Consider the following 72,089-nt stretch of genomic DNA (forward strand, 5'->3'; position numbering starts at 1 on the left):
ATGCCCGCTTTATTTAAAGAAAATATTTATTAGAAAATCATTAGGAGGACCAAAGAGGTTAAAAACCTAAGGACAGGCAATATCTGTAGGATCATTCTTCTTTCAGCACTGTATGCATAAAGAGTTCTATAAAGCCAGAATCCTGCAACAGAGAGAAAGATGGGAGTTACACGATCCCTCCCTCCATCTTGGGGGAAATTAGTCCCACCAGAAGGGGAGCGATACTTGCATCTGAAACATAAAGGATCTCCCAGTCACGATCCTGATCGTCTGTATACTTTCTATGTTCCAGGTGAAGTTCCAGTGATTTGGGCAACTCATTCGGAGGAAGAACTCCTGGACCGGAATAGTCATCAGGGATAACTTCCATCTGCCAGAAAAGAATCTCTAAGAAAGGTTCTCTCTATAAAAATGGAGAAGATAAGTGATTAGCGGCGCTCCACCAGCCCCAAACCAATATAACCCAGGGGACACGAGCAGAACCCTGAGATTCAGCAGATCCCATTTCTGTTCTCAACTCTGCCACTGGCCTGCTCTGTGTCCTTGGGCAAGTCATTCACCTCTCTGGGCCTCAGTTTCCTCCTCTAAAAAATGGGAGGAGGAGCAGAGATTACGAGCCTGGGTGGAACAGGGATTCTGTTTGATGATTTTATACCGACCCCCACATTTTACAATAGTAAGGGCTTACTAAATGTTGTAATAATAATCGTTATTATTAGATGTCGTTAGCAGATATTCTCCACCTAGAATGAAAGCATCATAGAACTCGTCAGTTTCAGGCAGTTCCTGACTTAATAATAATAATGTTGGTATTTGTTCTAAGCAGTGGGGGAGATACAGGGTCATCAGGTCGTCCCACGTGACGCTCACAGTCTTCATCCCCATTTGACAGATGAGGTCACTGAGGCACAGAGAAGTGAAGTGACTTGCCCACAGTCACACAGCAAACAAGTGGCAGAGCCGGAATTCAAACCCATGACCTCTGACTCCCAAGCCCGGGCTCTTTCCACTGAGCCCCGCTGCTTCTCCAAGTCTGAAGACTTCTCTTCAGGAGGTGGAAAAATAGGGAGGGGAGAGATCTAGAGGAAAATGTGCTTGGGAGTTTCAAGGAAGGGCGAGAGAAAGGAGGGGAGAGCACTAAAGAAAACTGGGCTTGAAAGTCTCAAGGAAGGGAGAGGGACAATAGGAATCAATCGATGGTATTTATTGAGCACTTATTGTGGGAGGCCCTAGAATATAATACAACAGAATTGGTAGTCACATTCCTCACCCACAGTGAGTTCTCTCCTCTCCATTTTTTTGCATCCGGGGGGACAACTGACTCAACTGATGAAGATTATTTCAAAGGCAGTGAGAGGAAAAGTTTAGACAGAGCTATGCTACCCATCCCTCTCGCCAAATGATTGGACTTGTCCAGGGAAAATGGGGAGGAGTAAGGGAGCTTAGAGTGGTCGTGCCCCAGAGCGATCAGGATGGAAGAAAGTGGGTCATCCCTGTCAGGGAGTGACTTACGTATTTTAAGAAAGCCACCCATTGGAGTTCCGTTTCATCTTGGTAAAGGCCAGGACATACCATACTCAGGAGATGAGGCAGCAAGGAGGTAATATCCACAGCCATCAGGAGCCTGAAACAACACAGCTGCAGTTGTTTCCAAGCCCACCTTACAGTCCTTCTACCTTTCAAATTCAGGCCGCCCATTTTCACACAGGTTAAAGTTTCCATGGAGAGCGTAATGACAACAATTGTGGTCTTTGTTTAGCACTTACCATGTGCCAGGTAGGCACTGGGGTGGATACAAGTTGGATTGGGCCCAATCCCTGTCCTACAGGAGGCTAACAGCCTTCATCCAGACTTTACAGATGATGTAACTGAGGCACATAGAAGTGAAGTGATGACTTGCCTAGGGTCATATAGCAGCCAAGTGGCAGAGCCAGGATCAGGACCCCTAACATACTGTTTTAGCTTCTAAGTATGGGACAGGAAAAGCCCAGCCGTATCAAGAAGAGTTTGAAGTTGCAGGCCCAACCGTCTTTGCCGAGCGATATTTAAAGTACGGAGAAAGCTGCCGTCCATTTTCAGATTCGAGCGTTTCATAGAGGAATTGGATAACAAGCTTCAGCCATCCAGGCTCGGAAAAACTAAGCTCTACCCTCCGGTAGATGAAGAGTGACAGTTGTAAAGTTTGACCACATCTGTGACTCTCAAGCATCAAGGAATAGAGAAGCAGTGTGGCCTACTGGGAAGAGCACAGGCCTGGGGAAATCATAGGACCTGGATTCGAATTCCCCTCTGCCTCTTCCCTCCTGCGTGACCGTAGCCGTTCGTTCAAGCGCTTAGCACGGTGCTCGGGACACAGTGAGCGCTCAATAAATACAACTGAATGAATTTAACTTCTCTGTGCTTCAGTCAGCTCAGTTACAAGTGGGGTTTCAAAATCTTATTTTCCCTTAGAGAGTCCCGTATGGGACGGGGACTGTGTCGGACCCGATTAAAGCAGCGTGGCTCAGTGGAAGGAGCCTGGGCTTGGGAATCAGAGGTCATCGTCCGAATGCCAACTCTGCCACTTGTCAGCTGTGTGACTGTGGGCAAGTCACTTCACTGGGCCTCAGTTACCTCATCTGTAAAATGGGGATTAAGACCATGAGCCTCTCGTGGGACAAGCTGATGACCCTGTATCTTCCCCAGAGCTAAGAACAGTGCTCTGTACATAGTAAGTGCTTAACAAATACCAACTTATTCCTACGCCAGCCCTTAAAACAGCATTTGCCACAGAGTTAAGTGTTCAACCAATACCATAAAAAGCAATCAGAAAGATTTCCTCCTACTTTCAGCCCAAGCGTTGCCTCTGCAGAGAATACACAGGAGCTATCTCTCCTCACTAGCTTCTCTTCGGACTGGGGAAGTCACCTTCCTACTCCAAACTGAGCCAGCCCAACAGTGCTCTTTTATGTCAGGCCTCCAAGCCTCGATCACCATTTTATAAACCTCTAGCATTTAGCAACCCACACCCAATGCATTTCTTCAGTGGCAAGCTCGGTAGTTGGGCTGATAGGCTTCAGGTGTTGTCACCTACTAGCTTCCCTCCTTTGTTCCGCTCGATGACTACTCCGATTAACTCTGCTAACAACCCTCAGGGGAGAGGATTATGGTCTGCACACAGTAGGTGCTCAATACATGCGATTGAATGAAATTACAGCGGAAGAAAGCTATGCATTTAATGGTTTTCCTTGACAAAGTACTAAAAGAAAAATCCAAGAAATAATAAAAGGACTCTATTGACTTTGGAAATGACTCTCGGACTGTAAGCTCCTTGTGAGCAGGGAAAGCGTCTACCAAATCTGTTGTATCATCCTCTCCCAAGTTTGGCAAAGTGCTCTGCCCACAGGAAGCGCTCAATAAATAATTGATTTATTTCTCCCATTTTCTGTCCAAATGGTGAGACATCTTTGCTCCTTGGGGGCATGTTCTTTTCTCTGGTAACTTAATGGGCTTAGCAGGCTACGGAAACCTAAACCGAGGGGAAGAATTGCAAATGCGGGATTTTCTGGGTTCCACAAAAAAGACCCTTCCGTTTTTGGCAAGATGTGAACAACTTGTAACCTCTCACACTGTTGCATTGTGGCACAGCACAGTATTTCACACTGACAATTTGCTTTTAGCACTTGCTCTTTTCCCTATTTTTTTTTTCCGGTCTGCCTTGTTGCCTAAAATACCACTGCAAAATTTACACGAGAGACATAATGTCTCTGTCTAAACAACATCAACATCAACGCGTTACGTTTCCCACTTTCCATTCTGAGAAATGTATTCACATTTGCCAAGCACCACAGCATTCCAGGAACTCCTCTCTGTTCTCCAGTTCCGTCTGCCAGGTTCTCAGAACTTTTCAAGTAATTACTTTTTGGTTATCGAGGGACTCAGAACAACCAAGGGGCATGTTGCTCATATCAGTCATTGGGTGAGCTGACGCTATTTTGTGTGAATGGCCCCATGACTGAGACCACATAATTGCAATAATTAGGAAGCTCACCTCAGGGTATTATTGGAGTGACCCACCCAAACCTAAGTCCATATGGTTTGAAATAGCTAATGAGTCAGTTAATGTGCTATGTCCAGGAGTAATGGGCACTCGATATGGATAGCGTGAAGGTATAATTTACCAACTTTCTGACTGATGAAGGTGTTCAAGTGGACATTTATAGCATTTTGCAACTCAGGGAGAGGGTTCAAAGTATTAACGGCTTTGAGGGCTTAGGTAAAGAGAAAAGGCAGCCGACATCAGATGGCAGAAACAAAACTGGCATCTCTCAGGCCCTGATGGAAAAATCGCCTCTAAACTGTGGGCTCCTTGTGGGTAGGAAACACACCCGCCCACTCTGTTGTACTCTGCTCCCACTAAACATTTAGTACACTGCTGTGGACCCGGCAAGCTCTCGGTAAACAGGATCGATTGAAAAATAATGTTGGTATTCGTTAAGCGCTTACTATGTGCAGAGCACTGTTCTAAGCGCTGGGGTAGGTATAGGGTAATCAGGTTGTCCCACATGAGGCTCCCAGTTAATCAGCATTTTACAGATGAGGTCGCTGAGGCCCAGAGAAGTGAAGTGACTTGCCCACAGTCACACAGCTGACAAGTGGCGGAGCTAGGATTCGAACCCGTGACCTCTGACTCCCAAGCCCGGACTCTTTCCATTGAGCCAAGCTGCTTCTCTGGGAACTGAGGCACAGAGAAGTTGAGTGAGCAAAGAGGAATTTATCCAGATCATTTAGATTGCAAAATCATTCAATTGTATTTATTGAGCACTTACTGTGTGCGGAGCACTGTACTAAGCTTTTGGAAAGTACAATTCAGCAATAAAGAGAGACGACCCCTGCCCACACTGGGCTTACAATTTAGAAGATAATAATGGTATTTCTTAAGTGCTTACTGTGTACCAAGCACTGTTCTAAGTGCTGGAGAAGATAGAAGGTCATCAGGTTGTCCCCCGTGGGGCTCGCGATCTTAATCCCCATTTTACAGATGAGGTAACTGAGGCACAGAGAAGTGAAGTGGCTTGCCCAAGGTCACGCAGAAGACAAGTGGTGGAGCAGGAATTAGAACCCACGTCCTCTGTGTCCCAAGCCCGTGCTCTTTCCCCTAAGCCATGCTGCTTCTGCTCTAGACTATAAACACTGAAGGAAGGATCGTATCTACCAAACTCTTTCGTACGCCTCTAAATGTTTAGCACAGTGGTCTGCAAACAGTAAGTGGTCAGTAAATATCATTGATTGATTTTGATTTCGACCCAGAGTATCACGTTCACTAATGTTGCCCTAATGGGACTGTTTAGGAGAAACTTCCCTTTAGCCACGAACAAAACACCGGGGAAACCAGGAGGATTAAGGTCCCCCAAATGTTCACAGTGTGCAGGTTGTGTAGACATGGTAATAAAAATGGTTCTCGTTAAGAGATCAACATGTACTAAAAGCTAGGGAAAATACAATATAATCAGTTGAGACTGCCGACGCAGACTCTTTCCCATAGTGGGCTCACAGGCTAAGAGGGCAAGAGAGCTGGTATTTATTTCTCATTTATAATAATAATTATTGCGGTATTCGTTCATAATAATGGTGGTATTTGTTAAGCGCTTACTATGTGCACTGCACTGTTCTAAGTGCTGGGGTGGATACAAGATGATCAGGTTGTCCCAGGTGGGGCTCCCAGTCTTAATTCCCATTTTACAGATGAGGTAACTGAGGCCCAGAGAAGTTAAGTGACTTGTCCAAAGTCACACAGCTGACAAGTGGTGGAGCCGGGATTAGAACCCATGACCTCTGACTCCCAAGCCCGGACTCAAGCGCTTACTATGTGCCAAGCACTGTTCTAAGTGCTAAAGTAGATACAAGGTAATCAGATTGTTCCATTGTTCCACGTGGGGTTCTCAGTCTTAATTCCCATTTTACAGATGAGGTAACTGAGGCACAGAGAACCGAAGTGATTTGCCCAAGGTCACATTTATAGGAGGGAACTGAGGGACAGAGAGGTTAAATAACTTACCCAGGGACACACAGCAGACAAATAGCATGGGGATTAGAACCCAGGTCCCCTTCTCTCAGGCCCATGTTCTTTCATTAGGTCATGCTGCCTCTAACAGTAACAATAATAATAATGGGGTATTTGTTAAGCACCTACTATGTGGTAACCACTGTTCTAAGCGCTGGGGGATACGAGGTAATCAGGTTGTCCCACGTGGGGCTCACAGTCTTAATTCCCATTTTACAGATGAGGCAACTGAGGCACAGAGATGTGAAGTGACTTGCCCAAAGCCACACAGCTGACAAGTGGCAGAGGTGGGATTAGAACCCACGACCTCTGACTCCCAAGCCCCGGCTCTTTCCACTAAGCCACGTGGCTTCTCTCTATTATTGTGCTCATTAACCCTTTCCAAGGGAGGGCGCAAAAAGCCCCGGGGCTTGACTGGTTGTCTTTAGAAATTATCATTAGAGCCACAAAGTACGGAAAGACTGACTCGAGTCGGAGGTCACGGGTTCGAATCCTCGCTCTGCCACTTGTCAGCTGTGTGACTGTGGGCAAGTCACTTAACTTCTCTGGGCCTCAGTTACCTCATCTGTAAACTGGGGATTAACTGGGAGCCTCACGTGGGACAACTTGATTACCCTGTATCTACCCCAGGGCTTAGAACAGTGCTCTGCACATAGTAAGTGCTTAACAAATACCAACATTATTAGTATTATCTGAAATATAAGGAATTGTGATTTACTAAGCCCACTCTAATATTCCTCTAGACCCTAAACGCGTTGTGGGCAGGGGATGCGTCTCCTGATTCTGTTGCATCATACTCTCCCAAACAGTGCTCTGCACAGAGAAAGCGCTCAGTAAATACCATTGATTACCACTACTGAGGGTTAGGCCTCCATTTTCTTACCGCAGATCCTTCCTCGGGGTTAGAAGTGGGATTCAGGTGCTTTGTTATTCCTGACAGCTTCCAGCTGGGAAGAAGGAGCTGCTGGTGAAGAATGGAGGCCTGGCTTTTGTTGGGATCGAACTCCTTTAGGAGAAGATTACTTTAAGCCTCCAGGAAGCGGTGCAGAAGAGGGTGTAGAACTCAGAGTAAAAGCAGCCTAGCAGCTTGGCAAGGTTTCACCTGGAAACTGTGGAGCCCTGTGAAAAGGGACTTCTTCTATCACGTTTGGTTTGCTTTGGAGTGAAGATCCAAAACGATCTGGGGAGTGAGTTGCAGCTTGGTGAGTGGGAAAAAAAAATTCTTTGTTCAGTACCTGCTTTGAAGATGGTCAGTGTTGAATTTCTAGAGTTTGACTTGGTCCTGGAAGTTAGTAGGGTAATTAGAAAAGAAAATCCTTGGGTGTCCTTCCTAGTCAAGACACAAAAGACGACTCTTTCCCATTCTCCTGGGTTGCAAAATCCGGAATGAGATTCAACTGGGAGCTAGTCTCCATTTCCCCCGCAGCCAAAGCTTAGAGGAGAGGTGGGGCCGAGAAAAAAGGAGGTGAGAGATGTTGTATTTGAAGTCTTGCTGGAATGAGAATGTTGCTTTGTCTTCTGATAGTGTTTGCTTGTTATTTGGAGACCAGCTCTATGTGGAGAGTTGGGGAGTGATGCTGAAATTAACTAGGTAAAAGAGAAAAGCTCACTGCTGGCAGGGAATGTGTCTGTTCATAATGATTTTGTACTCTCCCAAGCCTTCAGTATACTGCTCTGCACACAGTAAATATGACTGAACCGATGAAGGAAAAAGATATTTCCTGCCTCTATTTTTAATGTTCCACTTCACAATGGTGTGGTCAAATGCAAATAAATGGGAGAGGCCAAAGTCTCTTAAGGTCCGGCTTTCTTGCTCTTGACAAGTGGAAACAGTAGGCATTCACGCTTTCTGGGAACAAAACACTCTGAAATACATAAGGAGTTCTCCCTTTCATGTCAGCTTTTGCTGCGTTGTAAGCATCTATTCATTGTGTGTGTTTGTGTGTAGTCGTTGAAGAGATGTATGATAGCACGCTTTCCGATTTGACTTTATCTATTGGCTTTAGTGGACACTAAAAATCCATCAGGGTGAATGCTTATTATTTCACTGGCAATCTGACCTCACTCTGGATGAAAAGTGGTGATGGATGATTAATGTAAGGGGTGGGCTCCCTTTAACTTTGTACGTAATGTTTTGTAGATTAAAAAAAGGTTGGAATAGTTCTCTGGGTGACTATAAAAGGCTACCAAACTGTTGCATTTGGCAGTTGAACAAATTGAACAAGTGAATCGGTATGATTTGGGCGGGGGATGGGAGGGGAGGGGTTTAGAGGGATTCCTCAATTATAATGGCCCCAGAAATGGGAATTTAGCCAATGGTGCTGCCAAGGGAAGGAGGTGATCTTGCAATTCTCTTTTCTCCACAGTCTCAATCTCTTTCCTCTGTGATCTGTTGCCCTTTCTTGAGCCTCTTTAATGGGTTTTCCAACCTTTCACATTAACAGAAACTCATTCTTATGATTTCCTATGTTGGAAAAAAGCCCTATACAAAATGATTCTGTAAAATGAATAACCAAAAATGCAAGAAAGGAATCTGTGTGAAGGCAGGGATAGCACACGAATTTTGAGGCGCACATAATTGGTCCTAATTGTCATCTGAAGTAAAAATTCATTATTTCTTAAACTGGGATATTAGTAGCGGTTCTCGTTGAATAATCATTTTCAAATTGTAGGTGCAAAGTAAACTCTTACTTTCCCTACTCTTTCTTCCATCTGCATCTCCTGTGCTCTTGAATCTGTACATTCTAACCAGTTGATACACTTCATCCTCAGATCCTCAGCACTTATATATGTATTCTTACATTTAGCCATTTCCCCGCTCTCTGTAATCTGTCTGTTTACCCATCTAGATTTTAAGCTCCTTGTGGGCAGAAGGTTGTATCTACTCTCCCAAGTACAGCATTCTGCGCACAGTAAGCTCCAAATAAATACCATTAATCAATTGACTGAAATATCCTGCTTTTGAGCCAGTGGTTCAGTAGCTCAGTTTGGCACTGTCCCTATGGCATGGCTTCCTTGCACCAGGCAAAAAGTCGATATAATAAAGTTTGCATTTGTTAAGCGCTTACTATGGGCAGAGTGCTGTTCTAAGTGCTGGGGTTGATACAGGGTAATCAAGTTGTCCCACGTGAGGCTCACAGTCTTCATCCCCATTTTACAGATGAGGGAACTGAGACACAGAGAAGTTAAGTGACTTACCCACAATCACACAGCTGACAAGTGGCAGAACTGGGATTCGAACCCATAACCTCGGGCTCTCAAGCCCAGGATCTTTCCACTGAGCCACGCTGCTTCTCTAAAGATATACTCTTTAGAAGGCCTCTAATTTGGTTTTATAGTTGGGTATCAGTGCTTGTCTGTATTTCCTGATCTGTGTGTGCCTCTCTGCCTCTTCATCCCTCTGTGGGCACGTTTGTGTGTGTGTGTATATATATATAAATCCATATAAATATAGCAGCTTGGTTCTTGTAATGAGAGTTAGTGTAATAAATGAGACACACTTATACTACAAGATCAATTTGTCTGACCTCAGATAAATGTTGCTCTTGATGATTTTTAAATCGAGTGCAAGGGTCATCATATTAATGGCATATTAATAAGAAACAACCCTGACCATGCAATATTAATACATTTGCATCACTATTTTCCAGAATCTGCTAAAAGGGAATGATTTTGCCTTTTCTTTCTTAAAGGAAAAGTTGAGATTCTGTAACTCTAATAATGACTGGAAATTTAATTTCTGATGAAAGGGTAGAGTAGATAAGTGATAATGTGGTGTGGTATGTTTTTAATAAACTATTACATTAATTTTCTGCATGTGAATCAACCATGAGCCACGTAATAAGATGGAGAAGGGGATTTTTGTTAAGTGCACAGTCAAGATGAAATTATTATTATTCAACTCTCCTGTGAGTTTTTCCTTTTGCCCCCCACCCCCCCCAAGGAGTTTGAGATGGATTGCCTTTTGAACATTTACAGACTTGAGGTTAACTGAGAAAATGTTTAAGGAATTCGGTTTACATTATCAATTGTCCTTTAGTATTTACTCGGCATTCCATTCTCTAAGTCCTATATTTCAATAGATTTCTCAGCCACCGGTTAATGTAGAAGAAAAAGGCAGAAGCAAAATTACACATCTGAAATCTTCCAGGAAGAAAAACATTTATTTTTGTTCTTCAGAGTTCTCTTCAGGGTCACCACTGACACTTTCAACTGTGTGAGGTACTCTGCCACTCCAGCAAAGTCATATATAAAGGTGATAAGAACTTTACCTGCAGCTGAGTACATCACCACTGTGGTGTGATTTTTGACTTTCTTCTTATGAATATCGTGCAAACAAGTCATTCCACCCTAAGTATATTTAGACTGAAAAAATAACCATCTGAAGATATAGCTGTACTCTTCAACTACTGATGGAGAGAAACCTTAGGATACAGTGGGAAAAGGACATTCCTTACATACATCTTTATATTTTGACATTGGATTTTCATAGCATTTTAAAGAAAAAAACCACTAGAGGTTCTAAGGCAATACATTTTTTTTCTACTTTTAGGTTTCTTTTGTCCCCAGATCTACCAGAGTCCATTTTCTTTGCCTGCTGTAATATTCAGAATGGCCCAGGTATAATGACAGAGACAAAAAAGCAATCCATTCTGATTCCGCCAACCTGCTTGAAAGAAGGTCCCCCTCCACCTCCCTCCCCCAAACTGTGTACGTTAACATTTCTGCTTTACTCCCTCCTTCTCTCCCTTCTGCATCACCCGTGCACTTGGATCTGTGCCCTTTAAGCACCTGATCGTCTTCCTACAGCTCTATGGACATAACCATAATTTATTTTAATGTCTGTCTCACCCTCTAGACTGAGTTCTTTATTCTCTGTTGTACTCTGTACTCTGTTGTACAGTGCTTTGCACACACAAAGCAGAAAGAAAGTTGGCTGATGCACTTTCACATCAAACAGGAGCTCCTTACCATTAGCTTTAAGGCACCCCGAATCATCTAGATTACCTACTACAACCAAGTCCACACACTTCGCTCCTCTAGTGCCAACCTACTTATTGTGCCTTTGCTCTCTTCTACAGCCCTCACTCACGTCCTGCCTCTGGCCTCGAACTCCCTCCCCCTTCATATCTGACAGGCCCTCACTCTGCCCACCTTCAACTCATCTCCTCCATGAGGCCTTCTCTAAGCCCTCATTTCTCCCTTTCCCACTCCCTTCTTCATCTTCCTTGCATTTGGATTCACACCCTTTATTCACCCCGCCCGCAACCTCATAACACTTACGAACATATCCGTTATTTATATATATTAATATCTGTCTCTAGACTTTAAGCTTTTTGTGAGCAGAGAATGTGTGCACCAACTCTGTGGTATTATACTCTACCAAGTGCTTAATCCAGTTCTCTACACTCAGTTAAGACCCCAATAAGTGATGGATTGGAGCTGCAGTTGTCTTCCCTTCTCCACTCTGCATCTCTATGCATTTGGATCTGTATTCCTTTAGCATGTGGCCCCAGTCCCCAATACTGATGTACCCAACCTTGTACTTGCCCATTTCCCTTCCTAATAATTTATTTTAATGTCTCTCTCCCCCTGGAGACTGTAAGCTCCTTGTGAGCAGATAACGTGTTTGTCAACTCTACTGTATTGTTCTCTCCCAGATCCTTAATGCAGTGCTTGGCACACAGTGAGAGCTCGATAAATGCCGGCAATTAGTCGATCTCGATGGAGCGTTGAGATGTTTATGCTTATTTAGTTTGTGTGATTTCTAAGAAACGTCTTGCTATGTAAAAGTCAACTATGACTCAAAGGTGTCATATTCGCATACAGTGTCTGGACAGGAGATGAGAACAACCCATACGGGAAGAAAAATGATGTTTCAAATCTGTGGCACAGCAACAATATGACAAAGATTTTGCTCATTATAATGTAGTTTTATTGAGTTGCTGTGTCTGCCCTGCATATTAACAAGAGACAACAACATCATAATGGGAGGGGTAAATACTATGAACACATCTGTTGCCTTCTTAGCAATATAAACGCTATTATTAAGTGGGGTGGGGTGGCGGGGGAGACTCACAATGAGAGGAAAAGCAGTCCAGACACAACTTGTGTATTTGTTCCTTTGAATAAATATGATATATTAGAGGGATGACACTGAATCCTTGTTTACAACATTTATTAATAGAAGGCTCAATTTCACTATTCTCTCAGACTGCAGCTTTGGATCCAAGAAGCTCTTTGACTGATGGATGGAAACATCACAGAAAGGGTTGGGTACAAATGGAGCTGGAACCTTCGAATTGAAAGTAGGCTGGGGAAATCGAAAAGATAAGAAAAGATCGAAAGATAGAGAAGCAGCATGGCTTAGTGGAAAGAGCATGGGCTTGGGAGTCAGAGGATGTGGGTTCTAATTCCGGCTCCGCCACTTGCCTGCTGTGTGACCCTGAGCAAGCCATTTCACTTCTCTGTGCTTCAGTTACTTCATCTGTAAAATGGGGATTAAGACTGTGAGCCCCACGTGGGACAACTGCTTACCTTGTATTTACCCCGGTGCTTAGAACAGTGCTTGACACATAGTAAACACTTAACAAATGCCATCATTATTATTATAAATACCTCATATTTTTTGTAACTCAGTCTAATATCACAGCACTCTGTCTACAAAGGAAGGGTCGGCAGCAAGAAAGATTGCCCTCCCAACTTAAAAAAAAAATCTTTAGCAGTGTTAAGTTGAGAGAGGGCTTCTACTGTAGGAGAGGTGCTGGTGCTTAATGCTTATTTAGTCCATCAATCTGTAGTATTTACTGAGCTCCTATTGAGTATGAAGCACTGTCCTAAATGCTTAGTAGAGAAGCAAGGCCTTCTTGCCTTCAAGAAGCTTACAATCCCAAGAAGCAGGTAGCAAAAAATATTTACCAACGATGGGAGCCTTCCCCAATCAATTTCCAGTATTCATTCATGTAATCAATCATATTTATTAAGCACTGACTGTATGCAGAGCACTGCACTAAGCACTTGGAAAGTAAAATTCAGCATTAAAGAGAGACAATCCCTGCCCCGCACCAGGGTTACAGTCTAGAACAGGGGAGAGCGTCCCATGTAACATAAGCCCATCTGCCATCCTTTAACACTTATGTCCTTATTTATAACTATTCTCCGAATTTATATATGTTTACTTGAACATTGTGATTCAGGGCATATTCCCTCTTCTACCATCTCGTCTCTCCAGTTCCGGTTACGCACTTCTGCACTCATAGGATTTCGGTACAAAAGACTGTCATACCCAACCATTTAAGCACAGATCCATTTCTCTTCTCTAAAGGAATTTTAGTCAGTTTTCCCACCTGGGCTATAACTACCTTGTGGACAGTGATTATTATGCGTTCTAAACTTTACCGTCCCCTCTCAGAGTGTTTTAGCACAGTGCTTGGTACAGAGCAGGAGCTCAATAAATGCTACAGACTGATTCCTCTGGACTTTAAGCCCATTATGGGCAGGGAATGGACCTACTCTGTTGTATTATACCCCCCAAGTGCTTAGCACAGTGCCCTGCACCAGTAAGCACTCCACAAGCACCATGGATTGATTGCTCGAAAGATGCTTGATTGGATTTTGCTTTAAAATGGTTGAAATCCAATATTTTCACTTTTTGTAATCAAAGTATGTATGTAGTTAGCATGATATAGTCACGACCATGGGTCAATTTGATAACTGCTCTCTTGTCTCCATTCTGGAGGTAACCAGGAAGGAAATTTCCTGTTGCCAATGGTAACAAAAAATCCTTCAGGGTCCATGAAGAACCTTTGCGGCAGGAATGGGTCGACCCAAATGTCGGGGGGTGGGGAGGGAAACTTGCTCTCCTTTTCATCCACTATAGAAATGTAACAGGTAAATTAATCTCAAAACTCTTAACAGTAATATAATTCCTTGTGCTGTTTTGAGTAGAAGATTTGGACTTATCTTGGAGAGAAAGCTTGGGGGTGGTTAACACTGCCATTTAAATCTCTGAGTTCAGGGACTGGTCTCAATCAATGGTATTTATTGAGAGCTTTGTGCAGAACACTATACTGAGTGTACATCAGAATGGGTAGGCACATTTCCTGCTCACAACCAGCCTACTGTTCACTTCCTTATTTGCACTAGAATTTTTTTAGTGGAAATTCAGGGTCAGTGTCTCTGACTTCCTGCTCTGGATTGGTTTTTCGACAGCAGTGACCCAGTCGAACAAGAAACAGTGATTTGTTCTAGAGCTAGACTGCTAGAAGGACACCATGGGATTGGAGTGGTTTGCTTAGAGCAAAGTATTTGTGAAAATTGGGATACAAGGAGGCCGAGTCCAAAGCAGAATCAGATCCCAAGCGGGACAAACCCACTGGTGTAACAAGAATCATTTCTTAACTTGTAGCAGTGAGGGTGTGTTGAGCTCACGATCTTTTCATTCTCATCTAAACGTGTGTGTAAGGACTTGGCTGATAGCAGTGTCATCTTCTTAATTAACAGTATTTATTCAGCGTTTACTCTATACAGAGCATCGTACTAAGCACTTTAGAGAATACAATATGAGTTGGTAGACACGTCCCTTGCCCACAAGGAGCTTACAGTCTTGGCGGGGGCAGCAGATGATTGAAATGAATAATATCCAAATAATAATAGAATCTGAAAGCCTCGTGTTTTACTGAAAGGATGAGCCTACCACAGTATTGGCATCAAGTTCAAATGACTAAAGGTAACCCGCGAATGAGAGGAAAGTTTGGAGTGCATTTTGAGGCTGACCATCCCTTTTGAAAGCAGGGCATCTAGAGACGACGGTAGAATTTAAGTTGCGCATCCGAAGAAATACCTCTTTCCACTTCAAGTTTCAGTACAGCTCTGTAAATTAAGAGTTCATTTCAACTGCCTAGTAGAAAGCGCCCCATTGTTTTGAAATCGTGCCACTCATTAGCTTTACAATGTGGATATATGGCGTAGCTGTAGAAAGACAGAAGATGGAGCGTGAGCGTTTGAAAAACTTAGTCCGCTGCTGTGCATATTTATATTTCTACAAATGATTTCACAAGCCTCTTTTCAGAGTCATCACAGAGGCAAGTTTAAGTCCATCATCTGAATTTCTATTTGTATTATTACTATCTAATGAATTCTGTAGTACAGCAGGTGTCAAATCATATCTGTTGTTCTGCAATCGGGTCTGAATAGAAGATGTATTGCTATTGCAAATGAATCTAATATGAATCTAATGAGCAGTAATGAGCAACTGTTTTGTCATTATTGAGGCAACCACTGAGATGCTAATAAACTCTCATTTCTGCTCTTTAGAAAAAAGCAGTGACCAGGATTTATAACATGGCCCTTAATGTCCCCAAAGCCTGAGGCAAAAGAGAGCAGAGCAACCCCTAAACTGAGCATAATTTAGTCATTTTCTATATGAAGGTCCTCTTATTTCTGCTTATTAAAATGAACCTGTTTCAGGCCTTTCAAGCATTCTTCTGCAGAGAAAAGATGAGGAATGAGTGCCTATTAAAGTTAAGATGATGGGCAATGCTGTTTCATTTTCTTTAATGTAAGTACAATAATTCCAGAGTTTTCCATTTGACATTTCTTTTCGCACTGTAGGAGCGGCAAAGCCGAATCTCGGCAACTCTTTTAACCCAGTCATTTTAGAAGTAACGCTATCGAGGGGAAGTGTTGGAGGAGCCGGAACTTAGCTCCTTTTCCAAATGGCCATCCTCACTTCAGAAATCACTGACATGGAACAAGACTTGGAAACTGTACGGTTTTCTCTTCCTGAGGTAGAAGAGACATGATCTATGACATTTTTGTTAAAAGGTCATTAGAGGGTCCGGTTTAATATTTGCGGGGTGGAATGCCAGATCTACTGGAATCTTCTGAGTGCTCTGCACTTTACCCTCTCCCCCTTGTCAAATCGATCTCGTTTGTCTTGTAGGCGGAGATCATGTCAGCTAACCCTCTTGTACTCTTCCAAGCGCTTAGTACAGTTGTCCTAAGAAGCCACTGCCTGTGGTAAAATTCACCTGTGAGCGCATGTGTGAAGGAAATGGCTAATGCAGGATCCACAGTCCTGGACAAATTGTGTCCACCAAAGTGTTGTTCCTTGGGTTGCTTTGCTTGGTGTTGGCAGTGCCTGGTTCTGTTTTCTCTTTTGCCTCCTTGTCTCTTTCCTTACTGGTTCTGCAATGTACCCCCTGGTCCCAGGTAAATTCCATAGTGGAAGGCCAGTCTGATATCTTCTCCTATTTCTGTTAGGTTTCTCTGCCAATGTTTTATTACTGTGGTATTTAAGTGCTTGCTAAGTGCCCAGCACTGTTCTAAACCCCCGAGTAGATAAAAGCTAATCAGATTGGACAGAGCACCTAACTTTGGTGTCTGATTGATTCTTGACCGCCAGGTGACCCATTTTAATTGATTTCTTATACCGCCGCGTGGATGTCACCTCAGTCCCTGTAGAGTCAGCCGAAGGCCTGGGGAAGTTGTAATTTTTTTGCTTTTCTTTCTCAGAGCTCGTCTGTGAGTTTATTGCTGTTCTGGTGGTCTACAATAAGTCTGTTTTGTTTTATCACTATTTTGTGATAGTGGAGGAGGAGTCTCAATTAACCTTTGCTGTCCATGAATGGTCTCTCTGAGAATAGTCTGTGGACGATTCAAATGACTCTCAGCTGATACTTTAGTAAGGGTAGTCAGAAAGTTTTCTCTCCTTTTTGAAGTTTGGGATGTTCTAAGGTCTCTTATTATTAGAATCGTGTCTCCTCCTTATCTGTATCTCTATTCTGACATCTGTAGGCTTAGGTCAATTGCATTTTACGTTTCTATATTTGTGGTTTTGCCTATTTGATTATGAATTCTTCGAGGGTGGTTTCTTCCTTTGTGACTCATCCCAGACTCCTAGTTCAGTACCTTGGTGTGTGTGGAGATTGCAAACTCCTAGAATGATCCTGTCGTTTAACTCTTCCTCACCGCGCTCTGTCCACTGACAATCGATTATTGGCTGAGTGACTCCTTTTCCCAGTAGCCTCTGATGTCTTCCCACCAACAATTGCCGATACTTGTTCATTTTAGAGGTTCCCTTTCTTCCTTCCAACGGTCAGACTGTTTGAGAATGAAACATCAGCTCTTTGAAATGGATTCTCCAAGCCCTCTTCACCCCATCCCTCTCAACAGGGGGACCCACAAGACCGTGGCATCGGATCTGAGAGGAAAATCGAGGGGTGGGTGAGGCCAAGGCGGTCGTCAGAGGGGCGGCTTTGTTACCAAAAAGTCTCTCGTGTCCAGCCGGCTCATCCGATTCCGTATTTATTTATCGGGAACCGTTTAGTAAACCCCCGCTCAGACACACATCTCTCAAATCATTCTGTGAGTGAATCGAGCTCTGATTCTGAGCAAAGCTATCCACCTCCCTGTAGGATCGTGCAGGGGACATAAACCAGAAGGAAACAAATGTTCAAACCCAGGTTTTGCTAACGTACTTTCAGATTGCGTGGGGCAGGACCTAAAATTCTTTCTCCCTGGTTTTCTCGCCTCCTCTGGAGAGCAATTGCTTTCCGGAGCAGGCGACTGCTTAGCGCGTCTCATCTTAATGCAACTGTTCTTGGGATTTCTGAGCAACCTCACCAGGGGCCAAAGAGCTGTCCCCAAAGGAATTAGATTCTTCATTCGAAATCGGCCACAGAGAGCACCGCGCTGCCCTAAATGACTTTGTGTTGTCGGTGCGGAAAGTTGTTATAATGTAGCAGTGAGAAGCAGATTGACCCAAAAAGTCATCATTATACTCAGTCAGAAAAGGCAGAATTTAGCCAAGTGCCCGTGTGTTGGAAGAGAGATATTCTTTGCAGCTACCGCGGGGGAGATGGAGGCATTTGAGAGGGACCATCAAAATATTCTACTTTTGCAGATTTTCCTCCCCTTTGCCTTCAGAACTGGTGCAATACCAGTGGAGGAAGGTGATATTTCACTGATGCAGTAGGCTGAAGAATGGGGTGCTGGAGAATTTGCAAGCATGAAGGGCCTTGAACGTACCCTTACTATAATGTAATATCACACAACTGCCTTTCCTGGGTAGGTTTAGGCGATGATATCCATGCCATTGGCCTTAAATCAGGTCCCCTGACTCCAAAACCCAGCTCTGCCACTTGCCTGTTGGGTGACCCTGGGCAACCGACTGCTCCGCGTCTCAATTTCCTCATCTGTAAAATGGGGATTCATTATCTGTTTCTCCTCCTATTTAGATGGTGAGGCCCATGTGAGACAGGGACTGTGTCCGACCTGATTATCGTGAATCCCAGTGATTAGAGCAGTGCTTGGCACATAGTAAGCACTTAACAAATATTATTATTGCTTTGTAATCCTCGGGACATACTTGACAAGAGCAGATCCCCATCACCATTGTAATATTGCTGGCGTTTATTAGGTGCTCACTTTGTCCCCCACGCCCAAGCCCTGTGTGAAGCATGAAGCAGATACAAGTTAATCAGATTAAATATAGCCCTTGTCCAAGGGAGAGCGGGGTTTTTTATCCCCATTTTACAGAGGAGGAAATTGAGACTGAGAAAGTTTAAGTGACTTGCTCAAGGCGCGGCCTACGACTTCAGAATCGGCCCTTCTGAAGGATGGTAAGCTCACTGTGGGCAGAGAATGTGTCTACCAACTTTATCATACTGTAATCTCCCAAGCGGTTAGTACACTTAGTTAGTACTGCAATAAATACCGGTGACTGATTGTCTCCTGACTCTGAAGCTCCTCATTCCTCTCCGCCCTGACCTCAACACATGTCCAGACGTTGGTTTGGGTGGCTTCAGGGAAGTCCCCAAGGCAGCCTGGATGTCGGCTGTCAATCGTAGGTACCACAGGCCAATGAGAAAAGCAGCCCACAGCCTGCCTCATCTCCAGGAGACCAAAGGAGTGCTCTCAGGCCAAACTGGCCTCGTGGACATGGATGCAAATACCGACCCCGGGAGCCTGGGAGCGCTGGGATGATGACCCTCGGTTCTGAAACGGCAGGACCCCTTCACCCCCACCCCCCGAGGCTGTGCATGGAGGAAGGGCTTTGTAGAGCTAGTGGCCTGCTCTGGGCCATTTGCATTTTCGCATCCCTGCCAGTTATGTTTCAGGTGGGACTTGAAGTGCAAATAGGTGAGCAGGGATGGATATCCACATTAGCCAGCTACAAGCGCATCTGGGATTTGTTCCCCAACCTCCCGATTCCTAGAGTAGTGGGTTTGAATTGTGACAGGCTAGATCTCATCTCTCTGTCTCTCTCTCTCTGTGTCTGTCTCGTTGTCTCTGCCTTTTTCTGTCTCTCTCTGCCTCTCTGTCTCACTCATGATAATTTCTTTCCGTTGAATTGACTTCCCCCATAAGGCTATCACTGAAAACAGATTTTTTTCTTTTTAAATTCTGGTTTTTGAGACGGGTCCAAACTCCAAACCTCTACTGTTTTGAATGTTACATCTCAATCAGTTTCAGGCAATGGCCCAGCACTCTGGAGAAGGCCCTTCCATACAGAGTGTGTTTATTCCTTATGATTCTGTTCTCTCTGCTCAGTGTGACATGCTGGTTCTTACAATACAGAGGTCACGCTTCTCTGTTACCCCGTGTCTGGTTCACTGAACTCTCCTCAATCTAAGGGGCCCCTTTGGAAAACTAAACCGCGACTAGAAGACCCGTGGTTGTTTTAAAGATTCCCCAACTGAACCGGGCTGGCCATGAGGAAGGAGAGACGGGCCGAGGCTGTTTCTCCTCTCGCTAAACGATCTCCAGTAGAGACAGCCCCAAGGTTATTTGTATCTGTTCTCCGCGTTAGCGGTGTGCGGTGGGACTCCTCGAAGGCGAAAGGCATCAAAATCACAGACGCGGTTGGTTTTGAATTTTGAAATGGGAAAAATGGTGTCGGCCCTCTGCAACTCTTGCAGATTCTCCCTGGGCGAGAGTGGCGACAGTGGTGTCTATGGAGTGCCCTCTGCATGCAGAACACTGTGCTGAGTACTTGGGAAAGTACCACAGAAGCGAGGAAGTCATAGGTTTGCCAGGCACAGTGCAGAGGGTTCTTCGCAAACAATTTCACATCTTTTCCTTCGATGAGACTTGTTAGAGTTCAGGCTTCTTGAACTCGTCTCCCTCTCCTCCTCTTTATAGATCACAGCATTTCCTGAACATCCCCTGGGTGCAGAATCCGAAAGAGGCCTTGCAGAGGTAGATTGGAAATCAGATATGATCCCTGCCCTCTCTGAGCTAATAATCTAATGGAATTAGGATTCCCTCTTTCCCTGCTATAATAATAATGATAATGATGGTACTTGCTGAGCGCTTACTATGTGCCAAGCACTGTTCTAAGCGCTGGGGTAGATACGAGGTAATCAGTTTGTCCCACAAATAGTCGCAATCCCCATTTTACAGATGAGGTAACTGAGGCACAGAGCAGTGAAGTGGCTCACCCAAGGCCACACAGCAGACAGTTATCATCATCTTACTCTGTGCTAGTTATTCAGTGGCTTCTCCAGTGGGGCTGGTTTGACTAAACTGACAATGTCTGGGTCATCGCTTGCCACTGGACTGTCTCTCTAGGTCGCGGGCAAGTTTGCATAGGTGTAGATGTTTGTCTACGGGTTCAACAAAAACAGTCCGAAGTCGTGGCTTTTCTGAAACTGTTTAATAACTGGCGATCTCCTTCGGCACATTAGCCAAGAATCTCACTGCCACCCATCCACATTCTCTCAGTCAGGCTCAGATCTGGACGACTTCAATTCTGGTCATTTTTTGGGGGAGGGGAGGCAGAGGAGGGAGTAGAAAATGCACTTGTCCTGATAAGTGAAGTACACTCTGGCAGTAAACTGTACCCCCAAGTGAGATAAATTGCCTCTCAGGGTACAAGCGTTTGATTTAGTGCAGCGGAAGATGTAATTTACTAATAGCTTTATCCGAGCTCACCCCACACAGGATTTCGAGTTTTGTTATTCAATGACTCCTTTCTTCCAAGAATTTCAGAGCACAGAGATTGCCACCCATTTCCAAAATGTGAGAACCTGGAAAAACCCTGAGCCATTTCCATTCTTGAGTGTCCTTGATTGTAAAGCTCTCGGAGAATGCAGAGAATGTATGCTCTGTCAATCAATAGAGTCTATTAAGGACCCACTGGGTGTAATTCTCTGTACTAAGTGCTTGGGAGAGTACAAGAGAATTAATAGACATGAGCCCATCTCTCCCTGAATCAAGCATTTAAAGCAACCGTCAGCTTTAAAGTCTCAAGGGGCTTACTATGCCCGCATCCTGCCTCTGGCCTGGAACTCCCTTTCCTTTCATATAATAATAATAATAATGATGGTATTTGTTAAGCACTTACTATGTGCCAAGCACTGTTCTAAGCGCTGGGGTAGATACAAGGTAATCGGGTTGTCTCATATGGGGTTCACAGTCTTAATCCCCATATTTGACAGGCAATCGCTCTCCCAACTTCAAAGCCTGACAAAAGGACATCTCCCCCAAGAGGTCTTTCAAGCAATCAGTGATATTTATTGAGCACTTACTATCTGCAGAGCACTGTACTAAGCACTTGGGAGAGTACAATAGAGCAGAATTAGCAGATACGTTCCCTCCCTATAATGAGCTTACAGTCTGGGGAGGGAGGACTAAACCCTCATTCCCTCTTCTCCCCCTCACCTCTGCATTGCTCTTGAACTTGAATTTGGATCCTTTATTCACCCCATCCTCAGCTTCACAGCACTTAGGTACTTATCCGTGGCTCAGTGGAAAGAGCACGGGCTTGGGAGGCAGAGGTTATGAGTTCGAATCCCGGCTCTGCCACTTATCAGCTGTGTGACTGTGGGCAAGTCACTTAACTTCTCTGTGCCTCAGTTGCCTCATCTGTAAAATGAGGATTAACTGTGAGCCTCACGTGGGACAACCTGATGACCCTGTATCTACCCCAGCGCTTAGAACAGTCCTCGGGCACACAGTAGGCGCTGAAGAAATACCAACATTATTATTATTATTATCCATATTTTATTTAGGTTAATGTCTGTCTCCCCCTCTAGACTGAACAGTGCTTGGCACATAGTAAGTGCTTAACAGATGTCATCATTATTATTATAGACTGTAAGCCCCTTGTTGTCAGGGACTATGTCTACCAACTCTGTTCTATTGGACTCTCCCGAGAGTTTAGTACAGTGTTCTGCACATTGTATGTGCTCTACAAATACCAGTGATTACTTATCCCGGCTCTTCTCCCACTACAACTTAAAATGCACACTTTACTCCTCTATCAGTCAGTCAATCCAGTGGTATTGAGCCCTTCTGTGTGCCGAGGATTGTGCAAAGCACTTGGGAGAGTGGAATATAAGAGTTGGTAGACACGAATGCCTGTTCACAAAGGTCTTATGGTCTACCAGAGGAGACACACTTTAAAATAAATTACAGTTGAGGGAGATCCTAGAGTATAAGGATGTGTACATAAGTGCTGAGGGGAAGGCGGGAGTAGCAAAGCATTTAAGGGGTACGGAGCCAAGTGTATGATGAGGGAAGGAGAGGAAATATGTCTCTCTAGCTCTCCCTCTTGGTCACATTCTCCATCCCCCTTCATTATTGTTGTTATTATGGTATTCGTTAAGCACTTACTAATGTGCCAAGCATTATAGTAAGCACTGGGGTAGATGCAACCTAATCAGATTGGACACTATGATTATGGTATTTAAGTGCTTTACTATATACTTTAAGTATTTACTATGTGCCAAGCACTGTTCTCTGCACTGAGGCAGATGGAAGTGCAGCTGGTTGGACACAGTCCCTGTCCCACATGGGGATCACACTCTTAATTCCAATTTTATGCTTGCGGTAACTGAGGCCCAGAGAAGTTAAGCAACTTTCCCGAGGTCACCCAGCAGACAAGTGGCGGAGCCTGGATTAGAACCCAGGTCCTTTGATTCCCATCTCCTTCGATGCTGATTCTCCTTCATATGTGATCAGCCCCGACTCTCATCCTCAAAGCCTTATGAAAATCGTATCTCCTCCAGGAAACCTTCCCTCACTAACCTCATTTCCGTACCATAACTCACGCCCCATATCACACTTATGCACTTGACTCTTCATCCCCTAAATACTGAGCTACATATCTTTATACTTGTTTGCTTCCCCTTGTAATTTATTTTCCTGTCAGCCTCCCCCACTGGATGCTAGCCTCCTTGATGTTTGCAATTGTGTCTGCTCCATCTATTGTGCTTTTCCAAGTACTTCGTAGAGTACTCTGCACAGAGATAGTACTCAATAAATTGTATTGATTGCTTGGAAAGCAGGGAGTGTGATGGAAATTACTTGGAGCCATACAGATGAGATTACAGTACCGTGGCATTTCTTGCCCACAAGGAGCTGAGAGGCTAATGGAGGTAATAGACATAAAAAAGTATTTCCAGAGTAATCAAAATTGTCGAATAAACATATCGAGGCCTAAGTGTTATTGTGTAAGTATTAGTGAGAGGTGTGTGTGTTAGAGGGGTAAATGAGGCGTAACAGGTGTGTAAGAATTGGAGATGGAGGATTCATTTGTTATGGTTTGGGTTGCTGGAAATTGAGTTGGTGATGTGAAAAAGCTGGTGATGGGGTGAAGGTCACCTGGAGGAAATGTGGTTTGAGAATGGCTCTGAAGATACTCTGCCGAAATGGGTGATTTAACCACTGGGCAGGGATTGTCTCTATCTGTTGCCGAATTGTACATTCCAAGTGCTTAGAGTGCTCTGCACGTAGTAAACGCTCAATAACTACTATTGAGTGAACCACTCTTTTCCTTATTCCTATCTTTCGTCACAGTTTTTAACGATTTCACATTCATCCCTTTATGACTGCTTGCCCTATCCATTAGTTTGAAGGTTCCTTGAGGGCAGGGATCGTATCTTTCTTTTCTGTTTGTGCTCCCAAGGGCTAGTCCAGCGCTGTGCACCCTGGCATCCAAAAAAACCACCACAGATAAGGAGTGATTGGCGGACGAAATGAAGGGAAAGCGTAGCCTAATGGAAAGAGCACAGGCCGGGGAGTCAGAGGAGCTGGCTTTGAATCCCGGCTCTGCCGCGTGACCTTGGGCAAGTCAGTTAACTTATCTATGCTCCAGTTTCCTCATCGGTAAAATGGGAATTATATCCTACATAGCCCAACTTAGACTGAGCTCCATGTGGGACGGGATCTGTGTTCAACCTGATTCCCTTTTATCTACCCCAATGGTTAGTTCGGGGCTTGGTGCCTAGTAAGCGCTTAACAAGTACCATATTTAAGGTGGCGAAGACTGTGAATGAAGAGGATAGGACAGTCCCTAGCGGTGTCGGAGACTGTTCTGGAAGTGCAGCGAAAATCAGAGTGCTTTCCTTGTGCTGTCGCTACCAACTTGAAAATGAAAGGATTGCAGTAAATGCAGAGTGCGCATGAAACATCTGTCAAAACCTGACATTATCTCATCTTTATGGCCCCAAGTAATTTTCATTAATTGGCTGTAAAAAGAAAATATCAAAAACCTTGTTCAAAATGCATAATAAAATATAAATGCTTAGAAGGCATTGTTTACAAGAGTGATTTTCAGGCTGACATTTGAACAGGACTTTAAACAGAGAGCTGATGAAGTAGAAATGCAGACAAAAGTTGAAAACTATGAGGCCGTGTATAATTCGGTATTGCTGAAGCATAAACCTGTAGCACTTTGATGTGTTGGGGAGAAAAAAAATCTTCCTTTCTCTGGGTTTCTGAATCTTTATTAGCATTAACCGAGCACTTAGTATCTTCAGAGTGTTATACTAGGCCATGATGATGATTGTGATATTTTACCTCATACTATGTGTCAAACACTGTTCTAAGCTCTGGGAAAGTTACAAGATAATCAGATCACGGTCTCTGTCCCACATAGAACTCACAGAGTAAATATGAGGGAGAAGAGGGATTGAATCCCTATTTTACAGGTGAAGTAACCTTGGCCCAGAGAAGTTAATGACTTGCCCAAAGTCACACAACGAGCATGGGGCAATGCTGTGATTAGAACCCAGATCTTCTGACTCCCAGGCCTGTGCTCTTTCCACTAGGCCACACCGCTCCTCTAAGGATCGATACCAATCAATCGGTGATATTTCTTGAATATTACCTGGATGCGGAGCACTGTATCAAACACTTGGGGAAAGTGGAATAGAAGGAGAGCCCGTGTCCCCTGTCTGCGAGGAGTTTAAAATCTAATGAGGGATACGGACCAAGTATTTTTTAAATGATAGGAGCGGGAGGAAGAGCAAGGCTCAGTAGGTAGAAGAGCTAATGAATACAGCAGGGTGAATACTTGAAATGTACAATTGAGTGATACCTAAGTGCTTCCAATGAGTGTAAAAAATGTGCCGAGGGGAGCTGGGTTAAAATAGCTTGGAATGTTGGGAATGAGTTAGAAAACGTGTCTTGGAGGAGAGATTTTAGATGGGCTGTGAGAATGCATTTCTAATAATAATAACAATAATTATGGTATATAACTGCTTACTATGTGCCAAGCACTGTTCTAAGCACTGGGGTACGTGCAAGTTAATCAGGTGGTACATAGTCCCTGTCCCACATGGAGCTCACTCTTAATCCCTATTTTAAAGATGAGGAAACTGAGGCCCAGAGAAGTGAAGTGACTTGCCCAAAGTCATTCAGCAGGCATGTGGAGGAGCTGGGATTAGAACCCCTGACCTTCTGACTCGCGCTATGCCTTGCTGCTTTTGCGTTGGTGTTTGCATGGCCATCCCTGAGACCTGCTGAGGGATTTTTGCGGTTGGCAGGCATTGCCCATGCCCACGTTGACATCACAGCCTGGTCCAAGAAAGCCTAAAATTGGGGGGTGCCAGACACCTGCCCACTGCTGCCTTCATGGTAACTGGCCTTAGACCCAGTGTGGCAGAAGCAGCGTTGTCTAATGAATGGACCACAGACCTGGCACTCGGAAGGTCATGGGTTCTAATCCTGGATCCCGCTCATCTGCTGTGTGACCTTGAGCAATTTACTTCACATCTCTGTGCCTCAGTTCCCTCATCTGGAAAATGGGGATTAAGAATGCGAGCTCTATATGGGACAAAGGGATTGTTGAACCCGATTATATGGTACCTACCCCAGTACTTAGAACAGTGACTCGCACATACTAAGCGCTCAACAAATACCATTATTATTACATGTAATTGATTATTTTGACCGTTGGAGTTGAAAATATTTTAGGCTTTTTCTTCCCTGTTACAGAGTGTTTTTTTTAATTCTGTACTTCCCAAGCATCTAGTACAGTGCAGGGCACCAAGAAGGTGTACAGTAAATGCTGTTAGTATTACTACTGCAACAAAGAGAGTTGGCTAATCAGAAATGGTAATTCCGCAGAAGGAAAGTAATAGCAGTTGGTATCGATAGTGCTCCTTGCCTTTTAGTACATTAAGTGTTTGAGAAGTGCGAAGCAGTCTTCCCCGATGTCAAGGAGCTTCCACTCTAAAGCTCTCTGGGTTGGCACACAACTTTTCTGGAATGGAAATGTCACAAAATCTCTCCCAAACAGAAGTTCTAAACCTAGAAAGGTCAATTTGACTGGCATGACTCCAACAAACTCATATAAAGACCTAATAGATATATAGGTAAATCCAAAGTAGAGGAGGAAATGTTTTAACAGAAGTCTTTGAGGCAACACACTTGACTATCAGTGAGACATAAGCCCTGAAGCCCCTCTTCCTCCGGTTGTATTTTTGAATTGGGCTAGCTTGGTCCAAGACTCCTTCTCCACTTTTCTTTTGTCAAACAGAGGCGGAGGTCCCCAGAAAGGGCCCTCAATGCCACAGGTGGCTGGTCTTGGAGTCCCACATCTTCATTTCCCCACGAACCGGCTAACTTTCCCTTGGCCTGACACCCCTGGCAAGCCTGTAGTCTTCTAAAACGGAGGTGCTCGAGTGGGAATGTAGAAAATTACTTTGCGCTTTTCATGGCTATGTGGTATAAAGAGGCCATAGAAATAGACAATTAACAAGGCAACATCTTTACAAGAGGGCAAAGAAGTATTATGCCAGTGGGAGATATCTTCCTCTAACACGTGTACACACATACAGACACACTCACTCTCCTGGTTGTGAGTGATCGATGCCCCCACTGGGTCCGGCTCCTGCCGAAACTTCACATGTTTTCTAACGAAATCCCTCCTCCCCGGCCTCCCTTAGCAGGGTTCTTCAGGATGAGATGAACGACGCCATCCACCCACGGTCGTGTCTTGTTCGGCTCCTAACCGAAGCGAGCCTCGAACGGGAAAAGGGGAATTCGGAGCTGCCAGCTCCAGGATCTCTGCTATCAGTTCACCAAGAAGGCCCTGGTAGGGACCCGCAGAGCCTCTGGATAAATTGTATTTTCCAAGGGTTAATTAAGCTGTCTTGAGCTTCTGCATGAAGGGGAGCAAACAGTCACTTGCAGCGGTTTCTGAAACCTGCTGTCGACATTACAGTCCCTGCTGCTTTTAGCTGTATCGATCCGATGCCTGACCTGTGAAATCCTTGATGGCTGCTAACACTGGAAGCTTACTGGAGCTTTCCCAGGGAGCTTCAGGACAGCTTGTGTAGTCAAGTACAATTACCTGTCCCTCCAGGAGAGCCAATTAGTTCACAAAGAGCTGGAGCAGAACAAATGTTTTGTGTGTGATTTAGAATCCTAAAAAAAGAGAGAAAGAGAGAGAAAAGGGGGGGGAAGAAAAGCTTTGTTCCCTCTGATTCTTTTGTTCCTAATTTTATGATTATTGTTCGCCACACAGCGGTCCTCTATTTTCTCAGACGTCTCTGAGTGAATTATGAGAAGATGATAAACCAGATTTGCCATTTTTTTTTCTATTTAATAGTGAATCTGCCATGTGCCATTCAAGATCTGATTTTACAACTAATTGTGTGGCCCTAAATTCAGTCTAGCTAAGTCTGGGGTTGTTTCGTGGTCTTGAAAACTTTTCCACTGCAGCACAGGGAATTATATTTGTAGTAAAATAAAGGTTTTGTGTGTGTGTTTTAAAACCAGATTGACAGTCTCCGTCGCCCCTATAAATGCATCAGCAAAGGATGCGAGTTACTGATATCCTTACTACACACCATAACCAAACTCTCAGACTTCTAACAGCTCTAGGATTCTCAGTCCTCTAATGATGATAAAATGCTGCAGGAGCCAGTTTAAAGGCAAATAATACAAATGAAAATCAAAATAAAGGAATGTAAATGTAAGGATCAGGGTTTCCTTTCCACCGTGGGTTGGCATCTGGTGTCTTTCTCGGGTCATAAATCTTACGGCAATGAATATTGTTATATTGATTTGTGTGTGTGTGTTTGTGCAGAGATCAGGTAAAGTTGTGCTGGTGTGAACTCGAGATGGAGGTGGTGATTTTTCGAAGCCCAGAGGCACGTGAGAACCTGTGGCTAGAAATTGGCCACCAGTAAACTGCAAGCTGTGCTGTAAACTCCTTTATTTATTCACACTTATTGAGTGCTTATTCTGTGCAGAGCACTCTGCTAAGTGCTTGGGAGAGTACACTACAACAAACTGACCTATTCCTTGCCCACAACAACGCCTTGAGGTCAGAGACTGTCCACCAACTCCGTTATATCGTACTCTCCCAAGCATTTACTATACTGCTCTTCACGCAGGTGCTGAACAAATTGGTTGATTAACTAAAGAAGAGTTTCCAGGGAGGAAGAATGGTGTAGCGGAAAGAGCATGGAACCGGAAGTTAGGAGATGTGGGTTCTAATCCCAGCTCTGTCACCGGCCTGTAGTGTTGTCTGGATAAGTCACTTAACCTTTTGTGCCTCAATTTCTTTAACTCTGAAATAGGGATAAGATACCCATTCTCCCTACCTCCTAGATTGTCGGGTGCCTGTGTTGCAGAATCTATGCCTAATCTAATGACGAGGATTTAGTGTAGTGCTCGGCACCCAGTAAGCGTTTCATGAATGCCAAATTAATTATTGTGTCCTAATCTTTACTGGCATCATCTCAAATAGCTCTTAGGTCAGAACTTTCATGCATTCAATTTTTCTTTCTTTTAGTCCCAGCAACCCTTAGTTTATATCGTTTCCAATTTGAGACTTTGGTGATGGAAGGTGTGACTTGTCAGTTTCCCAACAGGGCTCTGGGTTTGTTTTTATGATATTTAAGCACTTACTATCTGCCAGGCACTGTACTAAGCGGTAGAGTAGATACAAGCTAATCAGGTTGGATGCAGCCTCTGTCCCACATGGGGCTCACAGTCTCAATCCCCATTTTACAAATGAGGTAATTGAGTCACAGAGAAGTGAAGTGCTCTCCCAAGCTCACACAGCAGGTATGTGGTGGACTTGGATTAGAACCCCAGTCCTTTTGATTCCCAGGCCCACATTCTAACCACTAGACCATGCCGATTCTCTCTATTCATATCCCTCCAGAAATAAATATGTATGTAAAAAAAATCACTCTAGATTGTTCTCCCCCTCTAAGCTGTAAGTTTATTGTGGCAGCAAATGTGTCTGTCAACTCTGTTGTATACTCCTTAGCCCTTAGTACAGTCCTCGGCACAAACTAAGTGCTCAATAAAAACGAGTGATTAGCTATTTTATGGCACTATAGATGAACTCTATATTCCTGAAGAACTCTGAACGTATAGGAGACTCTTTCTGGACTATGTTTTCAAAAGACTGCATTTGAAAATTATCACAGGTAAAAGTTCCAGTAATCTGTGTCTATCACCATTTAAAAAAAGTTGGGGAAAAAATTGAAGGTCAAAATTGATCTTGAATCTAGCCCAGTGCTCCAAAAGGCCTTCCCTGACTAAGCCCTTCTTTTCTCTTCTCCCACTTCCTTCTGCGACACTCTGACTTGCTCCGTTTATTCATCCCCCGTCCCGGCCCCATAGCGCTTATGTCCAAATTTGTAATTTATATTAATGTCTCTTTCCCCCTCTAGATTGTGAGCTCATTGTCGGCAGGGAATGTGTCTGTTTATTGTTGCACTTACTCTCCCAAGTCCCTAATATAGAACTTTGCACACAATAAGCACTCAATAAATATGAATGAATGAAATGCCTAGTACAGAGCTTGGCACATATTAAGACTTAAAATTATTATTGTGGTTAGGATTTTTATCATTATCTACTCAAAGGAACCATCAAAACAGCAACAGCCACCCAAATGAGACACTGTAGACCAAGAAGCTGTGTGGCCTAGTGGAAAGACCACAGACCTGAGAATCAGAGGAAGTGGGTTCTAATCGTGGTTCATTCTCTTATCTATGTGACCTTAGGCAAGTCACTTAACTTTCCTATAGCTTAGTTGCCTCAAGTGGAAAATGGGGATTAAATCCTCTTCCCTTAAATTTTGTGTTCTCCCTGTGTCCAAACTGATGCTTGTATCAGTGCTCTGCACCCAGTAAGTGATCAGTCAATCCCATTGATTGATTTACCCTCGTGCATAATGCAGTGCCTTGCACATAGTAAGTGCTTAAGAAGTACCATTGAAAACAAAAAAAAGTGAAACTTTTATACTAAACCATCAGGCGAATCTGGATGGGAAATACAAAGTTCTTGCTTGCTTTTCCCTGAGACTTTACCAGGGAGGGAAGGTTCTTTCTCAGTAACTCATCTTGAAACTTTTAAACTTTAAAAGGAGGATTTATATGGATGAGGGTTCTCCAGGCCAAGCTTCTCCTGGAATCTTGGGCAGAAATCTTCAAGAATCAAAGTATAGAGAAGTGAGGAATTGGATAGGTTTTTATTGGGAGAAAAAAAATCTTTTAATGTATAGCACATGAACGATCATTCGCATTTTTTTTTTTTTTTGCTGAAGCTTTTGTGGTGAAGACTAACAAGTTGGTGAAAGTCAGAGATGCATTTGGAAAACTTGCCTTCACTGAAGTACCAGCAATAATTTTCTCATTGGAAATTGTTGCCGGACCAGTAAAGGACCTACTTGTGTCTCCAATCAGAGCAGAAAGGGTTCAGTGCAGGAGAGTTCTGAGACACCCCTGAAATGATGATTAAGTGAGTTCTTCAGATCAAGAGCTCGAAGAAAAGAAAGAAGTAGAGCCCGAAGACTCGATGGTGCAGCTGCCCAGATGGGAAAGAGGATAAGCCATCTCTGACTCAAACATGGAGATGGGCAGAAGAATCGGATAAAAGAGATGAAGAACTTGTGTGAGTCTAAATGTTCATTGCTTCATCATCCATTAAGGCACTCGTGGAGGAAGGAACAGAGCCAAATAAATGGAGCCTCTTCACTACAAATGGTCTCATCAAAGCTTCAAGGATCTATATTTCTGCTATTGGTCTGTTGCTGGGTGAAGAATGAGGTCAGAGAAACAGCAAGTCCCGGCCTTAAGTTTACTTCTGAGTTTACCGAGACTTACTTTTCTGGAAGTCTTGCCTTCCGGTCTCATCCATACAGAACTCCAAATCTTGTTCATCATAAGATCTCACGCCTCCTTGCAAAACTATCTGTAATGGTATTGATGGATTCGTCTGGCAGGAACGAGTGACAGACCTCAGTCCAGACACTTCGAGGCCCAGAATCCTCCTGAAGAAATGGCTTATAGTGCTAAGGGCTTGGGCAGTTCCCCTCTCGCCTCCTCCCCCCTCCCCCCTTTTTACTCCTTTCCCCCTCTCCACTTCCTCCCATACCTCCCCTCTCTGGAGATAACTTAATTTTCCAGGATACAATTATAGCAGTAACATTTCAAACTCTATAATAATTCCCATCTTTCTTGGAAAAGATTCCATTCGTGCCCAGAGGATTCCTATTGTGTGACCCAATAATCAGTTCCTGCCTTGACTAATCTAAGGGAAAATACCATATCAATGCTTAGAGTCCATAAATGGATGTGGGACACAGCAAAGAGGAAGTCAATCTATCATAAAGAGATGTTGTGACAACTCTCAAAATGAGCCCAAATGGAGAAGCAATGTTGATTGCCACGAGTGAGGTAAATTGCATCAATTTTAAACCGATAGTTTCTAAAAGAAAGGGGCTTTTTCTACTCTTTCGTGAGGCACGGCAAGGGTGGTAGAGGCAGGGGGAGCTCAGAGGTAATAGTTTTAGGTTCTGAGTAATTCTCCTTAAAAATCCCTGAACAAACATTACACCTGTTTGGCTGCTTAAACATGTAATGAGTTCCATTGGAATATAAGCTCCTTGTAGGCAAGGAACATGTACCAAACATGTAGTAAAGTGTATTGCATTCCATATAGATGTAATAAATACTGTTACTGGTGTTGATTTGTCTTCTACTCAAGTAAGCAACCCCAGTCTGGCACTTGGCAAATAGGAAAAAAAGAGACAGGGGCACATAGAGTGGACACTCTAGGAATAACGGGGTAATGGGGAAATTGGTGCTTTCTTGTTCCAAGCCGACACTAACAGAGTAAATGAGAAGGCCGTTGGCATTCTCCTTGACATTCTCTCTCAGTCAACAGGCACAGTCAGTCTGTCAACCAAATCCGGTCAGTTTTGCTTTCTCAACATCTCTTAGAAGGTTACAGGCCAGGAATGGGTATTCTCTAAGCTATGATTGGATTACACTCATCCCTGGGGCCTCTAGCTGATCTTCCTTCACCCAGTTGAAGGGGTTCGTTCATGGCCAGGTTGTAAGACATTGTTTCCGATGGGTTACCCCCCCTAACATGAGCCTCGTTCTTAGGTCGGTCCTCGGCCACGTCCTACCTGCGGCTTGGAACTTCCTCCTCCTTCCTTTCTGACAGACGGCTTCCCCAGCTCACCCCTCCCTTCCCTGTTGAAGTTCTCCCTTCTGGGTCACCTGTTGATTTTGGGTCTGTTCCTTTTTTATGCTCTTTGTTAAACCTTATTATGTGCCAGGCACTCTAGTAAGTACTGGGGCAGATACAGGCCAATCGAGTTGGACCCAGTCCCCGTCCCACATAGGACTCGCCGTCTTTATCCCCCATTTTGCGAATGAGGTCACTGAGGCATGATCCGACTACACCTACGTACATATCCATCTGTATTTTTTTTTAATACCTGACTCCTCTAAACTGTAAGATCCCTTGTGGGCAGGGATTATCTATACTTACTCCTTTGTATTTTACTCTCCCAAGGGTTTAGATCACTGCTCTACATGCTGTAACTGATTAATGTATTGCTGATTGATTGGCTCCAACTCTTGCCTGCTGTATGATCTTGGGCAAATCACTTGACTTTCTTTGTGATTTGGTTTCCTCCTCTGTAAAATGGGGATAAAGTACCTGTTCTCCTTCCCCATTATACTGTGAGCTCTGTGCGGGACAGAGATTGTGTCCGATTATTATTATTATTATTGTGGTTTTTGTTGAGTGCTTACTATCTGCCAAGCACTGTTCTAAGTGCTGGGGTAGATACAAGGTAATCAGGTTGTCCCACTTGGGACTCAGTTTTAATCCCCATTTTACAGATGAGGTAATTGAGGCACAGAGAAGTTAAGCGGCTTGCCCAAGGTCACACAGCATACAAGTCCTCTGACTTCCAAGCCCGTGCTCTTTCCACTGAGCCACGCTGATCTGATCGGACTGTACTTAGGGCGACGCTTGGCCCAGCGTTTGACACGTAGTAAGAGCTTAAGTACCACGGATATTGTTATCTTTGTGGAAAATTTGCCAGGGAATCCAACAGGGAGGAACTGTCCAATATGGCTGACTCGATTATAGTCGACCGAATCCGTACTCCTTTAGATTTGAGCGGCATCCTCAACTCTAATAGGGACCGACCGGAGGAAAGCGTGGATTACGTAATCGGAGTTCAGTCGGGTTAGAGGTATGATATGGATTGTGTTTCTACCCCGAGGTGCAGTCACTGCCTTCTCTAATACTATCTGGGTTGAACTCTGAGTTATTGAATTATTTATAGAGGAAATCCACTAACTCTGAGTGGCATCACAACCCCGGGGATTAGTGATTAATAAATAAAAGCATTTCGTCTGTTGTCAGTGACCTGTGCCCTTCCTTGCTGAGTATCATGCTGGGCCTCGAGAGGACGGAGATAGGGGGCCCGGCACCCAGAGCAGTGCTCTGTTGATGTCGGGCCACGGAGCTCCACTGCTATCATACGCTTTGCCTAGCAGAAAAAGCACATTATGATAAATACTTTGTACCCTAATTGAACGGGAGCGTCCTGTCCGTCGAGCTCCAAAGTAATGACTGGAGGGTTTGTTGCTGGTCTGCAGCAGCTTGTTTGTGGTTTTCCCGAGGTATTTTCTGGGAGCAAATGCGCTTTGATTTTTAGGACCTCTCTGCTTCCTCTCCCCCTCAGTGATGCTGAAGAAACAGAGATAAAAGTGGACAGTGGAACTGGTGCTTCTCAACTGACTGGGGAAATAGCACATCTTTGACCAAAGTCTTGTGACACCAGGGGACTTATCCGAATTATTATTGTAGTTATTATATTTAAGTGCTTACTATGTGCCAGACACTGTATTAAGCACTGGGGAGGATACAAGCAAATCAAGTTGAACAAATTCCCTGTCCCCTGTGGAACTCAACCTCAACCCCCATTTTACAGATAAGGTAACTGAGGCACAGAAAAGAGAAGTGACTTGCCCAAGGTCCCACAGCGGAGAAATGGCGGAGCTGGGATTAGAACCCATGACCTTCTGACTCCCAGGCCTGTGCTCTACCCAATTACACCATGTTGAGAATGGAGAACTTCCACCCCTGCCCGAATTCGTGTTTTCACTACGTGTTTTGGCTAGAATGCGATGGCAGAATTAGGGAATGTAGTTCCCTGTGCGGTCGTAGAACAGCACCAAATCAGAAACGGTTGCGTGCCTGCACAAACACTGGTCCCGCACCACCACTGCAAGGTTTTCCTTCACTGGGGTCCGTTAGGAACCCAACTCCGAAATACCATAGGAGAAGTGGATATATTTTAAAAAATCGTAGTTTTAAACCCCTGCCTCCTTGAATTCAAATTGGCACCAGATTCTGAGCTCCCTTTACATAATAACACAAACCAAATTAAACTTCATTATGGTTTCCATTTTTTGTCAGTTAAAATGTTCTTTTGCTACACTGTTAATTAACAGACCCAATTATGTAGCACCAAGATCAAAGGTTTGGCAGATATGCCATTCACATTTATCAGCAGTTATCAGTCACCGCATCTAATATCTTCTTTGGGTTAGTTTTAAGGTTCTTTGATTTTTATCAAAACTAATAATTTTGCTTTGCCGATCTCCCCTTGCATATTCTAATTTGTTGATTAAAATACATTTTCTTTCCTGATCTGTTCTTCACCTCAGTTCATCGATTTATTTTAAAATAGCTCTTTCAATTATTCAATATAATTTCTCTTCCCTCCAGCCCAAGCGGAAGTCCTCAGTCATGATCGGGCGCAGTAGGGATGCGCTAATCAGGGTGTGCTGTTTCTTATTGACTTTCTGCGGTGTCGTTTTGATTTAGGAAACTGAGGCTGGAGTCTGGCTCACACTGGACGATTTTTGTTCAGGCTGTCTCATCTCTGAAGTCCATGTTGAACATGTTGTTCAGGAACAAGTCATTCTAGTCAGGCAGCCTAATGGAAGGAGCACAGGGTTGGGAGACCTGGGTTCTCCCACCGGCCTACTGGGTGTCCTTGGGCAAGTCCCTCAACCTCTCTGGGTCCCATTTGCCTCATCTTTAGAATGAGGGTAAGACTTGCTCTCCCTTCCCATCTTATTTGGTGAGTCCCAAGTGGGACAGAGACTGTGACCGATCTCTCTCGTTCCTGTCCCAGGGCTTGACTCAGTGTACCTGCTATTGAGTAAATTCTGAGCATCAATCCCTGATATTTATCGAGCACTTATGGTGTACAGAGTACTGCACTAAGCACCTTAATAAGTAATAATCATAATTATGGTATTTGTTAAATGTTTACTATGTGCCAAGTACTGTATTAAGCGCTGGGGTGGATACAAGCAAATCAGGACGGACACAGTCCCTGTCCCACGTGGGGCTCACAGTCTCGATCCCCATTTTGCAGATGAGGTAACTGGGGCACAGAGAAGTGAAGTGACTTTCCCAGGGTTACACGGCAGACAAGTGGTGGATCTGGGATTAGAATGATGTTGGAATTTGTTAAGCGCTTACTCTGTGCAGAGCACTGTTCTAAATGCTGGGATAGATAAAGGGTAATCAGGTTGTCCCATGTGAGGCTCACGGTTAATCCCCATTTTACAGTAACTGAGGCACAGAGAAGTGAAGTGACTTGCCCACAGTCACACAGCTGACAAGTGGCAGAGCTGGGATTCAAACCCATGACCTTCCGACTCCGAGGCCCATGCTCAATCCACTACACCATGCTGCTTCCCGTTACAATAGAGTTGGTAAATGGAGACGCAGTGAGGGCTCATTCATTCATTCAATTATATTTATTGAGCGCTTACTATGTGCAGAACACTGTACTAAGAACTTGGAATGTATAATTCGCTAACAGATAGAAACAATCCCTGCCCAATAACGGGCTCACAGTCTAAAGGGGGGAGTCAGACAGCAAAGCAAAAGAGAATAAAATAAAACAAGTAGTCTGGCGTAGATATCATCAAGATAAATAGAATCATAGATATATACACATGATTAACAAAATAGAGAAATAATATATACAAATGTGCACAGTGCTGTGGGGAAGGGAAGGGGGAAGAGCAGAGGGCTTGGGAGTCAGAGGTCATAAATTTTAATCCCGGCTCCGCCACTTGTCAGCTGTGTAACTTTGGGCAAGTCACTTTACTTCTCTGTGCCTGTCACCTCCTCATCTGTAAAATGGGGATTAAGACGATGAGCCCGACGTGGGCTCATTATTTTTCAGTCATTATTATTATTACAATTAGTAACAACATTAATACTACTAAGTAGGGCAGCCTAGCGGAAAGAGCATGGGCCAGGGAATAAGAGGACCTGGATTCTAATCCTGCCTCTGCCACTTGTCTGCTGTGACCTTGCGCAAGTCGCTTCACTTCTCTGTGCCTCAGTTCCCTCGTCTGCAAAATGGGGATTCGATACTAGTTCTCTCTCTTACTCAGACTGTAAGGCCCAAGTAAGATCTTGTACCTACCCCAGTGCTTGAAACGATGTTTGCCACATAATAGGTTCTTAGGAAAGACCACTTATCATTAATATTACTAATGATTATTCTTAGTATTATTATGTGACGCTCCTCCGGGGAAGGGTTAATGTTAGTCCAAGCATGGAGCAGGAGAGCTGGCTGCGACTCTTGATCAATTTCTGGGATTGTGCTGTTGGCTTGACGATGTCTCAGGGTCTCCCAAGAGTGTCGTCGTTCCCGGTGGCGAAAGAGTGCTCCGGGGGCCTGAAAGGGTTAATCTGACTTCCACGGACACCTGATCCAAATCAGGGAGCCGCCTAGGGACAAGATGACCCCACCCGATGCTTCTCAACTCCTCAGTTTGACCATTTAAACTCCCCCGTCGCCCATTTTTCCATCGGGGGGAGGTCATTGCATAATGTGGAACAACCCCATTACCTTGGGATGAGCTCTCATCCCCATTCACTCGTTTGACTTTCAATTTCCACAGTCTGCGGCCAATTAACATGAAAATATTGCCATCCGATGACGTGGAGAACCTCTCGAGGGGAGGTCAGACCGTACCCCGGCCGACTCGGATCAAGGAGGGTTGACCGCCCCCCAAACCATCCCCCAGCCAAAAAAAAAAACGCCGGGCGAAATCACCCGAAAGAAGGCCGATGAGCCGCTGATAGGGTAAGGTGGCACGATTCCCTATAATGCTAATATCACTGATGATGTTAACAGCAATGCCGAGATAAATCATTTTTGCAATTATTTATATTACCTTGTAAAAATCTATTGTGCTGCTTTTGCATGCAATCGCCGGCTCCACAAGTGCAGTGGGACACTTAGGTGAATCTATAAAACTTTATACCGGCACATCAAATTAACCTTGCACTGCCGTACTTCAGGGAAGACACGTGCTTTGCATTGAGCGATAACCCTCTTGGGGTTGGGAACAGAACCAGATCAGGCCGGGAACTTCCTGGGACACTGCGTCTCTCTCTTCGCGGTCACAAGCTTGAATCTCGCGAGTAGATGAGCTTTAAACGGAGGACAATCCTCCCTGTTTCCCCTTCTTCTTCCTTTTCTTCCGGAAGATGACGTTGACGGTGGATCTTCCGAAACCCTGGGATCATTGAGATTCCATATGTTGAGGCAAAACACTGTACAGAATGTATCGTACTCTTCCCAAGTGCTTAGTACATTTTGTGACTTTGGACATTTGCTATACGCTCCACCTCCAACCCCACAGTACTTATGTACAAATCTCTAAGTTATATATTTTAAACTGTTTACTCATATTAATGTCTGTCCCTTTAGATTGCAAGCTCATTATGGACAAGGAACATGTCTGCTAATTCTGTTGCGTTGTACTCTCCCAAGCTCATAGTACGGTGCTCCTCACACAATAAATGCTCAGTAACTATGACTGTTTGCAAGAATTTGAGGATTGGAGGTTAAGTCCTCATCACTGGTCTAAGGGAGCCCAGTATGGTACAGGAAAAAATTTCAACATTTTCCCCATTATCTACCAGTTGCACCTTCCACTTTTGATCACATATCCAGTTACTCTTCTAGATTCAGGATGATGGTGTCATTGGAAATGTGAGGAGTTGTCTTGGAGCTGCTATTATTTTTAATAATAATGGTATTTGTTAAGCACTTACTGTGTGCCCACCGCTCTACTCTTCATTCATTCAAGCCCTGGCGTAGATAAAAGATAATGAGGTTGGACACAGCCCCCGTCCCCATAGTCTAAGTAGGAGGGAGTATGATTTAGTCCCCATTTTACAGATGAGGAAACTAAGGCATAGATAAGTGAAGTGATTTGCCCAGGGTCACCCAGCTGACAAGTGGCAGAGTTGGGGTTAGAACCCAGTCCTCTGACTCCCAGCACGGGGCTCTTTCCTCTAGGCCTTGCTGCTTGCACGGACAGATAATAATCATCAAAATAATAATGAATTGTGCTATTTCTAAAGCACTATGTACCAAACACTATGGTAAGTTGTGGGGTACATAGGGGAGCCACAGACCAGAAACAGTCTCTGTCCCACAGTTTGGATAGGAGGGAGAATAGATATCGAATCCCCATTTTACGGATGAGGAAACTGAAGCACAGAGAATTTCAGTGACTTACCCAAGGTCAGGCAGGGATTAGAACCCAGGTTCGCTGGTTCCTAGGCTCATACTATTGCCACTAAGCCACGGCACCGGGCCAGGTGCGTGAATATTACCCCCCCCCCCCCCGTTGCCTTCTCCTGGGTATTGCCAACTCATCCAACACCAAGCATTCCGCTGCCTCGTTACCGGGTGACCCGGTTTCGTTTCTAGTGGTCTTGGAAAGAAGGATTTCACACATTCTGAAGGCTCAACTAAAAGCTGTGCATTGTCCTTGAAACGCTGGAGATTTTAATTGTTTGAAATACCCATCTAGAAATGATCCTACCGAAAGTGAGTTTGATTTTTTTTTTTTTTCCCTTTTCTGTGCAAGCCACATATTTTATGGCCAAAAGAAAAAAAATCCTCAGCATTGTCAGAAGTGCCATGTTCCACTTTATGAACCCTGAAGTAATGGATTTGCAAGAGGTATATGCAGAAGTCTGTTATTGACTGTGAAGACATTCTGTATGGATTGACTGTGAACTGAAGGATCATTTTCCCTCTCATCCTGGCACCTAGGTAATATTAAATCTGAACCTTTGATTTGATTGATACATCTCAGCAGCAGGACATTTAGACATTTATGTCATAAAACCAAAATGAAATATTTTATATCACTGAACATGACAGCACCATGTACAGTAGTTAAAATCAAATGAGGTTAGCATCAATTCTGCAGTTACTAAAACTCCCCCGGAAAAATGCCTCCTTTTATTTCGTTTGTTTTTAAGATGATATTTTACAGAAAACATCATAAAGTTTACCTAAAGAAGTTGGGAGGCTTTAGATGAGCCCCCTCCCCCGGCAACAAAGTAGAGGCCCACACAGGTTCAAAGCAGGTAATCGCAAAGTGCAGCACACATCGTGACTGGTTTTGCATGCCCCGCTGCGTAATTGGGGAGGGCGACGATCTGATTGTGCCTCTGTCTGCATAATTTTTATGCCCGAATTAGGAGCTCTGGAAATTGTAATGTCAATGTACCGTTTAATCCTGTGTGCATCCACATTAAGCCCAGAAGACATTTGAAGTTTGACAGTTTGTAAAAGTAATTCACTTCTATTTGTAAAGAAACAAAACAGTTAAAAAGGTCTTCTGATTTGTCTCTCTCCTCGCCTTGACACATTTTTCCCTTTAGTGGCAACTTGATTTGATGATTTGTTTGACTTGGTGCCTATCACAGCCTGGTGGTACCCAAGCATCTGGGGAATGAATGGGCCTCGCTGCCCCTCCCAAACGCGTTTGAAGCAGACGAGCGTATTTAATGGTAGTGCCCGCGTCTTATGGGATGGAAAATAAGGGAAGCGGTGTGGTCTAATGGAAAGAGCCTGGGAGTTAGAGGACCTGGGTTCTAATCCTAGGTCTGCCACTTGCCTGCTGTGTGACCTCGGGCAAGTCTCCTAACTGTTCTGTGACTCAGTTTTCTCATCCATAAAATGAGGATTCAATAGTTCTTCTCTCTCCTACTTTGACTGTGGGACAGGGACTGCATCTGACCCGATTATCTTGTGCCTGTCAGAGCCCAGGAGTAGGAAGGATCCATTTTCTAATCCCGGCTCTGCCCTTTGTCTCTTGTGTGACTTTGGGCAAGTCACTTTACTTCACTGGGCCTCAGTTACCACATCTGTAAAATGGAGATTAAGACTGTGAACCTGTGCAGGACATGGACTGTGCCCAACTTGATTAGCTTGTATCTCCCCCAACACTTAGCACAGTACCTGGTATTCAGTAAGTGCTTAAAAATACCATAGCAAGCACCTAACAGAAATCATGATTATCATTATTATTATTATTATATTTCAGGGAAAATTTCAAGAAATATTCCCTTTACTTACCCCGGAACACTCAAAGATTCTCTAGGGGAAAGGGAGAATGCAGCTAACAAAAATTTACAATCTCTACCAGTGTGAGGCAAAAAGGACGATTGGTGGCCAGTCGAAAGGTAAAGCAAACAGCAATAATATACATTTAACATGCACATAATTATTGTTATCTTTTACCCAAAGACTATGTGAATAACATTCCTTCCCTAGGGTGAGCTGTTAAAATAAGTCAGGGCATTAGGCCTGAAGAGCTAAACAATTGATAGATTGACAGGTCACTCTTAACTCATCTAATCAATATGGACAAATGTGTCAGGATGGCGATTTGAGACGTGACTTTATAAGAAGATTGAGGCTCCTCTTTCCTACCCGAATATACACGTATGTGTCTAGAGCGAGGTTTAAAACAAACCATTCTCAAGAATGACAAAAAGGCTGAGTTCAAGGAAAACCCAGTAGGTGTCCATTTGGGTCTCCACATGCCCCTAGACTTTCATTCATTCATTCAATAGTATTTATTGAGCGCTTACTATGTGCAGAGCACTGTACTAAGCGCTTGGGATGAACAAGTCGGCAACAGATAGAGACGGTCCCCGCCGTCTGACGGGCTTACGGTCTGATCGGGGGAGACGGACAGACGAGAACGATGGCGATAAATAGAGTCGAGGGGAAGAACATCTCGTAAAAACAATGGCAACTAAATAGAATCGAGGCGATGTACGATTCATTAACAAAATAAATAGGGTAATGGAAATATATACAGTTGAGCGGACGAGTACAGTGCTGTGGGGATGGGAAGGGAGAGGTGGAGGAGCAGAGGGAAAAGAGGAAAAAGAGGGTTTTTAGCTGCGGAGAGGTAAAGGGGGGGTGGCAGAGGGAGTAGAGGGAGAAGAGGAGCTCAGTCTGGGAAGGCCTCTTGGAGGAGGTGAGTTTTAAGTAGGGTTTTGAAGAGGGCAAGAGAATCAGTTTGGCGGAGGTGAGGAGGGAGGGCGTTCCGGGACCGCGGGAGGACGTGGCCCGGGGGTCGACGGCGGGATGGGCGAGACCGAGGGACGGCAAGGAGGTGGGCGGCGGAGGAGCGGAGCGTGCGGGGTGGGTGGTAGAAAGAGAGAAGGGAGGAGAGGTAGGAAGGGGCAAGGTGATGGAGAGCCTCGAAGCCTAGAGTGAGGAGTTTCTGTTCAGAGCGGAGGTCGATAGGCAACCACTGGAGTTGTTTAAGAAGGGGAGTGACATGCCCAGATCGTTTCTGCGGGAAGATGAGCCGGGCAGCGGAGTGAAGAATAGACCGGAGCGGGGCGAGAGAGGAGGAAGGGAGGTCAGAGAGAAGGCTGACACGGTAGTCTAGCCGGGATATAACGAGAGCCCGTAGCAGTAAGGTAGCCGTCTGGGTGGAGAGGAAAGGGCGGATCTTGGCGATATTGTAGAGGTGAAACTGGCAGGTCTCTGTAACGGATAGGATGTGTGGGGTGAACGAGAGAGACGAGTCAAGGATGACACCGAGATTGCGGGCCCGAGAGACGGGAAGGATGGTCGTGCCATCCACGGTGATAGAGAAGTCTGGGAGAGGACCGGGTTCGGGAGGGAAGATGAGGAGCTCAATCTCGCTCATGTCGAGTTTTAGGTGGCGGGCCGACATCCAGGTGGAGACGTCCCGGAGGCGGGAGGAGATGCGAGCCCGAAGGGAGGGGGAGAGGACGGGGCGGAGATGGAGATCTGCGTGTCATCTGCGTAGAGATGGTAGTCAAAGCCGTGAGAGCGGATGAGTTCACCGAGGGAGTGAGTGTAAATGGAGAACAGAAGAGGGCCAAGAACTGACCCTTGAGGAACTCCAACAGTTAAAGGATGGGAGGGGGAGGAGGCGCCAGCGAAGGAGACCGAGAATGACTCTCCTGGCAAATGAAGGACTGAAGAGTTTTAAGTCTGTATACCTACTGTCTTTATTGTACTCTCCCAAGTGCTTAGTACACTGCTCTGCACACAGGCATTCAGTGAATACCATTGATTAATCAATATTTGAGTGTTGTGTGCAGAGCGTGTTGATGAATTCAAGTGGAACAGTTTATATGTGTTGCCATTTTCCTGGGGAGCAACAGGTAAAAGTGGTATTAATTCATTTAGTCGTATTTACTGAGCGCTTAGTGTGCAGGGCACTATTCTAAGTGTGTGGGAGAGTACAATATAACTATAAACAGACACATTCACTGCTCACAATGAGCTTTAGCCTGGGCTCCTGAAAGCACCATCTGGTTAAGTAACCCCTCCTCCTGGGAATGGTTAGATCCCGTTAGGTCTCAGTTCTCCTATCAAGCTAAGGGGGATGAGGCAGTGTTGTCTAGTTTATAGAGCTCCAAGCCCAGGAGTCAGAAGGATCCATGTTCTAATCCAGGCTCTGCCGCTTGTCTGTTGTGTGACTTTGGGCAAGTAACTTCATTCCTCTGGGCCTCAGTTACCTCATCTGTAAAAATGGAGATTAAGACTGTGAGCCCTGGGCAGGACATGGACTGTGTCTAACTTGATTAGCTCCCCCAGCACTTAGCACAGTGCCTGGTACATAGGGCTTAACAAATATCGTAAAAAAAGAAAAAGTCTTCCAGGATTCTGACAGCCCAATCTAACATGGCTTGGTTTAGTGGCCAAACTTCTGAGATATGAATTTCAGCTTGCCTCTGACTTGGCCGATGGGGTGCCTTTTTAATCTGGATTAAAGCTTTATGAATCAATAACCCCCCTGAGATGGAAGATTTTTGGACAGTGGTCCCTTGGAATTTGTTCTCTCAGCAGCCTGGATACCCTGAGGATTCATTCATTTATTCAGCTGTATTTATTGAGTGCTTACTGTGTGCAGAGCACTGTACTAAGTGCTTGGGAGAGCACAACAATAAACAGATACACTCCCTGGTGGTCTGGTGGAAACAGCACTGCTCTGGGAATCAGCACGCCCCCCGATTATTCCCAGTTCTGCTTCTGTCTGGCTAATGGGACTGAGGCATTGTGGCCTAGTGGAAAACATATGGAACTAGGACTCAAACTTGGGTTGAAGTCCTGGCTTTGTCACCTGCTGTGTGACCCTGGTCAAGTCACTTAACTTCTATTTGTTTCCGCATCTATAAAATGCGGCGTATTTTCCCTCCCTGTTAGGTGTGATCCCTGGACGGGACAGGGACGTTTTGACCCGATTACCTTGTCTGTAAGCTCACTGTGGGCAGAGGATATGTCTGTTTATTGTTATATTCTACTCTCCCAAGAGTTTTGTATAGTGTACTGCACACAGTAAGCGCTCAATAACTATAACTGAATGAATAAGTGCGTATGACCCTCGGGCCGTATTGTCCTGGGTCTATATGGGTTCAAACTGCAGGGAGGAAGAAAAATGAGTAGAAACGCTCAACTGGGTGCAGACTACAACTTCAGAAACACCAGAATTTGGAAAGGGGATCCAGTCATCTATCCCATTTTCTGTTCCCACAGGCTCTGGGTGAGAATCGAGCTAAACTCATTTCCTTCCAGTTCAATAAATAAAGTTAAAGGGGAATGAATTTGTACGACCGAGGAGTCCTTCCAGATCTGAAATTAGGAACCAGGCATAACCAAGCCTTAACTTCCTTATGTGGCAGGGGAAGAGAGAGATAGTGTGTGTGTGTGTGTGTGTGTGTGTGTGTTTTGGGGGTAGGGGTGGTCTTGCCCCGAAACCTGCATGAAAACCCATTTACTGTATTTTCCGGTCTGCTCACTGCTCCAGATGAAGACTGTGAATCGGGATCCAGTTCTTTCTTCTGAACCAAATCCATTCACTGTACTGAGCCCCTCTCGCCTTCGCCAGCCTCCCGAAAACTCTGTTTTGGGTTAATTGCGTTTTATTGTGTATAAGCCATTTGGATGAGGTACCAAAAACAAGATTTTGAGTTTATCGAGGATACTAAAACTGGAGGCAGAGCAAATAATGAGGAACAAAACAATCAGACTCAAAAGGGTTTGGATTGTATAAGTAATTGGATCAGCAGATGGCAAGTGCAGTTCAGTACAGGAAAATGTAAAATAGTCTGGGAGCAAAGAAACAAGCGAGAGAATGTGAGCTAAATGGAACAATCATCCAGAACGATGACCAGGAAATGGAGAGGAGGGGTTATTATAGCAACAGCAACAAAAATCATGGAAATTCTTAGCTTACCATGTGGCCCGGTGCCACTCTGAAATGGGAGCCCGTTCTGGTGAGACGGCATCTTTTGTTCTGTGAAACTGAGGCAGGCGTGACCCTGATTGACAGCGGCTGCTTGAGGATGCCGTGCTGCCCCCCTCCCCTCCGGGACGTCAGCCTCTCTGCCTTCCCAAACTCATAGCCCCTCTCTGTTGTACTCTCCCCGGCGTGTACTACAGTGTTTTGCCTGAAGTAAGGGCCAAATAAATATGACTGACTGACTGACTCTTCCTCACCCCAGGAGTCCCACAGGAATCCTAAGTTCTCCTCGGTCAGGGGCCGTATTGCTTTTTATTTGTTGTATATTAAAGCAACAGAAGGCCTTCGCTAACAAAACGCTCCTTTCTCCTACTGTCAGCCGGTCATTCATTCAGTCGTATTTATTGAGCGCTTACTGTGTGCAGAGCACTGTAATAATAATGATGGTATTTGTTAAAGCGCTTACTATGTGCAAAGCACCTTTCTAAGCACTGGGGGAGATACAAGGTGATCAGGTTGCCCCACATTGGGCTCACAGTCTTCATCCCCCATTTTACAGATGAGGTAACTGAGGCCCAGTGAAGTGACCCGACCAAAGTCACACAGCTGACAAGTGGTGCAGTCGGGATTAGAACCCATGACTTCTGACTCCCAAGCCCGGGCTCTTTCCACTGAGCCACGCTGTACTAAGTGCTTGGGAAGTACAATTCAGCAACCGAGACCATCTCTGCCCACAACGGGTTCACAGTCTAGAAGGGGGCAGGTAGACAAACCAGTAAACAGGCATCAGTAGCATCATTATAAATATAAATAAGTATAGATCTATACACATCATTAATAAAAATAAATAGAACCATAATTATGAATATGTACACATATACACAAGTTCTGTGGAGCAGGGCAGAGCAAAGGGAGCGAGTCGGGGCGAGGCAGGGGGAGCAGAGGTAAAGGGGGGGCTAAATCATAGCGAGGGGGAGTGTATTAAGCGCTTGGGAGAGTACAATATAACCGTGACACATTCCTTACCTTTCCGCATCGCATTTGGTCTGTACCCTTTAGACTGTGCTTGGCATTCAGTAAGAACTCAACAAATTTCATTATCATCATGCTCATTATTATTAGCAGTAGTAGTATGTTTAGGTGGGATCCAGTTGTGAGGATTAATCCACCGATTCCAGCAGTCTCTGTGCGCTGCACCTCTCTGGCCTGAATTTTCTCAGCGTATATAGAGCGAAGAGGTTTCCATTTAATCTTACTGATTTACGCTTGTAGAGTGCTTTCGGTAGGTGTCCTGTAACACCCGGGATTATTGTAAATGCTAAGATTTAAATTCATTTAAACTCACGGGTACAGTGCCCGGGAAATGAGTACTTAACTAGTACTGATAAAAAAAAAAAAAATTGAGGGGTCAACCCACATCCCCCTGAGCCCATAGTGCCTCAAATGGCTGGCATTTCAGTGCTGATGCAGATGGCACAGAGATGCCCTCAAGCCAGAGACATCTGAGCTATTTCCTTTCATTGTTTTAGTCAGGAGCAGGTGTATTATTTACCAGAGTGATGTAGCAATGTAAAACAAGGAAAACTTGTGTCGTATATTTCTCTGTCCAATACCGGTTCCTTAGTCCAAGTGCCCATAGGAATTGCTATCCGGAGGTGATCGCTACCACCCATAGCTACCGAACCAGTGAATTTTTTTTTAATATGTTAGATATATATATATATATGTAACAGGGTCGATCACACTTGCTCACCAGTCTTCCTACCTCCAGAGAGTCATGATTCTCCAGAGCCATCCCCAGTGCTTAGAGCCAGCTAAGTCTCCAGTGGTCACTGCTTCTCAGCTTCAGCCTTCATTGCTGAGCCTGAAAATGCCTTCCACTAGCCCGACAACAATAAGCCCCTCATCCACGGAGATCCCTTTGCCATCTGCAAAAAATAAATCTGAAGTCTGTTTACAAATCGGAGCGATCTGGGCCCGGCAAACGAGCCCACAGAATCAATTTATCTCAAGAATATTTAAATGTTGTGATAGTTTGCCTCTTGCTGAAACCTCCTAGTATCCAGAAAGCCTCAGTGAGCGGGTATCAGTTGGGTTGAATTAAACAATGGTTAGCGGTGGATGTGGTATAAATAAACTTGAGTTGTGATCGGCAGAGAAACGTGGTCTAAGGAGAGCTTAACCACAAAGAGGTTGGATCCGTTTCATTTCGCATTTGTATTTTGCCTATAGGCCTTTCTTCGAAATAATCTGTGAATGTGGTTACTATATAATTAGTTGAGCAGTAAGTTAGGTGTTTAAAAATATTTTTTCAGGTGCTTTTTTGTATTCATGATAGCTACTCAACACCAAAAATCAATCTCAATCAAAGCTGCAACTGAGTTTATCATAAATTATCATGAAAAGGTTTTCTACTGAGTAGATGGTTAATTACTATCTAATTTGAATAATTTTGCATATTAATGAGAAATGAATGAAAATCATTTTTAGATTTTTAACTTCAGCTGAGAAGCCCGTGGAGATAATCGCCCCCTTTTAAGATGCATGTGATCCTGCTACTAAAGGAGTCTGATTTTTTTTTTTTTTCATTTACCAACTTGTTTTAAATTGATTAATGGATTAGTGTGTTTTGTCATTAATAAACTATATCCACATGAAAGACAAGTTCATTATTTGACTCTCTAGGTTTATGATGGTGGCTAGGATAAGGAAAATAAAAATATACGAAGAGTTTGCTTAGGAAATAGCCACCCTTGAATATTTCAGAATTTTCTGAAACAAATTTGTGGCTTTCTGGGGTGAATGAAATATGTATATATGTTTATATTTATAAAACATGAGCATGTGTGTGGTGGTGGAATGTACGTGTGAATTATTCCATCTATATATTGACGTGCAATCTGTATCTTTGCTATACACATACACGTACTCAATATATATATATATATATCTACACATAGATACAGATCTACACATATGTAATTATATATGGAAAGATATATACCTAGATACATGGGGTATGTGTGTACACACACATATATGCATATATAGATCTCTCTGTCTATATATAGCTAAGTCTGTCCATTTTCAAAGTTATTACCAATGATGAAGTCCTATCCGTGTGCTCAAGGATGAATGAGATACTGACGTGCGATCAACGTGCCCATCTGCACCGTGCGTGTAAGGATAGGTTCTTGCTGTGACAAAGTGTTCACTTTTATACAAAGCCCCACTTGGTTTCGTTGGGGGGCCCTCAGGATTCGGTTCGTTTGGGACTGCCATGGAAAATTGAGAAGCCATTACTCCCAACAGTGTTCCCTGGTACTGCCGCACATCTCAGTCGGGAAGGCGGGGCCTTCATTATTATTCATAATAATACGTGTGGCATTTAAGTGCTTACTTTGTGCCAGGTACTGTCCTGAGCTCTGGGATGGATACTAGCACGTCATTCATTCAATAGTATTTGTTGAACGCTTACTATGTACAGAGCACTGAACTAAGCGCTTGGAATGTACAATTCGGCAACAGATAGAGACAATCCCTGCCCCGTAACGGGCTCACAGTCTTGGACACGGTCTCTGTCACACATGGGGCTCACCCTCTCACTCCCCATTTTACAGATGAGGTAGCTGAGGCATAGAGAAGTAACTTGCCCAAGGTCACCCAGTAGACAAGTGGCAGAGACATAATCAGAACCCAGGTCCTTCTGACTCCCAGGCCCGTGCTCTATCTACTAGACTACACGGCTACATCATCTCAATGAAATGGACCTGAACCTGCCCATCACTCCTTTTTCAGAAGGTGTGGATCAGCGGGGACCCAAAACTGACGGGAAGGAAGAGGGTGATGATGATTTCTCTGCCCCTTGCGATACTCTACTGGTCAGTGTTCTGTAAAAGAGATCCAACGGCAGCCATTCAATCAATCAATGGAAGCAGAGTGGCCTTGTGGAAAGCGGAAGGCTCTGGAAATCCGAAGACCTGAGTTCTAATCCTAGCTCCACTACTTGTCTGCCGGGTGACCTTAGGCAAGTCACTTGACTTCTGAGCCTCAGTTACCTCCTCTCTAAAATGGGGATTAAGACTCTGAACCTCTGTGGGATACCTGCTCCTTCATTCATCCTCCCATCCCCACAGCATATATGTATATATCTGTTATTTATTATCAAATTTATATTAATGTCTGCCTACCCCTCTAGACCTTGAGCTCCTTGTGGGCGGGAATGTGTCCGTTGTTATATTATACTCTCCCAAGCGCTCAGTACAGTGCTTTGCACACAGTAACTTGCTCAATAAATACGATTGAATAAATGAATAGGGACGGTGTCCAACCTGATTATCTTCTATCTTGTCCAGCAGTTAGTATAGTGCCTGGCACATAACATTTAATGAATACAATTAAATCAGTAGAGTGGTCCAAGAGTGTGGGACGCTTGAGGAAAATTTATTAGGGCAAAGAAAAAGATGGTGCCACCTAAAGAGAGATGTAAATCCCTTCCCTCACACGGACATGGGATATTGAGAAAGAAGAGGATCATTGTCACCAAACATTGCTCGGGTTTGTCTTTGTGCTAGGTGCCATATAAAGCTAGATCGAATTTATAGTTAGCTGCCCAGTAGGAGCTAAAAACCGATCAACGATAACTATGATAGAGGCAGAGATGTTTTAGTAATATAGGCAACGGACAGATCCTAAATCAGTCGGTCAGTCGTATTTATCGAGCGCTTACTGTGTGCAGAGCACTGTACTAAGTCCTTGGGAGAGTAAAATACAATAAACTGACACATTCCTTACCCCCAACAAGTTTATAGCACCCAGGGCTGGGAGACAGGAGACCTGAGTTCTCACCTGGGCCCTGTTACCTGTCGTGTGACCTTGGGCAAGTCACATCACTTCTCCGTGCCTCAGTTCCCCCATCTGAAATAGGGGGAATGACACCCTCCTACTTAAGTTGTGAATCCCATGTAGGACTGAGACTCTGCCCAACCTGATTATCTTGTATCTTAGTATTGTGCTTGGCAATTAGTAAGCCCTTAATAATAATCATAATAAGGTTGGCATTTTTTAAGCGCTTACTACGTGCAGAGCACTGTTCTAAGCGTTGGGGTAGATGCAGGGAAATCAGGTTGTCCCTCGTGAGGCTCACAGTCTTAATCCACATTTTACAGATGAGGCCACTGAGGCACAGACAAGTTAAGTGACTTGCCCACAGTCACCAGCTGACAAGTGGCGGAGCTGGCATTCGAACCCATGACCTCTGACTCCCAAGCCCATGTTCTTTCCACTGAGCCACGCTGCTTCTCTAAGAAATATCATCCTCATTATTTTTATTATTACTATTATTTTTCGTAGGCAGGAACCATTTGAGTGAGGATTTATCCAACGCGTTCCAGCAGTCTCTGTGTGACCTTGAACCAATTGCAGAGCCTTTCTGGGTCTGGGTTTTCTCAGCAAATATAGAGTGAAGGGGATTCCATTTAATCTTACTGATTTATGCTTGTAGAATGCTTTTGGTAGGTGTCCCACAACACCCAGGATTATTGTAAATGCTAATATTTAAATTCATTTTAACTCATGAGGACTGGCCTATAATTAAATTTCGAGGTAACTTGACACTCTTGGTTAAGAACAAAAATCTTCAAAGGCCTCAGGAATTCTGATTTGATTACTTCCCATTCTCTCCTCATTACGTATGTTTGTGTATGTCTAGAGTTGATTACATACTTACTGTGTGCACATATCACTGTTACATAACTAGTTCTGTAAACTTAGAGCTCTTAGATATGAGGTCCCTGAAATCAAAGGAGTCAACATGAAACACCACAACTACAGCTGCAGTTTTAAATATTTTATAATCCAATCAAATTGTTTGAGTAGTAATGCATTTAAATGTTGCTATGAAATCCCCTCTAGACTGTTTAAAATGGTTACCCCATTCTTGGCTTTGCTCTTTATGAAATTCATAGGGGATGACATTTTTAATAATAGAGCACTTGACTTAGAATGTAGTGATTTCTACCATGTAGATTTATATATATATATGTGTGTGTGTATACTATATATATATCTGTATATATATGTACAAATATATGTCTATATATAATCTATAATTTTCCTGCTTAACTTGCCAAGAGATGCAATCAGAAATTGCACTTCTATTAATGAACATATACATCCATTGTCACCTGTGTAATTAAAACAATCCTGATAAACCCTACCTGAGTCATTTAGCACAGTTCCCATAGGTTAGGGAAAGGTGCACTCACGTACGGTATTCCCTGAAGGAGTATGACACCAAACTGAAAGCAGGTGGGAAAATGTATTTTCAAAAGATGCCAAGCTTGTAGTATCTGTAATGAGCTTGAATCTGCGAATACATGAGAGATTGTGAAAATCCTCCAAGATGGTGCTCCAGCGGGGTTGAAGTTCACTTCTGCCCGTAGAGAGGGTGGCTTCATCAGGTCAGACTGAAGAGGTTGGCCTGGGTGAGCTCGTTTGATCGAAGTGGCTTGGACTGGGCACAGATTGTAGATAACCAGACATATCCATTTTCAGAGCCAAAAAGGCCCGATTCTTCCCAAGCACTCACATTCATTCAGAGAAGCAGAGCAATCTAGTGGAAAAGCAGAGGCCTGGGAGTCAGAGGACCTGTTTTCTAATGGTGGCTTTGCCACTTGCTTGCTGGGTGACCTTGGACGAGTCACCTAATTTGCCTGTGCTTCGGTTTCTTGGACTATAAAATGGGTTGAAATACCTCTTGTCCCACCTGCTTAGACTGTGAGCCCCCTGTGGGACGGGATCGATTTCCGACCTGATTGTATTGTGTCTATCCCAGGGCAGACACAATAATAATTTATTTTTATTTTGCACTGTTATTTAATCACAAAGAAATAGGAAGCCTATCTTGCAAAAAATGGAAAGAATGTCTAGGGGTCTTGTTACTTGTGACAATCAACTTATCAGAAAATTGAATTGTGCTCATTTTGATTGAAAGACTTAAAGGTGGAGTGTTTACTAGTTTATCTATATGCCTAGATAGATCTACATAGATATATATATATATATCTGATTATCTATATCTACTTCAGTGCTTAAGCACAGAAAATATTATATACCTACATCTACATTTATATGGAAAAAGATAACTAAGGGAAACGATATTAAATGACTTATGCAGGGTCACCTGTATGTAGCTGTAGACAAAGAAACGAATAGTGGTATTTGTCATATGTTATTTAAGCGCTTACTGTGTTCTAAGCCCTGTACTGAGCGCTGGGAGGGATACAAAAAAATTGGGTTGGATCCAGTCCCTGTCCCATGTGGACCTCAAGTCTCAATTCCCATTTTACACGTGAGGTAACCGAGGACCAGGAAGTCAAGTGACTTGCCCAGAGTCACATAGCAGACGTGTGGCAGAGTCAGAATTAGAACTCATGACCTTCTGTCTCCCAGGCCACGGTCTATCCACTGTGCCATGCTGATTTCACTCGTAAAGTCACTGACCTATTTGTCTTATTCATTCCAGCTCTTAGTACCGTGTTTGGCACACAGTAAGCACCTAACAGATACCCCAGTTGCTTACTTGATATAGATTGAGATTTATATCATATTTGTGGAGTGCTTGCTGTGTGCAGAGCACTGAACTAAGCACTTGGCAGAGTACAATATAACAATATGATAGAGTTGGCAGACGTAGTCCCTGCCCACAGTGAGGTCACAGTCTAAAGGGGGAGACGTCAATATAAATAAATGCATTACGGATATGTACGTAAGAGCTGTGGGGATAAGGGAAAGATGAATAAAGGGAGCAACTCAGGGCAATGCAGAAGGGAGAGAGAGAGAAGAGGAAATGAGGGCTTAATCAGGGAAGGCCTCTTGGAGGAGTTGTGTCTTCAATAAGGCTTTGAAGTGGGGAGGGGTAATTGTCGGATACGAAGAGGGAGAGCGTTCCAGGCCGGAGGCAGGATGTGGACGAGATGGAGGTACGGTGAGTAGGTTGGCATTACAGGAGCGAAGTGAGTGGGCTGGGTTGTAGTAGAGCAGTGAGGTAAGGTGTGGAGGGCAGGGTGATTGATTTCATTCAATTCATTCAATAGTATTTATTGAGCGCTGACTATGTGCAGAGCACTGTACTAAGCGCTTGGAATGGACAATTCGGCTACAGATAGAGACAGTCACTGCCCACTGATGGGCTCACAGTCTAATTGGACAAAAACAACACAATAGCATCACGATAAATAGAATCAAGGGGATGGACACCTCATTAACAAAATAAATAGGGTAATAAAAAATATATACAAATGAGCACAGTGCTGAGGGGAGGGGAAAGGAGAGGGGGAGGAGCAGAGGGAAAGGGGGATTAGCTGGGGGGGGGTGAAAGGGGTGGAGCAGAGAGGGAGAAGAGGAAAAGGGGTAGCTCAGTCTGGGAAGGCCTCTTGAAGGAGGTGAGCTCTCAAATGAATTGAATTGATTAATTGATTAATTGAATGCTTTAGGGTCAATGGTGAGGAGTTTTTGTTTGATGCAGTGGTGGAGAGGCAACCACTGATTGTTGTTGAGGAGTGGGGAAACGTGGGCTGAATGTTTTTGTAGCAAAATGATCCGGGCAGCAAAATGAAGTATGGCCTTAGAGTGGGGAGACGGGGAGGAGACAGGGAGGTCAGCCAGGAGGCTGATACAGTAATCGAGGTGGAGTAGGATAAGTGTTTGGATTAATGTGGTAGCATTATATAGGGGAATTCCGTAATCCATTCATTCATTCAGTCGTATTTATTGAGCCCTTACTGTGTGCAGAGCACTTTCATTCATTCAATAGTATTTATTGAGCGCTTACTATGTGCAGAGCACTGTACTAAGCGCTTGGAATGGACAATTCGGCCACAGATAGAGACAATCCCTGCTCCACAATTGGGATAGAAGACTTGGGGAATGCTCTTCACACCAGTCACGGCCGTTTTGAATAAAACATGATGCGTGTGTTGGCACCGTGAGTTTTGATAGGTGAACAAATTAGGTATGTATATAAAGCAGCAGCAGATAATGCCTTAATGCTGCTGTTTTTCCAAGCCCCAGCCTCAGCCTTTCCACACTGTGTTGTACAAGTGCCTTCTTCTATTTTTGAATTCTTGCTACTTTACAGTAAAATAACAAGAAGCAGCAAGTATTTAAAGCATTTGGTTAATGGTGGACAGAATGAAAATATTGTCCTAGAACTGCACTTCCCAAGTATGACAGACATCTAAGACATCAGCTTGCAACCACATCCTCCCATTTTTTACCCATTGACTACTTAGTATACTTTCCTTGAATACGATACTTTTTTTGGTATTTTGGATGGTGTAGTCAACTTTTGCCTAGCCGTTGTTAATGAAGAGCAGTATGGTGGATAATTCACACACTAACATTCAGTGGACTGTATTTGTGGGAAGTGGGAAGGAGGTCCGGCCAGCAAGCAAAAGGCGGTTGGACCAAGTTGGAAAGTGTAGTAATTATCAATCAATCAATGGTATTTATTGAGCATTTACTGTGCTCGTTGTAGTAATCACTTGGAAAAATGCAATATAACAGATTTGGTGGACACATTCCCTGTCCACCAGGAGCTCACATTCTAGAGGAGTAGACGGACACTAAAATAAATTACTGTTACATACACAAGTGCTGTGGGGCTGAGGGTGGGGTGACTATCGAGTCCTTGAAGCAAATCGAAGTGAAAGAGTGATGCAAAAGGGGGAGTAAGTAGGGGAAACGAGATTTTGGGGAAGGTCTCTTGAAGGAGATTTGATTTTAATAAGACTTCGAAGGTGGGGAGAGTGGTGGTCTGTCATTTATGAAAGTTGAGGGAGTTCCAGACCAGAGGGAGAGGACATGGGAAAGGGATCAGAGGTGAGGTGAGATAGATGAGATCAAGTCACAGTGAATTGAATTGTACATTCCAAGCGCTTAGTACAGTGCTCTGCAAATAGTAAGCGCTCAATAAAGACTATTGAATAAATGCTATTGAAGGAATGAATAGATTGATGTTAAAGGAGCAAAGCGTGTGAGGTGGGTTGTAATGGTAATAATAATTATGGTATGTGTTAAGTGCTTACTATGTGCCAAGCACTGTTCTAAATGCTGGGATAGATACAGGGTAATCAGGTTGTCCCACTTGGGGCTCACACAATCCCCATTTTACAGACGAGGTAACTGAGGCACCGAGAAGTTAAGTGACTCGCCCAAGGTCACACAGCAGACAAGTGGCAGAGGTGGGATTAAAACCCACGTCCTCTGACTCCCAAGCCTGTACTCTTTCCACTATGCCACGCTGTAGAAAATCAGCAAAGTAAGATAGGAGGGGGCAAACTGATTGGGTGCTTTAAAGCCGATGGTATGGAGTTTCTGTTTGATATGGAGGCAGATGGACAACCATTGGAGGTTCTTGAGGAGTGGGGAGACACGGATTGAACGATCTTTTAGAAAAATGATCCGGGCAGGAGAGTGAAGCTCTGCACATAGGTTGATTAACCAAATCTCTGTACTGCCGCCTCTCAAAATCAACAGCACTAGCAGGTCAATAGATGGTCTGGTGGAATATCCTTGTTTCTATTTGACCATCAACCCTGCTCTGACCCTCTTCCCATCTCCCCTTCAAACCTAATAGGGTTGGAGAGCCCTCTGCTCTCTTGATGGGAAATGTGGTCACTGTACTCGGTTCTTTTTATGTAATTATTTGAGTTAACCCATTTCCGTAACTTTGAGAGCACGTAACACGTTTCAACTAGCAACACAATCCGGCCTCAGATCTGTGTCTTTTTTTTCTGATAAATGAAAATGCATGTGTTGTGCAGAGCAAGCCCCGAGTTTGTGGGATCCAATTGGCCAGTAGTTTGGCGTTGGCAGCGTTAGGAGTTGAATTTATGCTGAGGTCTGACTCTGGCGGTGAGTCTCGTAGCCCGAGGATATGCGGTCTTCCCGTTTCTCTCCCTGTCTGAAACGCTAGGTGTCTTGGTTTTGTGCACCCCGATTCCTCTTTCATTACATATTAGTGTCTGCCAGGGATCCACAGATGATACGTAGTCTGTTTCAATGAGTGCTTACTGTATGGGAAAGGTTCCCTGAAATAGGATGTGTTCCATAAAAGCCTTGGCTCTAGAAGAAAACAGAAAAGGAATAATCGTTTTCTCATTCATGGCAGCTCAGAATGGCCTTTTGTCTGGGATGGAGCCTCATCTTCACTTTCCTGAAGGATCACTCTTCGCGAGAAACCCCCCTATAGGCTGGGTCACCCTAAAAAAATCACACAAGTGGGCCATGTAAGCCTTGGGCCTGCCGTAGGTCGGGATGAGATTTGACCGGAGCATCATCTGTCTTAATGGCATTAATGATACCTGTTTTATGAGCTTACCAGGCTTTGGGGGATTTGCTCCTTGGGATTTTAGTGGCAATTCAGGAAGGACTGAAAAGCATTAGATTGCTGGTGCACCCCAGGTGTAATTTTCCCGCCAAGACCTATGTCCCCGTGATTGGTTTAGAAGTCAGCCTGTTCGACCGCTTTCTGAAAGAACTAACTTTGTGTTCTTGCCACTGCTGGCTTTGGGACCTGCTCTGAGGTAGCCCAGGAAGACAGTGCAGGGAGTGGGCGAGATTGGGCTAGGAGAGCTAAATTATCATCAGGACAGTGGATGTAAGCAGAATTGGAGATGGGATTAGAACAGCATGACCGACTAGAAAGTGCATGGAGCTGGGACTTGGGAAAACCGGGTTCAAATCCTGGCTTCGCCGCTTCCCCGCTGTGGGTGAACCTGGGTAACTCCTTGTGGGTGGAGACTGTCTACCGACTCTGTTACATTGTACTCTCCCAAGGACTTAATACTGTGTTCTGCACACAGTAATCACTCGATAAATATGATTGTTTCTAACGGTATTTAAGCGCTTACTATGTTCCAGGCACTGTGCAGATTGCTGGGCTAGATACAGAATAGTTGGGTTGGACACAGTCCCAGTCCCACATAGGGCTCACAGTCTTAATCCCCATTTTTCAGAAACTGGAACGGAGGCACAGGCCGAAGGTCACGTAGCAGACAAGGAGAGGACCTGCGGATAGTACCCAGTTGATCTGACTCCCAGGCCCCTTCCCTTTCCTCTAGGCCACGTGGCTTCTCGATGTGATAAACCATTTCAGATTTCTGTTTCTCCATTTCCTCATTTATAAAACAAGAATGAGGTAGATCGCCAGCCCCCTGTGGGACAGGGACTATATCTTATCCGACTGTATCCTATCCACCCCACCGCTCAGCTCAGTGCTTGGCACGTAAGTGCTTAACTATTATTATCACTATTATAATAGAAATACGTCTGCACCGAGCAACCCCTGATCGTGTTAACTTGGTGCTCGGTATTCCCCTTCCTTGATAGACAGAGCCGGGACGTTTTTCCCAAAATGCGAGCGGTCACGGCTCTTCACCGTCACGCCAGATGTATTCCACGAGGGCCTCTCCGGAAATAACGCCGGACACCCCCCTCCCTTCGACCCTACTCTCCGCCGGCCTCCAGCTCTTCGGGGTCTTGCTCCCTCAGCTTCCCGGCGGTCGTGCGGCCCTCCGTGCGGGCTGGCATCTTTGTGAGCAACCGGAGAGGTCTACCTCGTGCCACCTGGAGCCATTGCAGGGAGAACAGGTCCTGCCTGGTGGGGCTTGCAGAGGGGCCGGTTTGGCTCCTGTTAGCCAGCGGAAGACAAGAGCTCCATCTAGCGAAGCCAGGTCCGCCCGGCGACCCTGTCTCCGCGTGAAGGAGTGGAAAAATCACTGGACCAGGGGGAGATGGAGATAAGAAGTGGGGAGATGCGGATCCCTTCTCGGGCCTCGAACCGACTTGAATCGTTTCCGACCGTCGTTCTGCCTGCAGAAGTTTCTTTCCTAATTGACCCGAGGGCGTACCCCCTTTCCCTTCCCTACTAAAGCACCCGTCGTAGCCCACGTAATGCGTTCGACGCTTCCCGGAGCTTCGAAGTAGGTGGGGCGGCCTGTCGAGGACGTTCAAATAAAACTTGTCAGCTGTGTGACCGTGGGCAAGTCACTTCACTTCTCTGTGCCTCGGTTACCTCATCTGTAAAATGGGGATTAACTGTCTCACGTGGGACAACCTGATTACCCTGTATCTACCCCAGCGCTTAGAACAGTGCTCTGCACATAGTAAGCGCTTTAACAAATACCAGCATCATCATCATTATTAAAAGGTCGTTCGGCAGGCCGGCTGTTTTCACCCATTTCACCCCCCCGGTCGGCTGCATCCAGCTTCTTGCTCAGATATCTAGGAGTGGGGTCTTGAAGATTTCTAAGCCCCCAAGAACAAAGAGTGTTTATGAAATGGATTTCGACTATTATGGGGCAATATTGCTAATCATCAGTTGAGAAAAAATAAAGCTCAAAGAGCAGGATCCAAGTGTGTTTTGTAGAAGGGGTAGAAAAACTCACTTCCATCTGGCTCTGAGGTTTCTCAATCGGTACTTGCTGGCGGAAACTCTACTGGAATTGTGAATCTCAAGCTCAGCCCCTCCGTCAGTGTGAATATCCACTTGTTGGGATTCTGTGGTTTTTTTCGGCTGTTCGGGAATCTGTCCTTCATTTAGGGGGATCCAATGATGAGCTGGGGTATTGGAGAGAAGCAGCGTGGCCTACGGATCGAACACGGGCCTGGGAGTCAGAAGGATCCAACTCTGCTATTTGTTTACTGGGTGACCTTAGGCTAGTCACTTAACATCTCTGTGCCTCAGTTATATCATCTGTCAAATGGGGATTAACACAGTGAGCCCCTTGTGGGACAAGGACTGTGTCCACCCTGATTATCTTATACGTACCCCAGCACTTAGTAGAGTGCTTGGCACAGAGGAAGCCCTTAACAAGTGCCATAAAAAAGTATTCTTTACAAATTTAAATCATTTCTATTCTAAAAACAAAAATATAAACACAGCGTCTTCTCTCCTTTAGGACTGATATTAGATTGCAGGGGTGTAAAAATTCTGTTTATGTGGGTTGAATGTCGGAGTTGGAGAAGATGGAAATGCGAGAGAGCATAATATATGTTCAAAGGAACATGTTCCAGGAACGTTGCATATTTTAGATTAAAGGGAAATAACATTGGGACCCAAACCAACATATATGCTTCTGTGTGTTTCCTAAGAAGTCTTAGGGGAATTATCCAAAAATGGTCGCTTATGAAATGGGATTGGGAAGCAAATGGCAGAGATTTCAAGTCTGTTCAAAGTGCCACCCTGTGTTGGCTTTTCCAACTGAGTTAAACTGATGATTCTGATATCTGATTCGAGATGTGAAACGTGCAGAACTTTATACAACAGCATAGACTAGTGGCAGGAGGAAAGACTGGAATGGGAAAGCTTCGCTAGCATGTTTCATCCATCCCATGACCTGTCTCAGGTTTGAGCTACAATTAGAACAAAATTACCTGTAGCTGTGGAAACAGGGTCTTTGGGGAATTAGGTAAAACTAGTTTAAATGATAACTACCTTAATTACCTTAAAGCTTATTTACTGCTGACTCTGTGGGTTGTAAAAAAATGTCCTTCCTTTTTGGGCTGTAATAAATAACCCAGTAGAAACCACACACACACACACACACTTTAATTGAATAGTGCCATGTATTAAAAAAAGCAAACCACTCATTTCAAACATTCGCCGTTGGATTACATAGACACAAAGGAACTCCGAATAAAGGTAACGCTTTATTTGCATTGTATTTTCTTTTCCTAGGTAAATTATATCCTTCTAGGTGGAAGATGCACTCTAGATGGAAAAAAAAGGGGGTGGATACAAGAAATAAACATGAATGTTTTTCTTCGGGGATTTAAATTCCCACCGAACCCACAGATCATTAGTGCCAGGAGCATCACCCCGACCGCTAACCGTTTAAATATCAGTTTCTCTTGGAGCCAAGCAATTAATGAATTTCATGGAAAACTTTTCTATTGTCTTTATCCAAATTTAGAATTGGTGGCTTCAGCAATTGAATAGGGGTAGATCTCCCAGTCTCCCAGGAAACAGTCACAGTCTTCTAGGATAAGCTCATCCTCTAGACTATAAGCTTGCTGTGACCAAGGAATGTGTCTGTTATATTGTATCCAACTCTCCCAAGTGCTTCGTGCAGTAATGCCATTTGTTAAGCACTTACTATGTGCCAGTTACTATGCTAAGCACTGAGGTGTATACAGGCAAATCGGGTTGAACACAGTCCCTGTCCCATGTGGGGCTCACAGTCTCAATCCTCATTTTACAGAAGAGGTACCTGAGGCACAGAGAGGTGAGGTGAATTGCCCGGGGTCACACAGCAGACTTGTGGTGGAGCTGAGATTAGAACCCTTGTCCTTCTGACTCCCAGGTCCATGATCTACCCACCACACAGTAAGCGCTAAATAAATGCGATTAATAGATTGATCGTAGATGGGATCAGGCTAACTCCTCCTTAGGTTTGACCTAAGCACCGTGGTGGATGGGATCTCCCTGGCTAAGAAATTATATATATATGTGAATAGTAATGATATTTACTAACCCCTGTCATGTACCTTTCACCAGGCCTGCATGACGTAAGCTCTTAATACATGCTATTATTACTATTTACTGAGTACAGTGCATCAGTGCTTACAACAGTGTTTGGCATATAGTTATACTAAGCACCTGGGAAGGTACAACGGAAGCATAAGATTTGCTTCAATCGAGCGTCGTTATTGAGCCGTAACTGTTCGCAGAGTACTGAACGAAGTGCTTGGGAAAATGTAAGGAGACAAGAGTTGGTAGACATATTCCCTGAATACAATGAGCTTACCTGTCCGCAAGGAGCTTAGTCTCTAAATGGGGAGGACATATCTAAAAGTGTGTAGATGAACTGTTAAGATGGACTGGATTCTCTTCTCCAAAGACAGCCAGGGAGGCTGTCCTTTACGCACCAAAAAAGTGGGGCTCACCGTCTAAGACATAGGCAGAGTAGAGAACTTATCCCTGTTTAGCAGAGGAGGAAACTGAGGCCCAGAGAGGTTAAATGACTTGCCCAAGGTAATACAGCAGGTTCATGAGAGAGTTGGGACTGAAACCCAAACAGGTCTCCCGATTTGCCAAATCCCTGCTCTTTCCACTAGACCGCCCTGCCTCTCCAGGGGCAGATTGGTTCCGGGCCCAAATGCTCCACCTTCAAATCCCAGAGTTCAGACGCTCAAACTCCAGGGATCCTCAGTCCGGGACAGAATCCCTGTTAGCCATTCACGTGGCCCTGGGGTCGGAATCTGGACCAGATCAGAACCTAGGTGGCTAAGACTTTCAGCTTGCTGAGAGTCTAGGTTTGCAGGGATCATTGACTTCTAACTCTTCTAACTCTAACTCCGGGACTTGGCACGGGCTCTTCCCCCGGTAAGAGCTAAGAAGACATTATCGATTGACCTTTCTTGTTGTGGACTGTGGGACATGTTGGCTGCCTTCCATCTCCTTTCAGCGACCCTGGATTGTGGAAGTCAGGGAAGGACTCTTTTTGCAGGAGGGAACTATTTTGGAAGCCATAACATAGGCACCGACTCAAAGTGATAAATTTTAATCAGAGTATTAAAGCGTCAGCTCCTCGTGGACAGGGAACGTGCCTCAGCTTCTGTTGCGCTTTCCAAGCACTTACTACAGTGCATTACATTCAGTAGGTGCTCCATCAGTACCGTCATTTCTACGACTGTCTAAAGTAAAAAAAATCGCCTTTTAAATCTATCTATCCATCTGTATGGAATATGGTGTAATATTACAAGTCAGGTTTGTTGCTTGTATGTGATCAAAAAGTCAGGTACTGATTTTATGTCCTCAAGATCTAAGTTTTCAGATTGTAAATAACTCAAGGCTTCACTAGAAATAATAGCTTAGCATCTATCTCTTCTGCTGCAAATCTCACTTCAGTGCATTCATCTCCTTCATATGGTCCGAGTTCCTGGACTCAAGCCTGGAAAGAAAAATATTTTTTCCCTTTTCTGCAGTATTTCTTATTGTTTTCTTTCCTTCAATAACTCGATTTTTTGTTCTTCCATGTTGGAAAGTGTAACTCTTAGAAGAACTTCATGTTTTGTTTCTCCTATCCAGGAACAAGTAGAATTCTTCACTATTTCTCCCAGCAAATGGTGGTCTCCCCTTAACAGAAACGCAGGGCAGAGGACCCTTAATTCCTCGACGGAAATGATTTGATTTTCTTATATCTACCCGAGAGCTTTGCACAGTTCCTGGCACATAGTAAGCACTTAACGTACACTTATTATTATTAGGGTAGAAACGCGGGGAAATCATGACTGATGACTCTGAATCGAGGTCTCTGGATGCCATCATTTCTCCCTTTGTGCTGATCTAGGTAATTTAGTTTGTCAAAGTGAACTTGCTCTCCAAGAGAGTTGCCCCTGAATTATGATTGTTACACTTCAGGCCCCAGAGTCGCCTGGTAATCCATAAACATTAGCACTCAGAGGATGCAAAATGAACTGTGAATCACCAAACAGACCCTCCTGATCCAACCCCATCCTTCCCCTGAACCGTTGCCAACTCTTTCCTTCCCTTTTATGCGGTGAGCAGACTGGGGAGCAACACTGATTTTAATTGTCGAACCTCTTCCCGCCCTTTGAGAAGTAGTTTCCAGCACTAGGCTCGGTGCCTAAACGGAACGTAATAAAGCATTCAAAGACAGGAAGGATCTAAACCCACCACTGCAGTTGGTCCAGTGGAAAGATAAGACCTGGGACCTAATCCTGGCTCCGTCTGTATACTGCAAATGCACTTCGTCATGGGCGGCGTCCTACCTGACTGCTCGCTCATTGCACTCCATTCCCCAGCCGGATTATGGCCCGAAGGAACGCGAGTCGTGCCGCTTAAACCACCAGCAGCCTCGACAATTTATTTGCATGGATTCTCATACTAGAAGGCTCAGGTCCGGTCATTTCTGATGGGAAAATCAGCTTGAAGGGAAATCCAGGGCTCGAGAAACCAAAAGGAGGCCCCGTCCTTCTAAAAGAGTTTGGGTCTTTGGTGGGGTCTGGTAAGTTTCACTGACATGCACGTCCGTCTCATATGTCTCAGGGGGCGGGTTGACTTGGAACATGCAAAGCAGCGGGGCCTAGTGGATAGAGCACAAGCCTGGGAGTCAGGATGTCATGGGTTCTAATCCCGGCTCCGTCAGTTGTCTGCTCTGTGACCTTGGGCAAGTCACCTCACTTCTCTGGGCCTCAGTACCCTCATCTGTAAAATGCGGGTTAAGACTGTGAGCCCTACGTGGGACGGGGACTTTGTCCAAGCCAATTATCTTGTATCTACCCCAGCGCTTAGAACAGTGCCTGGCACAAAGTAAGCACTTAACAAATACCATTATCATCATCAGTACCAGGAATCCAAGGAGCTTGTAGAAGTGTTGGAAGACAGGATTTCATGAATGACTCTGGTCAGGAAGTAACTTCATTATAGAATTCCTCCCAAACTTACTGTCACATGAGTGATCATAGCTTTCATTTTCAGAACCAAGTAGGCTAGACTTTCCTGTTCTTACTCGTTATCTTCCCTTGGAGGACTGGCACTGCTCTGCTTTCTCTATACCACATCTCAAAGTACATTTTTATCTTAGTTCTGGCATTAAGCAACTTAATGTATGTCGAGCACTGGATAGACCGCAGATAATCAGATCAGGTAGAATCCTTATCCTCCTTGGGGCTCATAATCTAAGAGGGAGGGAGAACAATTTCATATCCCCATTTACAGATGAGGGAAGAGATGCTCAGAGAGGTCGTGAGTTGCTCCAGGACATGCAGCAGACCAGTGGCAGAAGTGAGACAAGCATCAGGTCTCCTGAATCCCATAGCAACAATCGGGCTTCCACTCGGTCGTGTCTTCTTTAAGTTAGAGGGACCCGTTCTAGAAGTAAGTTGTCTTGCTTTTAATTCTGTCGCACCACTCTCTGCTTACAACCCAGCGTCTGGTTGGTTTTCTCTGCTTCACCTGTAATTCGGGTGGCATGGCCTGGTGGAAAGAGCATGGGCTTGAAAGTTAGAGGATCTGCGTTCTAGTTCCGGCTCTGATTCTTACCCAAAGTCACAGAACAGGTAAGTCACTTACCTGCTGTGTGCTTCCATCTCCTTATCTGCCAAATGGGGATTCAGTACCTGCTCTTCCTCCCATTTAGACCTTGAGCCCCATGTGGGACAGGGACTAGGTCCAACGTGATTATCTTATATTTAACCCAGTGCTCAGTACAGTACTTAACAAATAACCCAATTATTAGTATCGTTATTTAAAAACTCAGATTTTTTTCTCTTCTGACTACCGAGATCCCCTTGCTGATCATTTTGCTGCCATCGGTTTTCCATTTAGTAGACATTTTGTCTTTTGATTTCGCTTCCTGTACCTATTTCACATTTATCTTTGCTTGAATAGGGCTTTTCATGACACCAGGCACAGGTAGGATTTGAGCTCATTCGTGACCTGATTTGAGGCCAGAGGACTATTTTTGGATGTGTGGACAGAGTGGAGTTCAGTATCCTGATGGGAGGTGCGAGGTGGAGGCTGGGAAGGGACAGAAGAAGAGGACACCCTGTTTTTAGAGGGAGAGGAGGGACTTTGAAATTTGGCCTTTGATTTTGAACGGTGACAGTCTCTGGGATCATTTTAAGGTGGAGAGAAGGCCCAGTTTTTTTTCATTTTTCCCAGGACAGACTTCAGTGAGCGTATGGAAAGGACTTTTTCCAAGACCGGGGATTACAGTGAATTAGCAGGCAGAGATGAAAGGAGAACCACCGATATCGGGAAATCAGATCGGCGTGCGTTCTTTAAGCTGGCCCCACCTCTGTAGTCCAAAAATCTTTGCCTCTGTTACCGCGTCTATCTCCCGTTGCTACTGTTCCCTATTTGGGAGATGATCCGACTCCAAGGTTTCACCTACCAGGATTCTGTTCTGCTCTGGCTTCCAACGTAAGTGGTTGGATCCCCTTGTTTCCGTCCTTGACATCCACACTGCATCAAAAAACAGAGGATTCCCGTCCCCTCTTTTCATCCTGCGTTAGTTGCTCTGGAGCAATGGAAAAGATCTAGGATAAGGGGAAGTGAACGTTTTCAAATGGAATCCATCCTTCTTCTCTTGTGAGAGATAACTTAGAATCTAACGATGGCAGCAGTTTAGACTCCACCACTGTGGTGGTGACATCAAATGCTTATTTCGTTCCAGGATGGATGGCGAACAAGTTCCCGCTAGGGAAAGAGATCTGCCAGGAAAGGAGATGTTTTAAATCGAGAGCGACAGACCGGTTTAAGGGCGAAAGCGGTCTATTATTGCTGCGTTATTGGATTCTAAACAGAATTTCCAGCTTATAAAGTTCACACCAATTTACTTTTCTGATTATGGTGGTTCTCATTTCTGGTCGTGCGTGTTAATTCAGTGTAATCTACGATCTTGGAAGCGTTCCTCCCCATGCGCCCAAATCCAAGTCATTACTGGGAATAATTAAAAAGTCAGGCTGTATCCCTACTGCTAACCTCTCTCCACCTTGAAATAATCTCATCCCCCGTCACTGCGAGTTTCTGGCCTGTCAGGAAATTTTTAGCCATGTTGCCAGCTTGCTGCCTATTGTGTGTGTCTGCTCCTCACGCACTGCCTTCCCATGTAGAAATGTTTTCTGAAAATATAAGCACGCTATAAAATATGCGTGCCGTTCCTCTCCACAATCCTCTCTGGTGCCAAGCCGTTACGATTGGTTCCATTGAGTTGCGGAGGAACATTTGACTAGTCCTTTGGCTAGAAACGTTCCCTCTCAAAGCATCGTGTCTCCTCTTGGTCCAAGCCCTGACCGGGAGTGTATCGGGGACAAGTTTCCAGTCGGCGCTCAGCGTGATTTCCGTCTCTCCATCCACGGGACTCCTGCTTCTCCACAACTTCCTACTTGTGTCTCTGGCTCCAACGATGGTTTGTCCAGCCCAGAATCTCTACACGGGTATCCTAAAGGGCAGCGGTGTGACACTTGGTATGGGTTTTTTTTTATGGAATAAAGGAGGGAATTTAATTGTACAGGAAATTTAATTAGATTTAAGCTAATTAAATTCATTTTTTTTATATTAACATGTTCACAAATATTATTGCATCTCGTTAGATTTCATTCTTTTCGCCTTACTGAACAATATGCAGTGGTAGTTTCAGATTACAATAAGTTCATTATGAAGATAAGGTGGAATTAGTGTAAGAAGCTCAGCTGGTTGAAGGGGTCTGTACTTTAATTACTGCAGAGGGTGTGCATATTAATTACAACACAAGTGATATTTACTGTACCTCAGGAACATATGACAGGGTAAAGATACTGACAGCACCAGCTAATAAACACGGTATGATAATGAGGAGAAAAGACCGTAAAAATAGAAGGAAATAAAATTATTCATAAAGTATATTGATCCCAAAGTAAAGACATTAAGCTCTGATGAAGGGCAACAAAAGGGAAGCAGCTCACTTTATCAAATAAATAACCAAAGTAGAGAAATGTTAGTAGGGAGACAGATTGTCATTACAGCGGTCACGTGACCGTACTCTGGAGAGCGCCCAGAGGCAGTAAAACGGGCGATTTTTAATAAATCAGCAGAAAGCTGCCCTGTCACCCGCCGGGGACGGGGGTCACGGAGACTCGGGCTGGTTCGGAGGGGGAGAGACGCAGAACGTGGCACGGTGTAGGCAGTGAGTGGCGTTAGCCTGACAGAAGCGGATGGCGAGGTGGCCCAGCCACCACGATGGATCAAGGGTTGGCGAGAACAAGGCCTTCGTCCTGCTTCCGTTCCCCCTCTTTCTAAATCGCTTTGTCCGTCTGCCTCTGTCGTTACACTGGAAGCTCACTGTGGGCAGGGAGCGTGTGCCTTGCTCCCATTGCGCTCTCTGGAGAGCTCAGTACGGTGCTTAGCACTCGGGCGCGCTACAGAAACCACCGATGGACAGACCGATTGAAATGCCTACTGGCCTGCCGCTGCCCCATTGTTAACCTTGCTTCGGTCCTCAGCCCTACCATTTCTTTTGGAAGCCCAAGCTACCGAGAGCCATTGTGGCCTAATGGAAAGAGCACAGAACTGGGAATTCAGAATAATCTTCATATTCATTTGATCCGGCCCTCCAATGCCGGCATTGGCACTTGTCAGCTGGGCGAGTCACCTAACGTCTCTGTGCTTCTTTCCTCATCTGTAAAATGGAGACTCAGTGGCCATTCTCCCTCCTTCTTAGATGGTGAGTCCCAATCGGGGCGGGGACTATGTCTGATCTGATTGTATCGTATCTACCCCAGCACTTAGCACAGTGTTTGTCATATAGTAAGTCTTAACAAATACAAGAATTATGAGTATGATTATTATTTGCTTCAGAGATCTGGAGTGAGAAGGGTGAGTCAATTCCAAGTCACTCTCCATTTTCAGGAGCACTGACCCTTTCGTGAAACCGTTCGGAAACTCTGTAGGGGAAGCTGGAGTCTCTCCTAAGTTGTCCGTACTGGGTCACGTTGGGCCTCTGAAAGAGAGTGGTCCTAATCCTGCTCTTTGGTTTACCCACCATTACGGCAGTTTGGAATCAGGGATGGTGGTGGAAGGGAGATTAATTTCTATCCAGAGAACTGGCTCATGTGAGCAAAATACTGTTTTCCAGGGATGAAATGCAAAGACACTAACACTGTCCTAAACAGCATTTGGGTCTTTTGTGTTTCATCCTTGGAAAAGTCCAAGTGTATAGAAAAGAAAAGTAAGTTAGGCCCCAAGAAATAGTTAGAGGTCTAGAAGTATTGGGCGATTCTTACAGATACATTTCAAATTCAGACGCAAAAAAAATGTCATTTTATCCAGTCCAGGATGCTGGGCATGGCCAGCTGTTAAGTTTTCAATTGGCAAAGCCTCAAAGATTCCTTTCATAGGGACACCACTGACTCGTAGTTTGGTTTGGCTCCCATGGAGTCTTCAGCTTCTTTCTATTCCACCATCTGCAAAATGGGGTTGCATCTGTATAATACTTCCAGGGCTCAAAATGGGTGGTGGTGTGAAATTACATTATTAATTAGACAATTATATGGCCTAGGGTGAGCAATGATTTGTTTCAGATGTAAGTTCCTTGAGGGTAGGGAGTTGCGGTCTTCTGTTGTCCCTCTCCCAGGTAGTTAGTGCAGGTGTGTTTTTTTTTAATGGCATTTGTTAAGCACTTACTATGTGACACTGTATTAAACTCGGGGTAATAATAATATTCGTATTTGTTAAGCGCTTACTATGTGCAGAGCACTGTTCTAAGCGCTGGGGGAGATACAGGGTAATCAGGTCGTCCCACGTGAGGCTCACAGTTAATCCCCACTTTACAGATGAGGGAACTGAGGCACAGAGAAGTTAGGTGACTTGCCCACAGTCACACAGCTGACAAGTGGCGGAGCTGGGAGTCGAACCCATGACCTCTGACTCCGAAGCCCAGGCTCTTTCCACTGAGCCACGCTGCTTCCCTGGGGGTAGATACAAGATAGGTAGGACACAGCCCATGTTCCACAGCGGGCTCACAATCTTAGTCCCCACTTTACAGAGGAGATAACTGAGCTACAGAGAAGCTAAGTGATTTGCCCAAGATCACACAGCAGACAGGTAACGGAACTGGGATTAGAACCCAGCCCCTTCTGAATCCCAGCTCCGTGCCCTATCCGCTAGACAACGCTGCTTCTCCAGCAGCTGTTTTCCATCCTGCTTCACAGGGCTCCTTGCCATGCTGAATTGTACTTTCCAAATACATAGTACAGTTCTCTGCACACTGTAAGCGCTCAATAAATACGATCGATTGAATGAATGAATACTGCCCAGCCCTCAGGCGCTAAGTAAATTCAGTAGATGGATTGATGGTGAGGAGAAAAGGCAACCGATTTCATGAAGTTGCCCTCGGTGTGAATGTCCCGGGGAAAAGGTGGAATTTAAGTGGTGGGCGTGGGTTTGGACACCTGGATGGCAAATTGTCCTTGGAGGGCCGGTTAGAGGAATGAGACCTTGTATTGCTGGGCAGTGTGTGGCATTCTTTCCCAGGCCTGGCACTGAAGTGCCTCTTGGGAAACATCACCTTTATTTACAAATATTTGCAATGAGAGAATGACTATCACTCCTAGGGTCAGAACTAACTACTTCTGTAGTTTCTGCCATGCCAAAGAAAATTACATTGTTTACCGAAAAGAATTTCAAGAGATGAGAGGAAGGAAGGAAAACCCATATTTTAGCCATCATTCAAAAAGATAATGAAGGTGACATTCAGAGTTACAGATCTTCTTGCTCACGCAGCAGGAAAAGCACCCGGAAGAATGCATGAAGATTGAACCTATAGAAATGTCTCACTGAACGTAACACTCAGGCTGTTATTTAAGTGCTTACTATGTTCCAACCACTGAGTTGAGTGCTGTGTTGTTTCCACAGTAATCAAATCCAGCGCGGTCCCTCTTCAAAATGGGGCCCACAGTATAAGCTGCAGGAAGAGCAAGTACCTTATACCCATTTTGCAGATGACAAACTGAGGCCCAGAGTGACTTGCATGAGATCCCCAGCCAGCCGGTGGCAGAGTTGGGATTGGAACCCGGATCTCCAGATTACAAGTCTTGTGCTCTTTCATCATGTCAAGTCAAACCCTGATATCTGAAATCCTGGAAAATTCCAGAAATGCAAACGAGCTCAACTAAAAGGTTTACTTCCTTCAAGTCATTTTTTTCCAGCAACTTTGGAAAGTTGGGCCATTAGATTTTCTTTTCAGATTTGGCTTTAGTTGTTCTATTTTGGATAATTTAGCATTTAGCCTTCAAGGGGACATTTGATAATTTGGCAACTTGATTTCAGATGAAATCCTCTGGGGTAAGTATATGGGAATTCAGTGGAAAAAGCAAATCATAGTGGGTTTTCAATCAGATATCTCAAGGGTGAGAAGCAGCGTGGCTCAGTGGAAAGAGCCCGGGCTTGGGAGTCAGAGGTCATGGGTTCGAATGCCGGCATTGCCACTTGTCAGCTGTGTGACTGTGGGCAAGTTGCTTCACTTCTCTGTGCCTCAGTGGCCTCATCTGTAAAATGGGGATGAAGACTGTGAGCCTCACGTGGGACAACCTGATTACCCTGTATCTACCCCAGCGCTTAGAACAGTGCTCTGCACATAGTAAGCGCTTAACAAAAATGCCAACATTATTATCATCGTCATTTATTATTATCAAGGAATCGCTGCGGACAGATCAGCTTAGAGTTTACCTCTGTTCGGTGTCGGTTCCTACCGGCGTCGCTGGAGTCTAGAAAAATTAACCGTCGCCTCTTGCTCCCATCCAGAGACGACGCTCTCCTTCAGCGGTTAAATGGAAAGGAGAGAAGTAGTGTCGGGAGATCGATCACTTGTGTTGCAATCCGGGATGTGAAGTTGTCTGCAGCTTTACCGGTTGAGAAGTTCAGACAGTTTTATGATAAATATAAGCAGCTTAAGCGGGTTCTCAGCTATCAAGCTGTTGATGTATGTTTTTCATCCAAAACATCCTGACATTTAGAACGACTGAGTGATCTAGGTGGATATCACCTTTGTCCCTCCTTACTCCTGAGGAAATACCGGGACACCTTGAACTCGATCTCCTTAGAGTGAGTCTAGACCGTTTATCGGCATCGGAGAATCAGGACCTCTGCTAAAATAACAGGCAAACATTTTTTTGAATCACCCTGAGTAGACCTCTCTTTTTCTATTAGTGAGTTGTAGGTTTCTGGCACTGATTTACTTTGTCAGAATTTGTAATATTTCCTCCTCCTGTCACTCCCATTTATGTCAATGCAGGGGATTTTGCCTGCCCTCACGGTGTTACTTTTGACCTTCGTCTCCTTAGTTTTTGTTTTTCCCACTCTCTGCTCCCTGTTTCATTTACCCTCCTTTGTTATAATTATTTGTCGTCATCTGATTCTTTTTACGGGAGGGGTCTTTCAAGGCAAACTTTTCTCCTGCTTATTCCTAGTGCCTGTATTTGCAGCTCTCTCCTTTTCCATCTGGTTTAATATCCATTTGTATCTCTCCTTTCCACGTCTTTCCTTTCTTAGACGCTTATATTTCCTTCCCCTGGCAGATGTCCAAAAATTCCCCTGGAAAATCCTGCGGGCCCGGGTTCCCCCCACTCAAAGAGAAAGGGATAACTAGTCTCGTTGGGGAACGTGGAATGGGTTTTGATTTGGGATGCAGGAGATGGTGATGGTGTTTTCTCTCTCTTAAATGGGGAGCTCATCCTTGCAGCTCCACGTATTTATTCTAAGAAGAATTGGGAGATGACGGATGTATGCAAATACTAAAATAGACCAGGCTTCTTTAGTCTTCGTGTGTGTTTGCATGAGGCAAACTTTAGGATGAAAGTGCCAGAGGAAAAATATGTTCAATCTCTTGAATATTCAGTATTAGGATTTCATATCATCTGGTTAAAACAAGAATTATTTTTACATTTACATTTGGAAACAAGGATATGGACACTCCACCACATGCTATTTGTTGACGTGAAATATAGACATTTGGGAAAAATAAGTAACTTCGAAATATCTGGTATCTGCCTGAACCTAGCCTGTTTTTTCTTAGCAGTTGATTATGGCTACAGAAGTACTTCATTCCAACCAAAATGAGAGTGATCCTCACAAACCTTGGACCCGGTGCCCATACTAAGTGAAAAGCTACCAGAGAATTTAATCTTCCGACCACCACATATACCTGATTTGAAAACCGCAGAAAAGGAGGGTTTCAGGGGTGGGAGGGGAAGGGGGGAGGGTTGATTTTGTTTTGTAAGTTATCTTGTATGTGTTTTGGGAGCCCAGGCCAAATCTGGGAACTGTAAATTTCAGCTGTCAGCAAATTTTTATGGTTTAGTAATTAGACCCAGAGAGTAAA

At 44.5% G+C, this 72,089-nt stretch overlaps 3 long non-coding RNA genes across 4 annotated transcripts; 1 reads left to right on the forward strand and 2 right to left on the reverse strand.

Annotated features, from left to right (window-relative positions):
• Positions 1 to 230: 230 nt before the first annotated feature.
• Positions 231 to 3,063, reverse strand: LOC114814176. Its single transcript, XR_005660364.1, has 3 exons — positions 2,826 to 3,063; positions 1,513 to 1,624; positions 231 to 403 (listed from the first exon to the last, which is right to left on the reverse strand). It is a non-coding gene; the product is annotated as an uncharacterized LOC114814176 (long non-coding RNA).
• Positions 3,064 to 6,982: 3,919 nt separating this feature from the next.
• Positions 6,983 to 40,273, forward strand: LOC114814177. 2 transcript variants are annotated; one of them, XR_003761926.2, is made up of 3 exons: positions 6,983 to 7,245; positions 37,552 to 37,736; positions 39,538 to 40,273. It is a non-coding gene; the product is annotated as an uncharacterized LOC114814177 (long non-coding RNA). The 2 variants fall into 2 exon arrangements; XR_003761925.1 differs by lacking the exons at positions 37,552 to 37,736; positions 39,538 to 40,273 and adding an exon at positions 30,849 to 32,268.
• A 23,830-nt stretch (positions 40,274 to 64,103) lies between these two features.
• LOC120638590 lies at positions 64,104 to 70,598 on the reverse strand. Its single transcript, XR_005660316.1, has 2 exons — positions 70,439 to 70,598; positions 64,104 to 64,207 (listed from the first exon to the last, which is right to left on the reverse strand). It is a non-coding gene; the product is annotated as an uncharacterized LOC120638590 (long non-coding RNA).
• Positions 70,599 to 72,089: the final 1,491 nt, after the last annotated feature.

The sequence above is a fragment of the Ornithorhynchus anatinus genome, chromosome 9, assembly GCF_004115215.2.
Source record: "Ornithorhynchus anatinus isolate Pmale09 chromosome 9, mOrnAna1.pri.v4, whole genome shotgun sequence".
Taxonomy (NCBI): domain Eukaryota; kingdom Metazoa; phylum Chordata; class Mammalia; order Monotremata; family Ornithorhynchidae; genus Ornithorhynchus; species Ornithorhynchus anatinus.